The following is a 72,089-nucleotide window of genomic DNA, read 5'->3' as shown; positions in this document are numbered from 1 at the left end:
TGTCTGATCAATGGGGATTTAAGTTACCAGTGACAACTGCATAGCAGATGTCAAGAGACGTAGACCCCTCTCGCCGCAGATTTTGTGACTCTTTCTACCCAGTAGAACGCCTCTGAGAAGGGATTCGTACATGAACCGTGAACCATTTGAGCACACGCGTTTTTGTTTGGAGTTTTATTCAAGTTTTAACCCTCCTGTTACCTTTACATTTACTAACATATTTTACCCTCGGGGTCAATTTGACCCCAGCAATTAAAACCTCCAGAAAATTATTAGAATTAATATTGTTTCCCAAGTTTAAGTGTGAGGTACTTTATGTTTGTTTGTTGACTACCTAAATAGCCCTTTAAATATATAAAAAAGTTGATATTTCTTATATGTTTGACACAGTGAAAAACAGCCTGGGGTCAAATTGACCCGAAAGGTAACAGGAGGGTTAAGAAACGTTTGCTCCCACAACTAAAGTCTGGCACCCCCCCCCCCCCCCCCCAACCCAACCCTCTCCCACCTGCACTCACCTCTATTCCGGCATGTGGGGCTCTTGCCCCCATGGATGTTGGCAGATTAGTGTACAGTACGTATGTCTGTGTGTGTGTGTGTGTGTGTTTACTGCAAGTGTGTGTAAGGTAAGCTCTGTGTTTATAGGAGTAGATGTGTGTGTGTGTGGGGTGTTGTGTGTGTGTGTGTGTTGGGGGGGAGGGGGTTCTTCAGAAGACGCGGGTAGAGCAAATTAAAACTCACCGCAGGAAATGAGCGCCCTTGGCACTCCTCTTCCCAAGCAGCTGCACACACCCCAACCATCATCTGCCATTTTGACACATCCACGGGGCGTAGCAGGCAGCGACAAGGGGGGAGCGAGGGGTGCCAACGCGACACCCACGGCTGCGAGCATCGTCGGGCCGCAGCCTCCAGCCAAACAGGTGTGTGACATCATGCCGCTGGTTCCTCTTCAGGGGCCCGGGGAGCAGGCTGGGGGACCCGAGCAGAGAGGGGGGTGGAGGAGGAAACAAAGGGAGGTAAGGTTTCTACCTGACAAGCTCATTGATAACGTTTGGGACACGAGCCCTGAAGTCGATGGCAAATTGCCTCTAATGTCTCTCGGAGATCACGGGCCAAAGTCAGGTGCTGGGCGCTAAATGGGCTCATTAGTTATGATTTTTTTTTTCGTTCCTTTTTTGGACTTTGCAAGGAGTTTTACACACACACACACACACACACACACACACACACACACGCCATGTCAGAGATAGTTAAAGCCAGAGGGCTTTTGCAAACTTGGGACGTCATCATAACTCAAGACAGGGTTGTAGTTGAGCCCAAGTGTTGAGACCTTTTTCCTCTCCGCTCCTGTAGCACATACACAACAGGACTTCTTTGGTTTGGAGTTTGACTATTCCCCCGACGGAGACACGCTGAGTTACCTTGGGGAATACACAAGTCAAATGGAAATGATCTGAAAATCAGTCCCACGCAGACAATAAACCGTGTACATATTTCTCTTTCATCAAATCTGCAACCAGCAACACAACTTAAGAGAGAAGACAACAAATGAAATCAGCACGTACGTATTTAGAATGCTCGGCACGTCTCCCACATACACCCCTCTTCTAACTTCAGTTGAATCCCCCAGTGACAGATCCTGTAACAGAGGAGAGGGAGGCTGTGGGTAGCCTGGGGGGTTCCTGAAGGCACCCGCCTGGGACCTGCTTCATAATCAGTGGACAGAGAGGATAGCGGTGGTGCGGCTTCCAGAGCCACTCTCTCCCCCTGGCTGTCCGAACTCTGGTTAGCACCCCCAGGGCTACCTGTTAAGGTGTTCCCCCTGGTCCAGTCTCTCTTCCTGGGCAAGAAAACTCACATGCAGTCTGCCGTCTCCAGACTGCAGTGAACAAGATCTGGGTCCTGATTGGATGAATGGGTCGAAATGTATGTTTGCATTTTTTTTTGTTGCATATACACTAACGTTCAAAAGTTTGGGGTCATCCAGACAATTTTGTGTCTTCCATGAAAACTCACTTTTATTTATCAAATGAATTGAAAATTGAATAGAAAATATAGTCAAGACATTGACGAGGTTAGAAATAATGATTAATATTTGAAGTATTAATTTTGTTCTTCAAACTTCAAGCTCAAAGGAAGGCCAGTTGTATAGCTCATATCACCAGCATAACTGTTTTCAGCTGTGCTAACATAATTGCACAAGGGTTTTCTAATCAGATATTAGTCTTCTAAGGCGATTAGCAAACACAATGTACCATTAGAACACTGGAGTGATAGTTGATGGAAATGGGCCTCTATACACCTATGGAGATATTTCATTAGAAACCAGACGTTTCCACCTAGAATAGTCATTTACCACATTAACAATGTATAGTGTGTATTTTTGATTAATGTTATCTTTATTGAAAAAACAGTGCTTTTCTTTGAAAAATAAAGACATTTCTAAGTGACCCCAAACTTTTGAACGGCAGTGTATATCGAGATTTGTCCACACATTGATGCTGATGTCCACATGTTTAAGCATGTGGCGCATTATGCATGTGTGAGCAGAAGTACATTCGTTAATGCGTGCACGTGTTTGTATGCTTGTACAAATGCTGTACAGGATTCATTGTGTTCACCAAGAGGAGGTAACATTATTGTTAGTTGTCAAGGAGACATTGCAAAGGGAGCTGGAATTACTCACCCACATGGACATAGCTGTATGCCAAGTAACAGCCTGGACAATATGAGTCTCTCTGCAGACCTCTTTGGCCCTTATCAACAATAATTCTTGTTAATAATGTGCAATGTCTCTAATTAGTCTGTAGTGAAATTAACTGCTGTTGCCTTATAAGAAATGAGCTTCTTGATAATAAAATATTTGCAAAGACAGCAGCTCAGGGATAACGGACACGCATTTGAAATATGGCTACTGATGTGTGTTGTTGGGTTTTCCAGCTTTTTAGAAAAATACATTATGACATGCTGTCTCGCTCCGTTTTATCTGAGTTTTTATTGTAGTTACTGTAGATGTATGTAACATCGGCTGCGTTTCTGTTTCCATAGTCAGGAAGAATATTCCCTTGACTGTGCCTCGGGGTATATCTCCTCCTTTCCGCTGTTCTACAGCAGACCTCAACATCACCACTGCTGTTGTGGATGCTGAAAACACTGTAGTGGTAAGCAACCAAGGAGGCAGGTCTGGGGCTACAGCCGAGGACTTTCTAATTCAGGCCTTGGACAAGGGATCTGGGAGACATAGTACATTTTAACAAACACACTGGCCATTTCCAAATCTGCCGTGTGCGCTCAGCCATCCATGGTTCTCCAAGATATCTGGAGGAGAGGGAGGGTGGGTGGGCTTTGGGGAGGTGGGGTGTACAAGGCGGAGAGAGCCAGGACTGTGCCGTCTCTCCAGTTTGGTTTGGTCCGAGCGTGGAGCCAGCTGGCCTCATTAGGACTTGATGGGAGGCGGGCTGGCATGAGACGTGCACATGCATGCACACATCAACAAATGTAGTGTGAAGCGTGGCCTGATGCCCGTGAAAGACCCACCCGAAAGTTTTTTTTTTTCCTTCTTCTTTTTCTTTCTTGAGTGCACTGTGGCTTATGGGCAGAGGGAGTGTATGATGTGGGGGGGGGGAACACGATCATTAGTTTATGTCTCTCTTTAAGGCGCTGTCTTTACCTGGCTCACCTGAGCTACTTCAGTGCGCTCGAGCGCGCGTGTGAGGGAAGAGCGAACCATGAACAGGGGCAATGAGGGGTTGGGGTTGGATGGCATGGAGTGGGTATAAAGGGACGAGAGAATATGATTCATGGTAGGGCGGGTCCATCACGAGAGACGGCCGCTGACCTACAGTCTGAGGGCCATTGGACCGGAACCAAGGCCTTGTTCCGACAGAGCGAGTGTAGCGTGAGCTGTGACGGATGGCGCCGGTCTGTTTGCGAGCCCCTGAGCAGGTGTGTGTCTCGCTCACATCTGCAGGCGAGCACAGTGAACCGAGACCAAATGGCAGACGCACGGGGCCCATCGGGTACCTGTGCACTGAGACACACTAATGATTATGGATGCAGGCCTATTAACGGTCACATCTGTAAGGGAGAACAACAACCAGCGCACTGGGAGTGAGTCAGCAGTTTTCACTCCCCTCTGGAACATCGACATGCTGGTGTCAATGTTGGGGATAAAAACTCAAGTCAAACCGCTGTCTTTCCCTCGGTTCGCGTCCGGCCACGGAGCTCGGCGCTCCGTTGGAAATGACGAGGCGCTCCGGCCTCCTCGAGGGAAGACTTGAGGAAGTTTTCTTGTTGAACTTGAGAACCGACACACACTTTCAGGATTTTCCCGCACAGAACCTGAAGGACGTTCTGAGGAGAATTAATTTTTTTGAAAACTGCTGAACGCTAAATTATCTAATGAATTCATCAACGTAAAAAACAGCGTTAAATATTCATTCTAAGAGTATATGTAATGAATTAAATATTACTCATTGGCTTATTATTTAAAAATGCATAATATGATTTGCATAGTTTTTTCCTGATAGGAAATAATAATGGGTAGTTGTCTTGTTGCGTCTTTCATGACGGATGAAGCGTGCGTCTTTTTGTTCCCTCATCATCCCGCTCTCCTACTTGCTTCTCATTAAAGTTTGAACAGAGGCTGTTTTAATTGTCAATCCTTTGACAGGTTGATAAAAGCAACTTGACAATTAAGTTCATTGGCTATGCTATGCATATTAATGAGGTCTTATTTGGGTTTCTATTGTTATTGGAAGAAGCACTCATGGTGTAGCAAAATGTCATCCATTAACTTCCCTCTTCTCAGAACTTAATGTAATTAAGCTTGCTATTGTATGACTACGAGAGGAGACTCGAGAGAGGGGAACTTTTAGTGTTCATTTTATAAATGAATAATGCCGTTCCTGTGACACTGCAACAACGCCATTTCTCCAAAATCAGCCATTCACAACTTTATAATCTGTAACAAGTGCTGCCTTCTCTTGTTTGGTTAGCAGACAAAGGAAGCTTGCTTTCATGTAATTGTGTGTCTAGATAGATAGATAGATATATACTTTATTAATCCCCAAGGGGAAATTTGTCATCACAGTAGCAGCACCAATAAACTAAACACACAAGAATAAAAAATAAAATATAAAAAAACAGGGATGAAAGATATAGGAGTATACAAAGTCAAATATAAAATAAAATATATATGTATATATATATATATAACATATATGCATACACAATACTAATGACAAATTAAATTATATATACAAATATTAAATATAGACAGTGTGCAAAATGCAAAGTGTGTTTATGTGTGTAGTGTAAATGAAATGTGTGTGTATGTGTGTCGTGTAAATAAATGAAATGTGTGAAGTGCAGATCAACATAGTGTGGATATGAAGTTATTATTGTAGTTATTGCACTATGGTCTACACTATAACTGGATCCTGTACACTTCACTTGTTTTTATGTTGAACTTCTGTTTTAATGGTGTTTTTATCTTTCATACTTTTATCCTGTATCCTGTTTGATTTTATTGTAAGGTGACCTTGGGTGACTTGAAAGGCGCCTCCAAATAGAATGTATTATTATTATGGTCTACACATGTGCATGTACGTGTGTGTGTGTGTGTGTGCGTTTGTGTGTTTGTGTGCATCTGTATGTGAGTTTGTTTATGTATGTGAGAAGCGGGGATGAAGCGAGACAGGGAGTGCGCGTCAGAGGGGGAAAATGAAGCAGGACATAAAAGGTGCAGAGAGGCTCGGCATCGGGAGGGAGGGGAAAGGAAAAAAACGAAGGAGTGGTGGGGTCGGAGGTGGGGTGGGAGTGTTCTCGCAGATTACCCAGTGCACCTTGCTCAACTCTGCAGGCCCACACACTCACATCAAAGTGGTACCCCCTATCTGCCCGAGGCTTAGTCGGCCCCTGTCCACCCCCCGTGTCACTCCATACATCCTCCCGTTCATGTTGAATAATTGACAGTTCTGTTTTACATGCTCGGCATTTGCCAGGACATGGAAGTGCGACTCCAAACGGGGCACGACTCTGAGAGGCGCTGTGCGTTGGGTGGACTTCATGACGGTGCGTTGCTAAATGCTCCGTGAGCCGAACACCATCCAACGTAATCCACGGAGGGACTGTGTGTTCAAACAGAGAGGTGGTTACGGTAATAAAGATGCCCTTTTTTCTGCTGCGGTTTTATCGAAGCTTAATTGTCCACATAGCTTAAAGAGTTTCCCTTCCCGCATGTGAGTTGACAGCAGGTTTCATTTCCGAGCCAGGTTTATGAAGGGAGCAACAACTCCCTGCATTACAATGAGTCTGTTTCCGTTGCTTCTTTGAAGACACTCTGTGCTGTCTGGTGGGCACTTAGATTCCGAATCTGCTGAACTTTGTTGGACGTCACTCAAGACCGACAGAATGGCCGCGGCGTGGCGAAGGACAATGACTGCCATGGGTGTGTGAAAGGGGCTGGAGTGTTTGTGCCAGGACGATCTCTGAAGTCAAATAAGCCATTATCAGTCTGTCAAGCCAGGTCTCATTTGAGGTCTCTTAATAACAGTTCGGCAGTTTGGTGAAGTCTCCATCAACGCCTCGGCAATCGCTTTTTACAACTACTGTCGAGACATTAGAGAAAGAACTAAAGTGATAAAGTCAGTTTGCAACAGGGTGCTGAGTTCCTCTCGTTATTACACCCTCTGGTATATGTACGCGCCGCATTAAAACAAGTATCGAAATATGTCTGTCGTGTCTTTGCTTCACATGGGTCTGCACGGCCACTGTTGTGTGGCGGAGTACGGTCCTTAAAGCGAGGGAAGAGAAGGCCGTGCTGTTCATTTGATAGTTTACCTTGACCTCTGAAGTGTGTCGCTCGCACCCTGAGGGCTTGGGCTGGCAAAACCTTTCTCAGTCTCTCCTGGGAATGATAATCTCAACGTGGGCGTTTGCTATGGACACCAGACACAACACCATTAGCTACAGCTCCGCTGCTGCTCATTAGGACCCCCCGATCGATACGGGCGGCCACAGAAATCGCCAGTGCAGCGAAACCTGCCGTCACTCTTCAGAGTTATTATCGCAAACAGCGCCGGCCGAGAGTTAGGGCGGTATCGCACTTTTGCTGTTTCTGTCAGGAACAGAGGGTTGCAATAACTGAATGACTGACTTCTCAGGATGTTCTATTGTGTCGCTTGTTCTGAAAACTTTGTGCTGTGTGGAGTCGTTTCCTCGCAATGAAATTAGAAGCAGTTAGGAAGCATTACTGTGTGCGCTGCTCTGTTCTCTGGGGTTTGGTATTATGACATGGTCGCAGCAGAAAAACACTGACACAGAGGAAGTTCACTCATTACTGCGGAGATATTTGAGTGCTGATGTCTCCCTTATTGAGTGTCAAAAACAAATGAGTCGGTTAAACTAAAGCACAGCGACATCATTTGCTGAGTTTGCAAAGGAACCCTGGACACGAGATAAAATGTGTAGAAAATGAAGAAGTCTATGGTGATTAAAATGGGAGCAGCTAAATGCAGAATGACCACACTGTTTTTTAAAAGGCTTCAGCGCACCGTGGGACGAGATAATTTCATTATTCACCAATTCTTTCCCTCCAAAACATGAGGTGTGTGTGGAATACATAAGTCACAGGAAATTGTAGATGAAAAGACCAACAAAAAAAAGGATAGTCCATTGGTTTGTGGCAGAGGAGAGAATAATATTGAGGCAAAATTGTGAAAATAAGAAAAAAGGGGAGATGTATTGATTTTCGGTGGAGCCAGGGAAAGAAAAGAGAGGGAATAAAGAAGTGCTCTTTGGCCGATGTGTCCAAATGATGTCTCAGGGGAGGTTCTTAATGGTAGGGGGAGGGGTAAAGGGGGGTTAAGGGGGTGAGGTGGGGGTGAGGTGGGGGTGACGGGGGCAGGTGCCTACCCTGACTAAGGCATGGAACTGCCCTTAGGCTAGGGCTAATGGTATTGGCTGAGCTTACTTTAAGCAGCTCTTTCCTAATGGCCAACTATGAGTGTGCCACAGGATAGACAGGTATTGATTGGTTCAAATGCTCTTGAGTTGACAAGAACTGAAAGTCCCTCAAGCATATACAATCTTGCAGCAAATTATGTCACACGGAAAGGTGATTAAAAACAGAAGCTCGGGGCAGGCACACTCATTAAAAGTGTATCTGATATTTCTCTTGTTGTCCTTGTATCGCGTGCTCTTCTTTGTGTTTATTCCATTTTCTGCCAAAGCCTTTGTCTCTCTGGTGTGTTTTTTCTTCTTCTTCTTCAGTTTCCCTGATTGAGAAATGTCTGTTTGTACATCGAGAAATTCAAACCGCAGTTGCCATAATAGAGATCCAGCGTATTGACTGTTGGACCTCCATTGCATCAGTCAGAGCAGCGCATACGCCGTATTGATGCACTTCATTAGCGGAGGAGAATTGACATTTAAATAGAGTTAAATGGTGTGACGTTAAAAAAAAAATAATGAATACAGGTTTGATGGTTATATTCACCTTAAAAAAAGGTGCAGCACACGGCGATAGTATACAGAGAACAATGCCATATATTTGCTTTGTTGTCGTGCCCCCCTTTCTCATACACACATACAAAAAATGCTGTGTACAAGATTTTCTCTTATTCACATGGGGCGCTTTCTAGACTGCTTGAGGCATCTGCTTTGATTGCATAATTCCCAAGAGACGAACAATACAAAACAAAAATACTGACTGAATTCAGACTTATAATATACCGAACAAATAACATACCAGCTCCACTCTTCAAAACCATAGTTCTCTAAAGAAAAGGAATTGGAGAGTAAATTCAAAGTTGAAAGCTTTGCTCTTTCGCAGCGAACGCAATGGATGAGGGAGGAAGATGAAACACACTTTTTTTCCTGACCGAAAATGTGCAGCATTACCAAAACAAATAGGCAATAGCGTACACATTTACGTACACTTTAACTTAAGTGGAACATATCAGAGATACTATAAACCATTTTTAAAGCCGTAAAAAAAAAAGGCTGTAGATATTTGGGGAATGACGGGTGAGGAAACATTTTATTATGCAGGGGTAATACAACAGGTCCCCCAACGTCATCTTGCTGCTTTGCCAAGCGTAGCGTGACGCTTTCAGGCAAAGTTAACAGTGTTGAACAAATGAAAATTAAATGAAATGACGGGTCCTTTTTCCTCAGGAAGGGAAGAAAAGCAACACACAAAAAAGAGAGAGAAAGATTTTCTGCATCCAAATGATACGGCTGCACTCAAAGCTCACAGTTTTCTTCTCTTTCGATTAAATGCTCTTTCTCTGGCTGTTTGTGCTTTACAGTGGAGTGTGCTACATCGCTACTTTCTTCTCTACAGGGGCCCCTGGGCTCCCCAAGCAATAGGAGTAAATTAGAGTGCACCTGTTCCAGCTCCAAGATAAGCCATCTCCAGAGGATTTCCTCTGAGTAAAATGAAGTGAGTGAAGAATAAACAGAATATCACAGCATTACTCCGCCAAGGTGAAGTTGCTGCTGCTCTGGGGACACGGTTCGTTTTGCACAACACCCAGCAAAATATCCTCTATAAACCTCTGGATGTAAGACTGTAGGAATGGTCTCTGCTCGCAGCGGAGAGAATACGAGCTGCATGTCGGTGCTCCATTCGAGGCAGTGGGTCTTCTTACAGCGACTCGCAACCTCGACTTGAAATGCTCTTTTTTGTGGTCTTTTTTTTTTTTTTGCGGTCTGTTTCCAGCATGTATTCAACTGATCTGCGATAGTCAAACATCAAACCACATACTTCCCCTTTTTTTCTCCTTTCCTGTACCACTGCCAAATATTTATGAAAGTATCTAATTAAGTCAAGAAAATTGTCAGTACATCTCTCCCCTCTTCCCATCAGCATAGCCACATGAGTAACTCCTTGTGTATTTTCTTCGCGGAAATAAAAGAAGTAATCCCAGTGTGAAGCCCGAAGACCACTGACCGTAGGTGTCTCGAATGCAAAATTCACTCAGTTGGTTTACACATAAAAGGCACGGATAATTAGAGGAAAAATGTAATTCATCATACGTTTGATAATCAGCCTGATTTGGTCTCCTATCTGCACCAGAGCATTCAAATAACCCCCCTACTATTAGCACCCCACTCTCCCTCACACCAGTAGTCTGTTTTACCCTCTCTTTGTTCCCCTACAACAGATTATCATTATTGTCGCTAATTGCATGGTTCGCCTTGAAGTTGTGATGGAGACTCGTGATCTGCGGTTGAAACGTGGACAGGGATCCGGTCTTCTCCACAGCTTGCTTTACACTACTAATTGCCGTTACCACAGGATAAGGCATGCTCCTCGCTGTGGCCAGCCGGACGAGGCTGGAACAGGCGCGGGGCGCGTCGGGTGGGGGGGATACTATCACACAAGGGTGGTAAGACGTGGGAGGGAGAGCCGAGGGTGGCGTAACTGAAGTGGGATGGGTAGACCAGATTGGGGAGGGAGAGGATGGCGGTTGGGGGTAAGCGGGGGGGATGGAACCAGCGTTAGATGTAGGTCAGCGGGAGTGGAGTACCCTAAAGATTACAGTTGGTTAGTGCGACCCCTCTCTGACAGGATCTGAGCCCTTACTCCCAGCAGAGGTGGACCGTGGCATCTGGGAAACCCAGCGATTAGTGAGGCTAATAAAGCCCGAGCAGAAAGTTTTGAACCTGCGTTAGTTCCGGAGACATCGTCCTGCCACGGGTCCGAAGGCCGGATTTGAGTTAACATCGTCCCGGACGACAGCAGAGGGTCTTTAAATGATTGTTAATAAGACGGCAGAGCCGCGATGTGGTGCAAAGACATCGATAGGCGCCAATTTCCATTTTTACAATCTCTCGAAAAAATAATTGCGTTTTTATGAGCATATCTTTTTTATTATCTTTGTTTATTAAAGAAGTGTAATGTGAGCGATGAGTTCATCTAACTCTGGAAATCTAAGATTTGCGCGCGCTCTGATAGTTTCCTAATTCAGATGGGAACGTTAGTTTTACGCCACAGTATCAACTTCCAACTTCAAAATGAGTCACAGCTCCCCGATGGGGTTTTAGAAAAGGAAATGGAATCACAGACATAACTAGTGACAAAGCCTCCATCACCTCATAGAAGATCTCACTCCATATGTGAGAACTTTGGGTCTACCCTAGAAAAATAATAAATATCCTCCATGGCGCTCGTTCAAAAGTTGGTTTCAAGACCAAACAAAGGAAATGGTGTCATTAATATAAATATATATATATATATATTATGAACTAGGGCCTCTCTGAACAGTTTCCTACAAATGCATGGCTAAGGAGTTGATCTCTTTCCTAACAAAGGATCTCTAAAATATAAAGTGAAAAGCTACCCAAGATGAAGCTGGTAAGGAAACAAGCGAGGAAGAGCCTATTTCCACAACACAAACTGATTTCCTGGCCTTTAGCAGTCTCTTACTGGGATACTTTGAGACATATCCATCAAAACACAGCTGTATTCATTCATATTTCATACCTCCTCCTTCTCCCGGTGCTTTAACACTGTTCTTTGATCAAAGGAGAGAAGTCGGATCACAACAGGAAGGTTCCCTGTCAGCCAAGAAGGAGAAGGAAGGCCAATCCGCTACTGTACGGCATGTGCTACCAGTTTGCTGCACTTCAACTTCAGTCACAAAATAAAAAATGAATCACTCGCTTCACGCAAAACTAAGAACACGAGAGAAACGCCGGACTTTTCCTGACGATGAAATGCTCTCGTATGAATTTTCACATGTTATAATGAGCTTGGTTTCAGGCCGTTCACAGCTCCGCTGCAAAATAGTACTTTTTGTTGGTTATAAACACAAACTCCATCAGTCAGCGTGCGCGGGAAAATTAACAATTTTCTTGCAAAGCCGGAGATGATCGATTGAAGTCTTTGTTCGATTTAGAGGAATAACAGTTTCTGAAAACTTAAGTGATGGAATTGCTGAGCGACCCCAGCCAGCAGCAGATTTCAAAACAAGCAGCTCAAGAGTGCCACCACGTGGAGACGCGTGGATGTGACACATCGGTGGGGAGAGCACGCGCTTTATACCTCGGGAAGAGCGGCCGCAGCTTCATTTCTTCCGTGACCGATTCCTCCTATTTTTTCCACCCATTTTTTTTTTTTCAATTAAATTTCACGTCCGCTGCTTTACATTAGGCCCTCTGCGTGTCCCTCTTTACCTCACCTCCACCCTATCAATTCCAAGACACTGCACTTCCAACGAGCTTTTTCAGTGAGGCTGTGGGAGAAAAAAAGTGTTTGAAGACCTCCCTGACATTTAGACTCTCTCTGAAGATGACTTTGCCTTCTACTATCGCCTGCGGGAACATAGTAAGACCCACACTAAACTCCAATTGATATGCAGGGACAGATTACTCCAGGGGAAATTATCATTCTGTTCATAATAAGAGCCACAACAAGCACCTGGAAAATGACTTTATTACACACACTCTGCTTCAATAAAAGTTTCCTGTGACCCGTCGAAAAAACACACGCGGTGAACGAAGCATAATCGTGATGAAATGAAAACTATATTATGCATATGATAGAATGCTTATTTGATGGTGGGGCTTGTGCAAGGATGCACATCTGCTCGGGTGCGCTTGATTGGCAGGTGTGTTAATGCAGTGTAGCCTTGGACCGAGGTGCTCTGAGACCTCTTTTTCCTGAAGCCATTATCCAAATATGTTCTGTTTTTCAAACAAATGAATGGCACAAAAATCAAAGTATCAAAAATGTATTGCCCTCCATAATGGAATTCCCTCTGAGCAAGGACATGTAACAATGGGCCATTCTCAGCTTCCTGTGCTTTCCCTCTCTATATGCCAATGGACGTGACCTCCACAGCTTTAACAATGGGGCATCCAGCAGCATAAGCACTTGGCTTCGCGCCACACTCACTACGTGCAGTAAGATTGCTTTCATCTTTGTTGTTATATTTAAGGATGACATCCTAGCCTATCGGCCTCTACCATTGTCTTCGCCGTGATTGTTTTTCTGCCGTTGTTTAGCCCCAGTTGTGGCTCTTTGATGAAAAGGTCGCCACTCAATTGGAAAACAGTCATTAAAATGCGGTGGGTACTATTCACCAGTGTTCATGGGGGAACCAGCACAACTGAGCTGGTTAATCAAAAGTTAATTATATAATTTTCATGCAGATGAGGGAAACATTCAAATGAATCCCACCTCTACAATCATTACAAAAAAGAAATAAAGAAATAATTCGAAAATGCTATAAAATGTTCAGGGACCAGGAGGCTGTAAACAATATGAAGTTTAATTTGAGGTAAACAAAGTGAATATCCACCAGGGGGTCCGGGAAGGAGAAAGTGAGGTTAAATCAAATTTGGAAACAGAGATACCAGCAGGTTTTGTTGTCCTGATGTACGTGCAATTAGGCAGGTCCTTGATGAGGACACTGGGACGGAGAAAGTTGCCTTTCACAGCAAATGCTTTGGAATTATTTAAAGGGAATTTATGTTTTTGTTATGCTTTATCTTTAAACATGAATTATTCTCACACTAGTATATCAAATTGAATTAAAACCATATTTTAGGAAATGTTGTAAAAGCATAATTATCCTTTATTGGGATGCTGCAAAACTATTGAATACTGCATAAAGAATAGGCTACTTATCAATTCAAACAAGTCTCATCGTGACTCTCAGAAGAAAATGCACAGGACAACATTTTATTCTGTAACTTTGTCGAAGAAGATAAAATAGAATGTAACGCTTAAAAAAAAAAAGGAAAAGAATCTTAGTCTTTCCTCATCAAAGGAAATGATTGTGCGATGCAAATTGCAGCCATGAATATTAAACCAACGATGTGGAGTATCACAAATGAACGAGCATTGTTCTGGAAGTGCAATGGAATGTGGTTTAATTTCTTTTTAATTCTATGTGCTTTTATAGTGTTCACCTTTTCCCAGTTGTGCCAGCGGGTTTGGGTTCATTGGCGTGCATTACAACCACGCTCTAACAATGCAGGGCCTCCACGGTGTCAGCACAGTTCATGAATCCTCGCCCCTTATGCACCAGGCGATTAGTATGGTGCTCCGTCTGTGGGGCTTTGCCAGAAAATTAGTTCTCTTTAAAACATATGCCCCCTGCTGATTCTTTTCCTTTCCTGATATGAAATTCCAATTTTTATAATGAACACCAATTTCCTGTTCGGCGAGGAAAGGGGGAGGGGGGGGAGAAGAAAAGTTTCACACTCTCTCTCTCTCTGTTTTGGATGGCTGCAGTTATCCTAAATTTGCAGAAAGCTGTTGACATCACAAGCAGAACATATTTAGTTTCTTTCAGTTTGGGTGTGTGTGTGTGTGTGTGTGTGTGTGTGTGTGGGGGGGGGGGGTGGGAGAGGGGTGCTAATCGACATTGAGGTACGAACACAAAAATCAGCTGGCGTAATTTTTCCACATTGCATATGCACACGACTGGTGTGGCAGAAAATAGAATTAACAAAACTGTAACAAATTCAATTAAGTCATTGATTTCTAATAAATTGGCCTAATCACCAGCTGTTGTCATGCTAAGATTGTTGTGTCACAAGTTTGTCATGCTTGTCGGTCGTGGCTGCTTTACAAAGGCATTTGTATCCATTTAACGGCTTTTAAAACTGCATTTAAAATTTAATTATCATCCTAATGACCACATCTACAAAGTGAGATTACAATCTGATAATCTGACACATTTGATCATTTGATCAGATTTCAAAAACTTTATTACAGTTTCAAATGGAATCAAATGTTACAGACATACATGTACAGGAATTAATCTATGCAATAAATGTGATGATTTGTTGAAGCCAGTATCCTGATGCAGGCGATGCAGCACAGGTGTTGATGGAGATGCAAATACAGTCCTTTTTTTCTCCTTTTTGTTTCCTCTCCTTCAATTTTTTGGGAACTTTCTCTTTCGCTCAAAATGACTGTAATCATCATTAATCTGAAGAGATGGAAATTAAATCCCAGTGAACAGTTTGCTCTGCTGCTTGAATATTTTATATAACAAATGTATCAATCTTCATTCATATACACAGCACCAAACCAAACCATTTTGAGCAAATTAGCGTTATGTGCCAACATTCAAAAAGATTAAATTAAGCATTCACACATTCACTCATGCAAAAAGGAAAAAAAACAAAAAACAGCCATTGAGCACTTTGTATACTGTCGCTCTGGAACACAATGGCACACAGTGGTGCAGCGTACATTAATATTGTACAATTGAAGTAGACATTGGCGATAAATTATGTATAATAAGCACTTACTGCATTGTATGGTCTAAGTCTCTCTTGGGTCTGGGCACTCGCCTCTTCGGGAAGAGACACCACTCCTCCTGTACCCATCATCTAAGGACAATAAAATAGAGGTTTTAGTCGATGCAACCAAGGTTTATATAAAATCTAAACCCGAAAGCACATCGTTGAAACACTGTAAAAATTAAAAAAAACAAGTATTTGTTTTTTAGATGTTGCTTTATATTTTATAAAGACACCACCTATCCTGAAACGTTGGACTCCACATATAAATACAACTAAAAATCACTCACCCTGATGGTTGCCTCCAGCTCTCCCACACTTCTCTTTCCACCTGGTAGCCACCCATAGGACCAGTGTTGGGACAGGGTGACCTGGACCACCAACGCCAACAACAACACCTGCACCATCGCTCTGCTGCTCGCTTCCATTAGAGCTGGAGAGGAAGCCACATTTGTAATAAAAACAATGATGTCACAGCCTTTTTCTCTCACAGCTCCACGGCCAGGGGTTATAAAGCATCGCGAACAGCATATTAGACGGTAGTTAATAAAGAGCAATTCTGACTTAATGAACATTGAACAAACTTCATTGAGTACTGACTCACCTCTGTATTTGCCTTGTTTGCATGTGGTGCATTAGCCAGAGGGGGATTTTTATAGGTGTTAGAAGACTGCTGTCAGGATTATAATCCCCTCTCTGCAGGTGTGACACATTTACTGACTAATGGAACACAAAATACGACTAATGGAGCTGGCTAAGTGCTCAGATATGCTGGCATCACCGTGAGTGTTCAAACGGCATGCAATATATATCATCATATATATATCAACGTTATTGTGTTTGCATCGAACGCATCCGTGTGGGGGGCAGAAAAAAAGACACCATGAAGTTGAAACCTTCTCTCCATCTATAATTTATTTGATTCAGCTTTTAGCAAACACGTTGTCGTTCAAATCCTTACAGATTCAAAAGGCAGAAACATCATTGAAACAAGATGTTTGTGCATTTATGTGACATGAGCTGGAAGGCCTCACTCGCATTGCCCTCATTCATTCTTCTTTCAGCACGGCAATACATGAAACTCAAATCGACAGTGCAGATAACATCGGAGATAATTGCTGACAATTACAAGAATTATGTACAGTAAATCAACAAAATAGATCAGTGTCTATTATGAACCCATTTTACAATGTAATGGCAGTACAAACACAGTAGAATGTTTTTTTCCCCAACCTTAAGACTTCCAAGCTTACTGTTACAAAGAAGTGAGCAGAAGCCTTGCAAAAATAGAAGCTTTTTATTTTGCAAAATTGGGGTATCCTTGTTTAAATATGAATATCAAAATGTCAAAATGCCTGTGCATGCTAATTTCATATTTTGGCTGAGCACCGATTCTTGATATCATTCCCAGACAAGGTTCAACTGCATCTCTTACGTCTTTAATTAAAACACACATCTCTGCAGGGTTTTTCATCACAACTAATATGAATTTATACAAGGAAATATATAGTTTAAGAAGATCAATGAAATGATGACACCGCCATTCAAAAAACAATGCACTTTTAGAAATTATTATATTAAATTAAACACACAAATCTGGCTTCTGAGTTAAAATGATGTCACTTGGTGACAAGTTTTTCATGATTAGAATTGTCTTTCTAATCAATATGGCACTGCGTTATGCAAACACACAAGTGTAAAATCTGCTAGCTAATGTGAATAAAAATGGATGGAGGTGATGCTTGGCTGTAAAACACTGAAAAGAATGAAACGTTCAGATAGAGCAATAGATTATTTTCTGCCTTATCCAATGTGGGCTAATTGCATTTTGCAGCGTCAGGCGCCAAATCCACTCAGTAATATTGCCACGGGCAACACAAGAAAGTTGATGAAGTTGAATACAATTGCAACAGGCAGCAGCTGTTAAGTAATTCACAGACAGAAGGGAGGAAACGTGCAGCATCTAACAGAATGAAATGTATCTGGAGTTTTGTGTTTTTGTTTGAGCTCCAAGTAGATCATAAATACTATTCACACATGTCAGACAGGACATCGTTTCAGCAAAAGCAGAAATTATTTTAGCCTATTTATCAAACACACGATTTATTCTCGTATCGCAATTTTTTTTCCATAGGGCAGCATAAAACGTACAACTAATGTAAACCACAGCATTGTGGTCGGTAAGAAAATAAAGCGGAAATAAAAAAGAATGCATTTACTACGACATGTTAGTAAAGATTTCTGGTCGTGAGCAAATACATCATATATATTTCTCGACACATTATTTCTATGTGAATAATTCCTTTATTGAACCTCATAATGAAGCAACATATGCATGTTGCGCAAACATATATTAAAGAACCCGACCCACCCGTAAATAAACCACTATAACTTCTCCATCTGAGACAGACTCTCCTGGAGCACAGCTGTTTTCAATTATATTACAGTATGTTACAATTATTATTTTTTTTTTACATCTGTAATCAAGTGCAAAATGTAAAAAGAGCTTGCTTTAGAAAACAACATTCGGAGAGAGAGAAAAAAAAAAGAATACATTAGACAGAAGTATCCAGAACAGTATCCGACGGGTGTTATTTAAAATTGGCGTAGTCGGAGAAAATGTCCACAAAATCCTGAACCACTCGGTAGCAGAAGTCGTATTGCTCCTGGAAGGAAAAGCAGAGTGGGAAAGTGTTACTGTGCGGAAAGGATTCCCAACACAAATATCACTTATGAATTATGAATTATAACGTTATCCCGTTGTCCACCTACCACGGTCTGAACCATGTGTGGTCGCTGCATGCGTAAACTCTTGACCGTCTGAAAAACGTCCAGGAGGCCTTCGGCTTTCACCCTCTCCAGAATGTTGCTGAGGGCAATGAAGGTGCCGGTCCGACCCGCACCGGCACTGAAACATGAAGGACGACACCACATAATGGGAAATTGGGAAATGGTAGTAGGACAAGGACATTTCAAATTCAAACCGCTTCTCGGTTTCTTAACAACAATGCTGCGATGAAACTCTTGTAATTCTTTGCAGCACACTTTTTTTTTCCCCTCCTTCTTCTTCTCTCCAGTTGAATGGAAAAGTTTGCGAGAGAAAAGGTGACCTTTGTGTAATAGTCCTAATAATTATCCTCACTTAAAGAGAGGCTAATCCAAATGCTAACACTAATCAGTTTGGAAGCTCAGTGTTTGACTGAGTCAATGTTTACAGTGACGGTGGGATGGAGAAAGGAAGACGGGGGTGTGTGTGTGTGTGTGTGTGTGTGGGGGGCGAGAGTGATGTGCGATTCGGAAGAGGAGTGTAGAGAGACGTTGGGGATTGCAAGCGGGTTAGCCCCGTTTCCCTGGGGCAGGGGAAAAGCTTTAAAAAGCCCTTCTTCGACAAGTGGTGATGAAGGAATAGAAGAGAGTGATGACACCATTTCCTGTCGTTAGCTCATCTTATCAGATTAATCATAGTGGGAGTCAGAGGAGATTTCACTTTGCGAGGTTTTAATTGACTGTGAATCAGTGGATTGGATCAATCCCACAGGGGCACACTGCTTTAGAATCACTTCACCTGAAGCTAGGTTCTGATCAAAGCGTTCACAGCTAAATCTTCATAAAGGGATCACATAAGTGGTTTAGGCATAGAACACCAGGTCTACCGAGGCAACATGGAGAATTGACTGTAACAAACTTGGAGGAAAGCAAGAAAAAAAAAAGTATCTGTAAAAAACGCCATTTCTTCCCAATATCACGACAAGAGATTCAGGTGATAAACGGCCAGCGGAAATGAAGAGGGTCGAATTAACAATATGCCTGGACTGACACATTTATTCCGTTATTTACCGGATATAATTGTCATCCGAGGATGGCGCATTACGCTGCAGAATTGTCAGACTGAAGTTCCTCACCTGCAGTGAACAATTATGGGACGGTTTCCAGACTGCTGCTGCTGCCTCTGCACAGCGGCAATGATGTCAATCATCCCTCTTCCCTCGGCTGGTATTCCGATCTCAGGCCATCCGTGGAAGTGGAAGTGTCGGACATGTTGTGATTGCTTTTCCTGGTGAGATGGAGAGCGTACTCCGTTATTTTTAAAACGGCTACAAAATGCTCCGTTTAAGGACATTTCGTGAACTTTTAAACCGGCGGCACAAACACAAACACGGAGGGAAATGTGTCAATTAAAAATGTATTTTTTACCGCTTTTGAATGGGATAATAAAACATTACGCACTGGTCTGTAGGTGAGCACCATGTCTTTGAGAGTGAAGGTTTCACACCGCGTATCTCCAGTCAGCTCCACAGTATAATCTCCAAATGTTACACTGCCCTCTGATGGCCAATACTGGAAACACTTTTCCTGGTTGGATAGGTCAGATGGAAATACAATTAGACTTCAATTTGACTGATTTATGTGTGATTCTCATTTTTATATTTTCAAAGTGTACCACAAAAACAATATAAAATGATTAAATACATACGCAGACTGTCAGGAAATAAGAAGTAAGTAAAATATGAGTAATGATGTAATAATAACAGACTAAAAAAAGATGGTTTAAATGTGCAACTCAAGCGCCACACTGTACCTGCTCCCTCTCTTTGAGTTCGGTGAGCGTAACGATTGAATGACACCTCCACTCCCACACCATCCTCCAGAAGTCCTCCACTGTGTGAGACAGTGGGCCCTGGGTTGCGATAAAATAGTCCTTCTGCCTGTAGCCCTGCAGGGCAGATCATCCGGTAAACAACACATGCGAGCGCGGCAAACATAATATTTTGCATGGTTTGTAAAGGAAACAATGAGCTTTATATACATTTCTATGTGGAATCTATGGAGGAGGTCGAGAGGGAACGCTTACATCAATAAAGGAGGCGTTGATGTAGTCGGTGAACTCCTGTCCTCTTCTCACTGAGAGTATTACTCGGTTGAAATCATCTGCAAAAGAAAACAGGCAAATGAAACTTTCCACAAGTGATTCCTAATAAAATAAAAGTTTGAAGGGGCTGATGGAAATTTAAAAAACAGTGAAGTAAAACTTTAGCTGTGTTAATAAGGAAAGAATACACCATAACCTATATCAGTTTTCACTATAAAAAGTTGAAGCCAGGCTTTCCATTTCCTCTCTTCTCCCTACTTTGAGCCCTATTTGAATGCCATTGATCACACAGACATGGTCTGATTAGCCATATATCTGTGTACGGCCTGTATAAAATCACCAGCATTGGGATACTTTGATGTTTCTTGGATGTGATGGATTATGAAAGTGTTCGGAGTATCAGAGAAGTCCTTACACGGAATGATCTGAAGCACACGGTTCTTCTTCATGTTGGCGGGAAGGTTCCCAGTTCTCATGTTCTCCTTCATTATGCGGACGTTGGTCAGCTTCTGAGGGGAGAAAACACTCTCGGATTGACACGATCCAAAAGAGCAGCACAATGCTAGTAGACGTGGTGAGACAGACACGACGATTAACAATTTTTTAAAAAGACACAGAGGTTGGAAAAAAAACATTTTGCATTTGTGAAAAAAGAAAAGAAAGAAACACAACAATAAGAGAAGATGAAGCAGAATAACAAGAAGAATATAATGGTAATAATAATTACATTTCGTGGGTAGAGAACTGTGAGTAGCATAAAGGAGAACGTTTCATCATGCCATGGTACATCCTACGTGGCAGATGGTGACGTCTTATGATGTGTCGGTTGATTCAAAGCCTTGTGTTTGTGTGTTACTACTGCCAAGATTGACACCCTGGGCAGGTTTTTATTTTTCATTTTTATGAAAATATACTTATGCAGGGATCAGGGTGATGGGGGACGATTAATTACTGTCTGAAATGTTCACGCGTGAGCCACTGTCTTCCTACCCTGAACTCCTCTTCCAGGCCCAGCCTGTCGTGGGGAGCTCTGGTGTTGTGAAGCCTCTGCAGATGGCCCTCCAGGGAGCACACATCCAGCTCTGTGTCTCCATACAGATAGTACTCCAACAGAGCCTGGTAGATGAAGGAGTACTGCATCTGAGGAGGAAGCCGAGGAGATGAGCAGGTAGAAGTCGTAGCTTTAGATTGCCGGACTATTTCCTTCTATTTTTTTCGTCTATACGTCACAGACGTGGTTGTTTTCCCGCGTCCTCGCTCGTTTCGGCGAGTTGAGCAGTCAGTCCAAGGTACCGCGGGTCGATGAGGGTCAACACTTACATCTGTCTGGATGAGCTGACAGCGCTGTTCCCGTATTCTGCTCACAGAGCCGAAGACATCCACCCTCTGTTCCACGTGCATCATGTCGATCATGCCGTCAATGACAATGAACGTCCCGGTCCTGCCCACCCCGGCACTGTGGAGACGCGGAGCAGAAGAAGGCACGAGGCCTTCGCCGTCACAAAGTGTGGCGGCGAAATGTGTCGGACAGCACGCTGTATCCACATCGCACAAACTGTAACACCCTGTTCTGTTTCTCCTGTGTTCCATGTCTCCTATGTCTCCTCTGTGTCTCCTCTGTGTTAATTGTTTAATTCCCTGCACCTGCCCTCAGCCACTCTTGTCTCGTTAGTGTCTGATGTCGTACACCTGTGTTTCCCCCCTATATATTGTGTCAGTCTTTCCCTTGTCTCCTGTTGGATTGTCGTCTATAGTTCCGTGTCCTTTTCCGGTCGTCCGGTCCGTGTTCCTGGTTCTGCCTGCCTGCCCCGAACCTGGATTCTCTTCCTGCCCCTTTTGGACCTTGTTTTTTTGTAAACTGTTTTGCCTCATTTAAGAGTGTTTTTTCTTTTCTTTTTCATATTGCATCCAGCCTGTCTCTCTGCGCCTGAGCCTCACCCCGTCACTAGAACCTGACACAAACAGAACCACAGTAATAAAAGAACACACAATACAGAATAATTCACATGGTATATTCATTATAAAAATAAACTATGTTTCATCCTTGTTCGTGCAGGCTTTGCTTTTCTTCTTAACAAAGACGTCAATTGTGGACCGCCTCCAGCATGTGTAAAAGTGCTACACCTCTGAAGGCCAAACACACTCCTAATAGATTTACAAGGGTCATTCCAGCAGACGGCACCACTGGGAGCGGAGCTGGGATTCCACAGCGGGGTGTGGGAGCCTTCTCAATGGGCCCCATTCAAGAACAGTCCCTGAGCACCTGTTGCAGCCGTTGCTACAATCGGCCGCTGATGTCTTTGTTGAGGCTTCCCACCGATTGGCTCGGCAAACAATACGTATTGATGAAAGTTAATTTCTAACCGGATGAAACTTTATGAAATAATCAAATATTTTAACTATTTAACATGATGATTTCATAAATAAGTTAACCTTCAACCTCTTATTCTCCAAATAAATTAAAAATAATTGTTCTGACAAAGAACTGGTGCTTTTTCACAAACTATATTTTAGTAATGCTCATAGATTTATTGCAACTTATTTCTTAACCCTCCTATTACCTTTGTGGTCAATTTGACCCCATTCGATGTTTAACGTCTCTAAAAAAATTATTCACATTATTTTTTTTGCATTGTATTTCAGGACTTTTCCTAATTTATTGGGGACAACTGGGAAAACATCAGATTCACATGATATGTTTGCAATGTCCTGTACACAACTTGTACCCATCGGTGTTCTTTGGGGTCAATTTGACCCCCAGGCTGTTTTTCACTGTGTAAAACATATAAGAAATATCAATTTTTCTATTTATTTTAAGGGCTATTTAGGTAGTCAGCAAACACACATAAAGTACCTGTCACTTTAATTTTCTGTAGGTTTTAATTGCTGGGGTCAAATTGACCCCAAGGCTGAAAGATGTTAGTAAATTTGAAGGTAACAGGAGGGTTAATAATGACTTTAAACCAACTCTTATGCTATGATAGCTCATCTTCCAGCTGGCTACACATTTTACCTGCAGTGCACAACAATGGGTCCCGCATAGGATGGATTGACAGCCTTGACCTTCTTGAGGAATTTCAGCATGCCGATGGGTGAGAACGGCACCCCGAAATCTGGCCAGCTAGTGAAGTGGAGCTGGGTGACCAGCCGCGGAGCTCGGGGACCATCGCTGCCCTGCTGTGAAGTTCAAACCCGTTAATGAAGAATGTCCAAACAGATCCGCCTACACACGACTTTCACCGAGAGGAAAAGAATCCTCAAATTAACGAAAACGTCTGAAAAACGTATACAATAACTTGTCATTTTGCTGCTTGTGACGGCATATTAAACATGTGTACTGGTTTGCCTGTGCCTGGCTCTCGTAGCGCACGAACGCTCTCTCAAGAGATCGTTATTCTCTTGAAAACGTGGTTGTTCCGCGTTCAGAGAGCTGAATGTGAAAGCGCTCGGTCTGTTCGGCTTGTGCCGCAGCGCCGCAGCACCGTTTCCACAGAGTCGGAGAGGATCTCGGCACTCCTCCGGCTTCAAATGGAGAAAAAAAAAAGGGAACAAAGTGAATTTTGCAATCTGAAGGCTTCTCGAGATGGCGCCCTACTCGGCAGTCGAAAAAAAACACAGGATGAGAAGTTACAGATGCTGTGTGAAGCCCTCAAGATGAGACATTCGTACAGTGTTTTCTCTTTTGTTAAATACACCTACATATTGATAGTTTATTGCATACATCCTTTAATATTCCTTAATGAGTTTCCAAACTGGTTTTCATTTGCGTATTTTATTTTGCATCCTATTATAGCTTTCTCAAATTTCTCCAAGGGGAGCATTACTTTTTTTTACACCATCTCAATAATGCTTTGTTTCATGTTTAATTTTTAATGAGAATCTAGCTATTACGATTATAGTTTCTTTGAGCAATTAACAAGTATATTAGGGACAATATTGAAAAAGCACACTATTATTTTCAGAGCGTGTCTCGATAAAAGCATTATTTATTGAGACCTTAGCTAGTTTTGGGGATAAATGTTTCCTACTTCCTGCTGTACTGTATAATTACATTTCTGCTGATGTGCTGTGAGGTAAGTCGGTTGTGTGTTTGATAATAAAGTGATTCAATGCTGATAAAAAGCTATAAAAATGCATCGCTTATTAAAATAATTAACATTCTGATATGTCGACCCACGTGCTTTACTTACATATTGAACAACGAATTTTCTGATAGTGTAGTCCACCAGGACAGTGAAGTCCTCCATCGCCACCCTGACATTCCCGTACATCCAGCAGCCTTTTTCTGGCCAATACTGGTAACATTTGTCCTTGTAAGGGAATAAAAACATTACAAGGGTCACACTTTGAACTAGAATACGTCTATATGTACATGTTTCACGTTTAACCCTCCTGTTACATTTACATTTACTAACATATTTTACCCTCGGGGTCAATCTGACCCCAGCAATTAAAACCTCCAGAAAAGTCTTAGAATTAATATTGTTTCCCAAGTTTAAGTGTGAGGTACTTTATGTTTGTTTGTTGACTACCTAAATAGCCCTTTAAATATATAAAAAAGTTGATATTTCTTATATGTTTGACAGTGAAAAACAGCCTGGGGTCAAATTGACCCCAAAGAACACCGACGTTAAACATTGAATGGGGTCAAATTGACCCGAAAGGTAACAGGAGGGTTAATTAAAGAACACATGTTGGTATAATTCTTTAAAACTTAGAAATCAAATGGTTGTAAATCACCATCTATTGTGTACATCGTGTGTGCAACGTTGAGGAATGTGTACTTGACGTGTGCGTTTCACAATCCAATCCAAAGGCAATCCCAGAGACTTTGTGCGAACTCTGTCAGTCAATACGATCTTCACGGTGACGTTTCGACTCATTAACTACATTCTCAGACTAATTATCATGAAGCCTCTTAGGATCTTATCAACAATTATTCCGCCATTGATCCCCAATGCCTCTATTCTGCCCTATCAAACCTGCCGTTGAGCTCTCAATTGATCATCCCTTTTGAGGCGGAATTTGATGCGATGCTAAGTAATCTGCTGGGTGACACTGTGTATAGATTATCAGATTGGGGAAGGGTCAAACAAATTCTGCCCATGACTTTGGGTCATGAGAATACAAAAGGGCTTTGCAAACGGTGCACTGGAGCCATATAGATTGCAGAGGTTTATTCTATAACACCCAGCCCTACTTTGTAACATTAGTGCAGAGGGAGAACACTCGGAGACAGACCTCTTTCCTTTCTTTCAGATTTGTCAGCATCACTATCGTTGCTGTTTTCTCTTCCCAAATCATCCGCCAGAAGTCGGCCAGTGTTTCGTGCTTTGGGCCTGAAAGCAAAGCAAAGAAAATAGTATTAAAAAAAAACTCGTGGAAAAAATGGCTTTCATACTTAACTGAGCTAAAAGGCACATTTACCTTGAGCTGCAATGAATTTGTTCTTCTCTTTAAAACCCTGTCGGGAAAAAACAGGATTAATAATAATGTGTTAAGAAACCGATCATCTGCAATAAAACCGCACTTGCGACCGAGACTCACATCAATGTAAGATGCATTTATGTAGTCTGAACACATGTTTCCATCAAGATGACTCAACAACACTCTTGAATGATCATCTGTGGAAGAGAGAAGGACAACAAAAGAAGGTTAAATTAAGTCGGTTTTCATTTTTCACCTTTCCTTACGGTTTCGAGATCAATAATACAGCAAGTCTAAAGGTTAGATTAATATTGTCCGCTGCAGAATATAGATCCTCACTCACATGGTAAAATGTTTGGGTATCTGTTTTTCTCTCTGTTGTGCTCTCTGCTCGCCTCCTCAAAGGACCCGTGGTGGTAGTAACACGGCAGCGACTATAAAGAAAGAACCCCCCCCCAATCCTCATGAGATACAAATAAAACCACGGGTACACAGCCTTCTAACATAACATTTTATTACTATTTTCTGTATTTGTTCTACGCTTGCAGGACAAAGGTCTCAGTCAGACTGTCGGGAAAAGTCCACACAAACTCGTGCTTACGTTGAACTCCTCTCTGAAGAGCTTGCCATCGTCGGCGGAGCGTATCCGGTACTCCTCCTCCAGCGAGTCCAGGGGGATGGGGAAGTACCTCTTGGATGGTGAGGGGGATCTGGGAAGGAGGACCACTGTCTGCTCTCCTGTGTTTTAAGGAATATATGGCGGTCAGACAGCTAATGTTTCCCAACAGAGAACATTACGAGCTCTCATAGCACCTGCGAAAACAAGCCCGATGGCCATTAAGATTTCCTACTTTTGTGGGTACATGACAGAAATGATTTCTTGAGTCATAAACATGCTGCTGCACAAAGCTGTCTTAACTCAGAATGTGGCCTTTCCGTTAATTTATTTATTTTCTACTCGAAGTGAAAGATTATACGGCTCCCTACGTGCTCGGAAAAAACGAGGGGCCTTCAAAACCTTTCCAGCTACTTCGGACTTCAGATCGTGAAACGTTCCAACTCTATAAAGAATGTAAACCTACACTTACACTAAAAAGAAATAAAAAGTTAAAGGCTGTATTATATTTTCATGCACTTGCGGTTATATCGAGTACATCACAACAGCACCTTGTTCCTCCAAGAAGCCATTTGGAAGCTTTTTATCCACCGAGGTAACGAGAGCTTTCCTGTGGTTTTTGAACCTGTGAGAAGCAGAGAAAGCAAAACCATCAGAGAACATGAAGGGCAGATGTCTGTACCGAAGAGACTGAAAAAGGCCAACTAACATGTCGAGAACAGAGCTTGTAAGCACATAACCTGAGTAAACAACAAATACCAAAACCAATATCAACCATCTGAGGGAGGCAAAGCTGTTTCTCCTCATGTTGTCATCAGGAGTAAAAAAATTAAAAAAAAGAGGTCTGAGCTGGCTGGTCAGGGGATGAGTGTGTGTGTGACCTGACCTGTACCAGCTGGTTTGTTGTCTTACTTGAGGTGCAGCTCTTTACCCATAAGCCACTGCTCACCGCCTGTTTCCAAACCACCCCCACCCGATGCCCTGACCCGACACACTCACTCTCATGCTCACACACACTGAAAGGGAGAGACTCACAAGTCAATGTGTGTGTGTGTGTGTTTGTGTGTGTTTGTGTAGCTTTGTTCACCTCAGACAGTAGATTGTCAGCAAGACAATGATGATGAGAAGCAGGGATATGACCAGTGTTGAGGGCAGCACATGATCTCCCTGATGGGTGGGGTTTCCTGAAGAGAACACAGTGATCATTACTGAATTACTCTCACAGTCGAGTCGGACAAATGGATATTATTAAGTGTCGTTTGATGTTGTGGGAAATACACTTTTTTTTCTCTTGACGTCATTTAAAATGAAGCATGTTCATTTATGAGCTTTGATGTGAGACGTTTCCAGCCAACAGCTGCTCGCTGCCGTCAACAATTTTTTTATCTAACTTTTAGCATGAAAACAAATACCGGTATGCATATTTTTAATTTTTTCAATTATTCCTTTCAAGCAAGATTTTGTCATATTTTTGTAATGCTTACCAATGTAGCCACAACTGTCGGAATAATATATGTCTAAAATGTGCAAACGTAAGCCACCGTGTATATATATATATATCATTCTGAATTATAAAGTAATTTCAACAATTACCTGCAGTTTGGTTCTCATGAGATGAATTATTCACAGCGATAGAGATCCCAATCAGAAACAACACCATTGTCACTGTGGATAAAAATAACAAAACACAATAGTTACTTAACCCTCCTATTACCTTTGGGGTCAATTTGACCCCATTCAATGTTTGACATCTCTAAAAAAATGATTGACATAATTTTTTTTGCTTCATATTTCATGACTTTTCCTAATTTATTGTGGAAAACTGGGAAAACATCAAATTCACATGATGATATGTTTTCAATGTCCTGTACACAACTTGTATGCATCGGTGTTCTTTGGGGTCAATTTGACCCCAGGCTGTTTTTCACTGTGTAAAACACATACAAAATATCAACATTTTTATTTATTTAAAGGTCTATTTAGGTAGTCAACAAACAAACATAAAGTACCTGACACTTAAACTTGGGAAACAATATTAATTCTAATCATTTTCTGGAGGTTTAAATTGCTGGGTAAAAAGGGTAAAAAATGTGAGTAAATTTGAAGGTAACAGGAGGGTTAAAACCTGATTTTTAAAACATTCTTTAATCAAACCCTGTATTTCTTCACAAAGTCCACTAGAAGGCGCCTCATCAATAGGAAATGCATCTGCAGCCCGGTGGAGCGCGCTCCGCTTTGATGAGGCCGGCGACTGATGCCTGTCTCTCTGCTGAGCAGTTAAAGTCCTTGTGGGAAATCTGCTCGCAGTCTTGTCCTGCCAGGCCGACTTGAAAGAGCAGCGGCATATCAAATAACCTAATATTCAGTCATCAAACCAGAGAGGAGGCTTTAACCCTCAGGTGACAGTAACCGAATCCCCCGTGGACTCGGTGGATTTGACACTGGAGTTGAGCTCAACGTGGTATTTGTCAGAAGCCATCTCATTTCGCTGCGTTGTCTTTCATGTGCAGCGCTGCGAGCGTCCCGCACGGTGACAATATGACACGCACGCCGCTCCTCAAAGTCCTCGCTGCTTTTAAATACAGTGGACATACTGTGGTTTTTATTTCCTCCCCAGAGTAATATTGATATTGATAAACAGGCTTAAACAGAGCGTAAAGATTAGCATATGTATAACTGGTTATATAGTGTTGTTCCCTTTCCCTCCCTCTCTGCGGTGATCTCTCATTTTATTCACAGCCACTTTCTCCCCTTTCAGTTTGATTTTATCGCCGCGAGCTATTAGTGATTTATTTTGGCTCCGTCTTTCCAAAAGGAAAAGGATATGTCAAGTTACTCCCAAACGACGGCAGAATTAAAACGACTGACACATTATCCGCGTGTCTTATTATCTTTAAAATGTAGCTGCCAATTTCTCCAAACTCGCATGCGTTCCCCACGCCCTCCAGATGAGCGGGTAAGAAATCACAGAATAAATTGGGCAAATGGTGCAAATCTGCCTAAATGGCTTTGATGGAATAAATGAGCGGCGCAAGAAGTGAGTGTCCTAATTTATACTCTGTTCCAAGTCCCCTCCTCGTTATGGAGGCCACGAGACTGGATGGAATAATTCATTGTGTCAATTTAGTTCATCCAGAAATGGGTCATCTAGGGGCCTAATTTGTGATGTTTGAGAGATTTTCTTGCACATAACCCTAGGGGGCTTCATATAAGTATATCTCACAAAGCTTTTGGCGAAAACTGAGCCACGTAATGCTTTAACAATGTGCTCCAAACTAAATTCATGTTGAAACTTATAAAGTATTATTGGGCGACAAATTAGGGGCTCTGTGTTTTCCACATTATCCAGTCTATCTCTACAGTAATAGACGGTATGCTGACGGGCGTTCACACACGCGTTTGCACAACACTTAATCACGGCAGCACCAGCTGGACAAAACTCCTTTTATTTAATGTATTCAATATGCACGTGTCTATTTTTACACTAATGATCATTGGGACAAACAAATCAGATTCCCTTTGCACCCATGTAATAAAACTGTGCGCAACACAAACACAAACACACACACACTTGTGTTACTTCACATGTATGCATGCGTGCACATACGTCCCACAGCCAAAGGCTATGTGTTGCATATGTGCCGCACTCCGTTGGAGGATCCAATTCTCTCCCCGGTGTTAACAAGACGACAGTGTCGGCACCTGTTCCCCACTCTACCCCACTGGGCAAGTCACACTCACTCAAACACTCACTCACACACACAGAAACACACAGACACACAGACACTCAGCGCCATCCTCCAGCTCGACGCTGCTAGGCATGCTGTGCGTGTGGGTCACTGCTCAGGTCGCCGCATAGCCGTCGTCTCCTGGCAGCGACAGTACATACGGCATTCGGCCAGGATGCGAATGAACAGAAGGCAACTATGAATACATACCAAATGCACTGTCACTTTAAATTAAAAATACAGTCATAAAAGATATCTCAGATATAGACTGAATATGTTCCTGGATGAACTAAAAATGTGATAGCTACATCTTCTGACCAGCAGAGGGAACGGACGACACAATTTGAAAGCAGAGCATGGGAATGCACCATTATTGTAACACCCTGTTCTGTGTCTCCTGTCCGTGTCTCCTCTGTGTCTTCTCTGTCTTAATTGTTTAATTCCCTGCACCTGCCCTCAGCCACTCTTGTCTCGTTAGTGTCTGATGTGTACACCTGTGTTTCCCCCCCTATATATTGTGTCAGTCTTTCCCTTGTCTGCTGTCGGATTGTCGTCTCTAGTTCCGTGTCTTTTTCCCGTCGTCCTGTCTGTCGTATCTGATCCTGCCTGCTTCGACCCTGCCTGCCTGCCTGCCCCTTTTGGACCTTGTTTTTTTGTAAACTGTTTTACCTCATTAAAGAGTGCTTTTTTGTTATTTATATTGCGTCCAGCCTGTCTCTCTGCGCCTGAGCCTCACCCCGTCACAAAGACCTGACCATTATTGTGACCAGTGTGGTTATTAGTTGATTTAATGAACAAATGTTTCACTTTATATAAAAGCTTTGGCCAAATGAGTGGAATTTTCCACTTCTTCTTTTTTTAATGGTAACAAGATACTGTGTGTTCTTTTTTTTCCAGTTCTTGAGAAGGTCTTCAGTGTCAAGTTATTCATCATAAACAATATTCAGCTATTCAGGTACACCTTGCATTGTTAATGAAGTAGATGAGGAGCCAGCAGTTGATTGACAGGACCTACACTATTGCATCTTATTAAAATGCAAAGTCTGCATAATATATCCTAATGAAACATGTCATGACTCATGACACCGTTTTCAGTTATTCCATTTAAATAACACTATTTATATATCTTAATTAGCATATGACATCATCTGACCTTGAAAGGATTTGCTGGGGAGACCCAATTTAAACAAGGAAAAAAAGAATGCCTTTGTATAAGTGGCCTTGCCATCCCCACCAGCTATTGCATCATTCTAGATCTCTGCGTTCCTGTCTTTTTAATGAAATACTAACAACAAGGTGATAAGTTCAACCCCCTGCACCTGCTTGACACCGGGAATCAAATTATACTGCATCAGTTGGGTTGGGAGTGCAGAAGCAAATCATTTCATCCATGCATGAGTCATGACGCAATGCTAACCCCCAGAATGCATCACATGCCGGTGGAACCATGAGGGTAATGTTGATATTTTGAGCATTGGTATGCATCGTTCAACTTCGATCCGCTTTGTTTGAACAGAGACGAGCTGAAGATCGGCACACTGCTGTGTGCATTCAATGAGATGGCTGTAAAGAAACTTTACATCTGTCAAATTCCAGGACTCACAGCACCCTAAAATGAATCCGTTCTGCTTCACTTCAACATCTCCCTCACCTGAGCTCTCGCATGAAGACGAGAATCAGAGAAGAATACTTCAGAGACGGAAAACTCTAACTCCAGAAATGTTTTTTTTCTCCTTTTGCCAGACCTGCAGCCAGTTCACGGGAAGGTGATGGAGTATCCATTTCCAATGAGAAGCATAAATATATAACGGACACAGGTGAGACTTTCTTTCCTGTGGCGTTTTTAAAAAGACTGCACTTACAGATTTAACCTAAAAAAATGTGACCAGAACATCCGTAAGCAATAACTCCCAAACAAGTCTATTATGATCAAACTATATAATTAGTTGTGTTTTGTTCAGCATTTTAAATACGGTATTAAAACATAATCACATGACTCCATGCTGACCTCCTGGCCTCATATAAATAATGGAATATATGCACACTTCACTGAGTACAATATATGTCTTGTTTCCTGCAAGCTTCTCATTTCTAAAATGCATAGCTCCCATAAAAAGTGAAATATCTTCATAATGGTAGCTTTAAATTAATATCTTATGAGATTATGTGAGATCTACTGGTAGTTGCAGTAGCTTCAAGGTGGTTTGTGTCATATTCCATCTCTGTTGATCGGCGAAACATTTATAAGAGCGCATACTGATTTCTGTACAATGAATTGCAGCCATGTATTTGTGGACGTTCTATTTCAACTCCCCAGCCAGGAATCTCAATGAGTAGCTGGCTCAGCAAACCTACTTTACATCATATTCCAAAAACATATATGGATGAAACATGGAAAAGGCAATGGTTCCACATTTACCAAGGCGCTGTAATGAGATGCCAATTGGAACCAGGTGGCAATTATGATGGTCACTTATTTTTTATAAGATAGTGCTAAAAATCTACAAAATCTAAGAACATTTTTTTCTCTACAAAGTGGAAACACTGCCAATCATACATGTTTCACATTAGTACTTGGCCCTGGTAAAAAGGGTCAAGCACAAAAATCAGTCTTTTGCTTTTGTAGGCTACTAGATTTACGCAAGTGCTCTGTTCATGAAAGATGGAAATAAACCCTAAATCCCTATTGGATGGAACATTCACAGTCTATCCATTATCTGTTGTTGTTTTTTATTGTACAGCTGTGAGTTCATGCAGCCTTTATTTAACACCACATCTAGCCCTTAGCAAAGACGACAGATTAGTCATCTTATCATTTATAATGACATGATATTGTGAATGTAGGTAAAATCATATGCTGTGCACTTCCATGAGTGCAACAAAACGTCAACCGCTGCGCTGAGGCCAAGTTCAGGCACACATTATTTAAGCTAAATGCTAAATCAACATGCATGGTGAACATTTTGGTGTCCAGAAGATACCGTTTAAACATTTAAAGATGAATATCAGTTAGATGGAAGGTAGTCTGGGTTATAATAAAAAGGTAACGCATGTTCTTTTTACAGGTGTATCTCCAACAGAAACTAAATCTATTAAATAATATCTCAGATTCTTCACAAATCAATACAGCCTCAAGAGGACAGATCCACATGTTGCGCTTGGCACACAATGGACGGCATGTCTTGTACACACACAAAAAGATTAAAGATCTTTTTTTTGGTTTCTAGGGAGAGGAAGAACAAAGGCAGAGGAAATAAAAAATAAAGGTATACCAGAAGCAGCCATTGTCAAGTGCCAAGGAAAAGGATGGGACGAGAGCATAAACACATGTCAGTCTTCTGTCATTTGCAGCAGACAGGAGACACAAGATGAGAGAGGAGATGAGACAAGAAGAGAGGGGAGAGGAGTTGGAGCTGGAGAAGATAAAAGGTCTAGATTCTGGATTCAGAGATAACAGCCATATTGGTAGATATCCTTAGCACACAAAGGTGTGAAAAGTAAGAAGCTCTACAGTTGCTGCTCTATCTTTAAATGCACTTTGCTATATATTTTATACATGAGGTACGCTTTGCAACATGGCTGCCTTTAAAAATATACACTACCGTTCAAAAGTTTGGGATCACCCAGACAATTTCGTGTCTTCCATGAAAAATCACACTTTTATTTATCAAATGAATATAAAATATAGTCAAGACATTGACAAGGTTAGAAATAATGATTAATATTTGAAATATTAATTTTGTTCTACAAACTTCAAGCTCAAAGGAAGGCCAGTTGTATAGCTTATATCACCAGCATAACTGTTTTCAGCTGTGCTAACATAATTGCACAGGTTTTCTAATCAGACATTAGTCTTCTAAGGCGATTAGCAAACACAATGTACCATTAGAACACTGGAGTGATAGTTGATGGAAATGGGCCTCTATATACCTATGGAGATATTTCATGAGAAACCAGACACTTCCACCTAGAATAGTCATTTACCACATTAACAATGTATAGAGGGTATTTCTGATTAATTTAATGTTATCTTTTTTGAAAAAACAGTGCTTTTCTTTGAAAAATAAAGTCATTTCTAAGTGATCCCAAACTTTTGAACGGTAGTGTATGTCACACAAAAACATATCACAACACTCGAAAGAAGACATACACTGAGAATGTATCTTTATCTCATCTTCTCAACCCTGTTTACATCTGCTGCATAGTTAAAGTCAAAGGAATTAATCTAGAAAGGAGACACTGTGATTATTAGATTATTTCCCATTGATGGATTGGATTTCAATTGATTCCGTGAAACAGAATTGACTTGATCTGTGGTCAGATGGATGAATGAAAGACTTACACTTCCAAGCAAAGCCAGCGTGATCAGGTATCAGTTGACCCGTCGGTCCATCCCGGACCATGTGATCCTAGTTCCTTTCTTGGTTGGATTTATTGAGGTTTTCTACCCTCAGTCCTTCTCCTACTCACATCCTCAGATATTTCGACGATAGTGCTGGAGGAAGAGATGACTGAGGTAGGTCGTTTTGAAAGATTTCGATGGGGATCAGGGCCCAGAGGAACATGGGAACCTGGGAAATTAAGCAAAAGACAATATAATAAGTAAGAGTTAAAAGTTTAACCCAACTCAAACACTATTATTGTTAAGCCATAAAAAAAAGGCTGATTTTCTTTGACTCGCTATTTGGCGCTGACTCAAAGAAAAAAAACCTTGTAATGTATGAATAGACAACATGAGAGAAATGGGATGAGTGGGAGTTTGCATCTGTCAGAGAATGACTGCACTGCATTTAATCGACTGAGTGTGGACATGCAATCATGTACTGTACATGCTGAACGTATGTGTACCGTTTACTGAGCATCCTCTGTTGCGACTTGCAGAACCCACTGTTGCGAAGCAAAAACATTAACAAGCTCTGGAACCAACCATGCAAGACTAATTGTACCCAAATTAGTCTTCCCAGACAGTGTGTGTGGTGCACATGAGGAGCTTGCACACATGCACCACTCGCTTCTAACCATTTAATTGTAACAACCAGCTTATAACTTAATAACAGTGACAGAAGAATGGTGTTCAAAAACATTGTCTAATTAAAAAGGTACCACTCTACACGTTTCTGGATCTGTCCGTGAATAGGACCGTACAAGGAAACCAATGCATGAAATCTGTTGCAATTAATTCTTCATTATTTACACAAAGACTTGACTGGTGTTATTCTATCGCCTCGCTTGGATCCGAGACAGAAGGCAGGCCGTTGCCCTTCACTCCTATTCTCCCAGAGTGCCACTGCACACAGGTGTGACTCACAAAGCCATATTGTTAACACTTGGCCGCTGTGACCCAGCCGAGTAGAGGAGAAGAGATGAATGAGTCACGAGACCCAGCTGGGCAAGCTTGTCGGAGCCAGGATGAGGAAAATGAATGAACAAGGTATGGAAAACACCTAGTTTCCCCGTACTGTGGGAGCTGTGCTCCACTTTTCCAAATGTTGCAACGTCTTGGGCATGTGACCAAAAACATGTTTGCCAGCCCATTAAAAGAACCAACGTTGACCTAATGACTGTAAACCTGTTAAAAAAGGTCTATAAATCAGGCTTTAAAATGTGCATTTGCTCTTGCGAAACACAGGATTCAGTTTCTCTCAATTGTTAGAAACAAAGCCAGGGTTCACTGTAATGAGCTCATGAATTTACCCACCCATCACACTTCCTTCAGCTAGCGAGTATACTTATTTTGGCTTGGTTAATGGACCTTTAATAATGATGATTTACTGTCGGTATCACTTTAAAAGGTTACATTCTAAGCTTTCATAAAAGTGTAGTTGGTCTGATACTTAAGGCAGTTGACCTTTTCCAAAAGTCTCCTATTTTTCTCTGAATTATGCTATCTTCGCAAAGTGAAAAGTGCAAACATTACAGGCACGAAAATTTCCCATTATAAATAAAACTGAGTATTCAAGATATTGATCCATTCCATCTAATTGTGTGTCATGAAGGGTGGAGCAGGTGGATTTAAACGCAGGAGACAGTCGGCAACAGGAACCTACATGTTCAATGCAGATAAGAAGAACTGAACAGCTAGTAAGAAAATCAATGAACCACCTAAAAACCTGAACTGAAAGCGAGCACATACACACTAATCTGACAATAGAATGAAGTGCAGGTGCAGCAATGGGCGGAGAAGCCCAGATGGGAAATGGTGCTGATTGGCCCTTTGCACAGCCGCCATTAGACATGGCGTTGCAGAGTAAACACAGGTGTAATTAATAACATTAATTATGGCCTGTTCCATTGTGTTGTGAATGTTGGCTCAATGGAATAGCTGTGACACACCATTAAAAAGGGGGCAATCACTATTTGATCAATCACACCTGTGTTTACTTTGCTACGCCTGTGAAAAGGACCAATAGGGGAGAAGGGAAACGAGCTGATTGGCTGGGGAGACATAACGAGGCTGATTCAGAGCAGGTGTCTAGGTGGGCAAAAGAAGGGAACGCTGAACATAAAACCTGAAACACAGAACACAGCGTTCAGTTCAAACCTGTAGTCATTCTGCGGTAATAAGCAAAACTAATTTTGCATAATGTTTTAGCCAGTCTGTTTACTTGCCTGTGATATACATCACATCATAAATATATGACACATTAGACTTAGAAAATGCAAAGTTCCTAATTAATGCAGCAGTTATCTTGATTTGCAGTCCTGAGTGAGAGTGAGGTCCAAAACCATGACGTAACTCAAGAGCGTCTTTAAAACATTTGTGTTTATCCTCGCCAAAGTTAACGATCATGTCTTTCAAACTGCAGTGACGTCAATGTACTCATATTCCCGGAATTGCCAAAGCTCCTCCTCTACCACAGAAGACGTTGCACCGGTGTTTTCCCAGGCAGTGTAACAATTGATTAGCTTGAAGTGTTCCTTCAAGGTAACGTGTTTTAAATATGGCAACACATAGCTCAAATTTCTCTGATTCAAACAGCAGTAATGAGTGCTTTTATTCTGCATGTAGAACTTGTGATGCTGTTCTCTGGATGTGAGCACTTTTCAGCTCCCAGGTTGAGCTCCATGCTAGTTGTAGCAAAACTGGCTCGTTTTTAAATGGTGAAGAAAAGTTTAGTTCCAAAGCGACAATCTTTATGAAAAATAGATAATGTGCTACACTACATTCGGGTGGCTTTCATGAAAGCATCCTCATCTTTTCACAGAGTATTTGTTTTCCTTTCAGCCCTCCACATTCAGTCCATGGAAGAAGGAGACATGCTCACGGCATAGGATTACTGCAGGCACAAGCGCTTGCTTTAGTCGGCCCATCGACGAAGAGTGGAAACATGCAGGCCATTAACGTTTTATGAGAGTGCAGTCATCACCCAGCACTCTGTGGTTTCGATCATTAATTCATACCAAAACAGACACTAAGTACTGTAGCTCAGCGCGACTGTGAGGTAAAGTTGTATCTTTTGATTACATAATAAAGAATGAAATATGTAATGCTTTTTTTCCCTATTTTAACTGTCATTTGCATTTCAATTTGAAATGCATGCACAGATCTGATGGTGCTCTTCACACGCCCCACTTATTCAATGAATATTGAAGGCATCTACCCAGCGCACGTGGTTTCCTGAGATGATAAATCCAGAGTTTCATATGGAAGGTGCTAAACGACTAGGCCGCAGATAGAAATAACCTTCATTCAAGATGCTTAACGTTGAGAGCAGGCTGAGGCTGTGTTTTGTCACTCAAGTAGGACATATTGAGGTCATAGTTGTGCACAAGTTCAGATGGAGTTGAATATTTTTATATTTGTAATTTGTATTAAATCTGCGAGGTTGACGGCTGAAAACTTGCCTGGACAACAATGCAAAATACTGCTTTTTAGAGCATGAGATAAAGATATACCACGCTGAAAAAATGTGTCTTTTGCTAAATGAAATACATTAAAAAAACTCTTAGCGCTTAACATTTGACACTTAGAGACGTAATATAACTTCTCACAAGAGTCCTGCATCTTACATGACTAGTCTACTGAGCATGTCAGATCCTGAGCCTCAGACACCCACACTTAGAAATAAGTGTTTTTTTGCCAGGGGAAATAGCGGAGGAATATTATCTTCATGCCTTCATATCGGAGGATGAGTAGAGTAATCTGCAACTTCAAGTTTGAGGACTTTGCAAATGACACTTTTGGGGCACAGTGTAGGTCAACTAGGGACAAGAGCTAATAACCATCGCAGTTACAGCTTCGCCACTCGTTCTATGGCAGCTCAACCAATGATAACAAGTCTGTGCCTGTCACTAGAGTCCAGTATAAGTGGAATGAAACTAAACTGTGGAACAAGCAAACAGTGCTACAGCAGTCCAATCATGACTGCTATGCATTTAAATATATGAAGTAAACACATTGTTAGGTGTTATACTTTAAACTATGTTGGGGCTTCAGTCAAATTTGAATTATCTGACTCAAATAGATGCTGTGCATTAATGCAACATGATAAACAAGACTTAAGTCAGAGGATACTGTAAATGCAAGCAAGAAACCTTTTGTTCAACGAGGTTGTGATAATGCAGTGGACATTTATATCTAATAAAATGTGTGTTTGGGTTTACCTGAAGATTGTAACGGAGCACAGTTGCATAAAGAAGGAACACGGTCAGTTCCTCTCTCCTCTTACTCTCTTGTTTCGGTGACAATCAGAATATATGGTGACAGACAAAGAAGGTAACAGTGACGAGTCAGACAGTTCATATCAGGAGACTATGAAGGATTATTACCCGGGCACCTAATGGAGAACGTATTAGCCCAAATTAACCTCGGATTAGCCCACATGACTGAATGTCCCAGCCACAATAAAGAAGGGTAACGTTGAAACATGAATCAGCCTGGATTAAAAGTTTCCCACACACTACAAATCCTCTCTGGCTTATAGGTCTCTGCATGAAGAATAAACTGTCCACAACATCTTCATTTGCATGAGTGCACTTAAACATGACGCTAAATATGTTAAATAGCAAACTCTATGGTAAAGTGTGCCGTCACTGATACACTGATATTACCGGTTATCTTCTCGCCTCCATACCCTCAACACCCCACCGCTGCTCTTTCTCCTATCTCCTTTCAGTCCAGGTGTGCAACACTCATCTCTCACCTGATGACACCATTGAAGCACTGAATTAGCTTTGATGGCTGTCATGTGATAAAGCATCAATGGCAACCTCTGAATTATTTCCCGAGCAGATGTTCGTCATTTTATTAAAGATATCATGTTGACTCAAAAATGACGTGTGTCTTTCCACATGGGCTGTTGTCGTGTCACTGTCCTGCATACGTCTATCAAACGTGTGCCACTCACAGCTATGCTCAACCACTTTAAAACATATCAGTCATCCTCACCCGAGGATATTGAAAAGTCATCATCGAGAAATGAATCTTTAATTAGCGTGCGTCTAACTATAGCTCATGTATTCCCCAGGTGAAAAAGATGTAGGCGATGTAGCCCAACATTCAGACCGCAGATGAGCGATCTGAAGTCATTCTAAAATTAATTTCCTCCTTAATCAGGTCATTTATTCAGGGGTTGAACTGAATTTGGAGTTATTATGAATTGTGAATATTTACAATTCATGTGTGGATACATGGCACTTTCACCGTTTTCCCATACTGAAACAATGATGGCATATCATACTATGTGTACTTGTGTGATATAGATTCATGGGTCAGTCATTGTCATTAGTACCACAATAAAAAAATGGTGCAAATATGGGAGACTGAGAGGATGTGTGGAATGTGAATTTCATTTTGAAGCTAAACATAGACCTTAGTAGGTCTTTGCTTCGAAATCAAAGGTCTTTGGTTGAAGACAGCTGTGCCTAGTAGTAGTAGTAGTAGTAGTAGTAGTAGTAGTAGTAGGGTAGTAGTAATAGTAGGAGTAGTAGTAGGAGGGTAGTAGTAGTAGTAGTAGTATTAGGAAGAGGGTAGTAGTAGTGTAGTAGTAGTAGTAGTAGTAGTAGTAGCAGCAGTAGTAGTAGTAGTAGTAGTAGTAGTAGTAGTAGTAGTAGTAGCAGTAGTAGTAGTAGCAGTAGTAGTAGTAGTAGTAGCAGTAGCAGTAGTAGTAGTAGTAGTAGTAGTAGTAGTAGTAGCAGTAGTAGTAGTAGCAGTAGTAGTAGTAGTAGCAGCAGTAGTAGTAGTAGTAGTAGTAGTAGCAGTAGTAGTAGCAGTAGTACGTTATATTAGAAAACAGCTAGTATTGTGTAAGCTATAGCATCCAGGATGCTTGTTGAGTCTGCACTGTACAGGCCTGTCTATCGGCTGCGTGTGTACTCGCACACCTTTCCTGTCTAGACCAGTGAGGATGCTGCAGACCCAATGCGACACTTCCCCATCAAAATGTGATCGACATTTCTCAAATGAAATCAACAATGTATCAGATGTCTCTACCTTGAAGGGAGCGCACACAAAGATAAACAAGTATTGGAAGAAGAGACGATAATCCCGCGATGGAGCATCTTGGGGGTCGCAGGTGTGTGGATTTGCCCCACTAACCCATATTTACTGTCGGTCCATGTTGTCTGTGTTCAGGAATGGAAGCGGAGACAGAATAGAAACCCCCGGTGTCTGTAGCCAGCTGCATGCCGCTTCCTGTCTCCAAGGAGCTGTGATGGCTGAAGCATGTTATGCTTTCTGCGGAATGCAGTGTGGTGTTATTGCGATCGGGAGATGCACGGAGGCTAATGCACCCGGTAGGCGGAGTAGGCCTGCCGGTAAGGTCTTATTATTGGTTTTATTTATTTGTTTGGAACGACAGAAAACAGTCGATGTTTCCGCATAATTGCGTAATGTGGTTTTCAGCTGTTGCCCCCCTCCTCCTCCTCCTCCCGCGCCCCCTCTTACCGTGGTACTCTGCGATGACCTCGCCTCACACCGCGCGCAGCGGCGGATGATGTCGGCTCTTCCTACGCGGACGCGACGCCTGTCTCTTGTGTTACGTCCTTTGGAGAATAACACACACACGCGCACACCAACACACACCACAAAAGAAAAAAACTGAAGTTGTCGAACCGTCTGACCGGAGACGAATAACGCGCCTATGTTTCCCTGATGATCATGTTTCCAGCAGTTATCTCCGAGGATGCGATTCCCCCCTCGCCTGAGCCGCCCGCCCGCCTGCCTGCCTGAGCCGAGCCGTGTTATGGCAGCCGGAGTGGAGACTGGAGACCCTCCCCCGGGGGGCGCAGCGCAGTGTATCAGGTGGACACTCAGCATCCCTCACATTCCTGCATCACTGGAAGATAAAGGGCAGGCCTGTGCATAAAATGCTCGGGTTTGTTCATGTTTTATTCCCTCCTTTTATGATAGCTGCTTTAAGCCTGACATTTAACCACGTGACATTTGTTCAATACCTTGAAGCTGTAGCGTGCCTGTGGTGTTCTTCTTGGGGTTTACATTACAGATTCACATTGACCTTATCCCACTTTAGTTTGTAGTTTTGTTGTTGTTGAGGGAGATGGGGGAGGGGGTCATGTCATATGCCCCCATCTCCCCATCCCCCAAACGTGCATGTCCTGTGGCATTTATTTGGTTTTATTTGTGACGAACAGACTTTAGTTTTAGTGTTTTTGTATTCGCCTACTAGCCCGACTCGGCTTGGAGATCCAGAGCACATGTGAACCATTTCATTTGAACTCGATGAGTTAAAAAGATACGATGTGTTCATCACAAAATCACACAACCGACCTTTGCAGTAAAATAAAAACAACTGGCTTAGTGTTTTACTACATTTAGATCCCATATATGGTTATAGAGCCATCTGCCGACAGTGATGGACCCCCACGATGCATTTAAGTGCTGACTCAAAGTTGTAAATAAGATGAGCAAAAAGACAAATTCAGTTATCATCTTATTGAAATTAAATGTTAAACTGCAAAATGTAATAATAAGCCTCATGTGTTCATCTGGTGTTGTTGGGGAGTAACATTTCTTATACGTGCCTTGTTAAATATATCAAATAGCTGTACTTATCCTTCAAGACGTGCGCACAGCATGAGCTAGTTCCACGTGTGGCTCATGAGTCAGGCACATGAGCTCTGAAGGAAAACTTGAGGGCAGTTTTGTGAAAGGGAAGCTTGTGCAAAGGCTCCTCTGATGTGCAGCCACACAGACAGATGTCATGGCTGAGGGGCTGTTGATTATCACTAATACATATTCCTGCATTTTAAGTCTGTATCAGTTTTGATCAAACATGTTGAAATGCCAACGTGTAAATATTACAACACTCGAGTTCTGATAAAGAAGAAAACCCTCAAAAGATAGAGAGTGGTATTCCTTCAGCAGGTTGTCCTTTCTCAACCGTCTTTCTCCACTCACTGAATCATAACTCTTTAAATTGTGCGAGCCATGAGGAATGAGCAGTTTGGTCATTTTATTGCTAATTATATTGATTATAAAAATTCTAAATTAAGACTCAGACTCAACACAAATAAACTGCAATTACTCAACTACAGTATGCCATTACTTTATCACAGACGTATTTGCTGTAACTAACTTACTTGCAAAGTATGTCGTGATGTACATAACACGGTGAGGAATTGCATAATAACAGTATGACATCTGTAATAACTCTTATCCATACCAACACATAAACAATGTGCTCGGACTTTATTGCATTTATTGTAAACTTTTCAACAACTCTTCAAAGTGAACTAAGGACGCATGTAACAAAATAGACTTTATATGTGTCAGTTATACAGCGTTTTTACGAAAAAACATCAATGGTATATAATGAATGAATATGAGTCCACTTGGCAGCATATATATATTTATATATATATATATATATATATATATATGCACTGGAGCTGAAAACACATCCATGTATAGTGAATCCATAACATGCAGCATTGGTCAAATTCGGCCTCATTGAAAGATGCAAACCTGGAGCGTGACTTCTCTTCTAAAGCCTACGATGTTTGTCCCAGCATCTTTTAGCCATTCACTGCAATGCAAAGTTGAGAATTAAAAGATGGACATGCATTTAGAGTCGTTTGTTTGGGTCTGTTATGTATGAACAGTTTGTTTTGGTTTTATTCACTTTTCATGTATTACATGTAGCACATGCAGCACACACCATAGTTCACCTGGGGGCAGTGTTGCTCTATAAATATGCATAAACAGCCAATGTACTGCTTTGTGAATTCATATAGTTGTGTGTGTGTGTGTGTGTGTGTGTGTGTGTGTGTGTGTGTGTGTGTGTGTGTGTGTGTGTGTGTGTGTGTGTGTGTGTGTGTGTGTGTGTAACTAAATCGCTTACTTAATTTACAATCATCATATCATTTAATTATTTTTACTTTTCTCTCCAAACTGAAGTCATAAAAAGATCCAACCGTCATGCTCGGCTCTAATTAACCGAAAAGCTTTGTGAGTGAGTCATGTGGATCGCTCGCCCAGCTGAAGTTAATTGCCTGAGAAGAAACACTTATGCCTGCTGAAAGGAGGGAGACAAAAAAAGAAGAGATCTCCAAAATGCATCATCTTCATGGAGCATCTTTGTAGAGATTATGATTGTCTGATCTTTAAAATCATCAGCGCTTTGTGCAACGTCAAAACATCAATTCCAATTGACAAAAAAAAGCATCGGTGTATCAATACCGAGATCAATACTATACTTCGCTTTGGTCCTCAGGCACTCCATTATATTGTTTCTTACTGGTTTCTCATTGGAAACAGCACTGATGCTTTCAGAGAAGGTCATTTCATGAATGGACAATGAAGTATTGGTTATGGGTGCATTTACTTCTTCAAGGCCCTGGAGACATGCATGTCAATTTGACCTCCTGAAAAGAAGAAAAAAAATCTATCCTAATTGTATGACATCCGAGAGAGGGAATCAGAGCTGGTTTTAGCATTTCATAACACAGTGTACTGCGTAAGTTCTTCATATTTAGATCAAAACAGTGATTGATGGCACTGATTTGATGTATTATTGCTTAGCACAGAGCAGACGTGTCCTCACTGCGACCAATGACAAACCCACACCTCACATCTTAAGCTGTGCCCTTGTACACTTGAAGCATCCACAGCGTGGCCCGAGCAGGTTGTGAAATAGGTGGTTCACTAGTGACCGCTGGCCGTGAGATAAATGTTTCTTCCTGTCCTGCCTGGTTGGCTCTAATGCCGGACCGAGGGAAAAGATGCTGCCGTGAGCTTTATGACAACAGTTCGTATCCCCCGTTAACCTTCACAGAGGGGATTTCAGGTGGAGTAAAGCACCGGTGTCAATAAGCAGGTGTGCCACCGAGCTCAAAGGAGACGACGGGCAAGCATGAGTCCTGCGTCCTTCATTTCTCCTCTTTCTTTTGGGGTCATCTCTTTGCTGCGCTCTGACACAGCAACCACTGATAAGAAAATGATTAAGTCTCACAGACACAATCCAATTCACGTTCCCGGTTGCTCTGCAGACTACCGGGGGGAGAAAAAAAGCTGTGTCAGGAGCCTTTTTTTTTCTCATCAGGAACTTCTATTCGCTTTTCTGATTACTCTTCATATAAGCCATATTGGTGTAAGGCCGCCTGACCTACATCCTGAAATCCATTTCCTGGACAATGTGTTTCTGAATGTTCCAGATGTGATCAAAGGATCAAAGATGTCAATGAGATAAATCGGGCTGAGCTCACCGCGGTGTCTGAGATGCATCGGCGGGCGTCGACGTACAGCGAGACACCGACTCTGTGGAAACAGATGCGAAAAAGCAGATTTAGTCCACAGGGATCAGCGATCAGCCGTGAAATTCCACCCACGATGCATCTGGGCACCCATGAAAATGGAAATGGCAGCGGCTGATCTGTCGATGGGGACCAATCTGCCTTCTCATCAGGGCTCTTCATTAAAGTGGAGCACTGTCTATTAGAGCCTGTAATCCTCCTCACCCAGTGCCGCCCACGACCTTGGAGTGTAACACACACACACACACACACACCGTTTTGACAGCTCCTGAGTTCTCACAGAGGTGCATTGTTTGACATTTATGGCTGAATAAAACTCTTCTGAAACACAATTTAAAGATGTCTCTTCACACTCCAATTGCTTTAAAAGTCACATTACAGCTAAACACAACCAGTAAATTAACTCATCCTCAAGCGCAGTGTGACTTATTTCCACTGCCTACTACAGGAGTGTGATCCTTCCTTTCTCGCCATAGCGGCTGCTTAATTGAGCTGGATGCACGTCAATGATTTCACTTAGAGGGGATCATCAAGATTCAGACAAGCACCTGGTCTTTTATGCGTCTGTCGAAGCCTGGCAGGAAAAACGATTACCGGCCCCATTTGTTCTCTATAGACAGTTGTGACCTTTCCAATTGGCACATGCTCTTACGAATATGACGGCTTTTCTTTCCCAAAACCAGGAGTGATCTTGCATTTATTATGCACATGAATTGCATATTTGCTTGTCGGGACCGTACAATCAGCGCGGCGCTGCTTTTAGACACCGCAAGTGTCTGTTATCACGGGAAAATGTTGAGTGAAGCCATTGTTCTCATCTTTCGGCTCCACTCTCACAAAAAGGGCTCCATCTAGCAAACGATTTGCCTTTGCATCTGCTGCTAATGTCCAGTGTGGTGAATGAATGACAATACGTGTCGCGCCGTATTAACGTGAGGATGTGGGTTCAGTTTGACACGGCTGGACGTAGCAGAACGAATAAACCGGAGCAAAAAACTGCAAATTAAACAGCAGGAATGTTATGGATGACCATAGAAGCTGTTATTGGGCAATATGCAGTGTCAACAACAAGATAGAAAAAGACAAAAGTATTCTTCCAGAGGTCTCTGAGCAATTTGAAACCCCATGATAACTATTGGCCTGTTAGATCTGGTTGCTGGACCGTTAACACGCGCTGTAAGAAACACGAGGCAAAATACACACATGGGAAATACAGAGCAGAATGCGGAAGCTTTTACAAATAACATTCCCTGTCTCCCTTCCCACAATGTGGTTATAGATTGTATCATAAAATGAATTTCTGCAGCGTGGTTGGGGTTAGGAGCACAGTGAGTTATTGCCAAAATCATCCTTTACTTGAATGAATTACTTCTTTGGTAGAACTGCAGGACGGGCAAAAGAAAGAGTTACGATGTTTGATTTGGAACTTATTTGATGATCTTGTACTTGAGGTTTATCTATTACGGAAATTACAATGTGACCCGTTGTAATCTATCCATTGCATGTTGATTCAGAATCCCTATGACACTTTACCTGAGTGGCACCTGAATGCATCGCGTGGGCCTTTTCAGGACTGAAAGGACCAGGCATTCAGTGGGGAACTGCAAATGAAGCTGTGAAAAGAAAAACTACCAACTGCTCTAATTAATAATGTAGAATTGTGTTGACCTTGGAATGTGTCTTAACATCGTGAAAAAAGATTAATCGTGTTGTGATGTCCACCTCGGAGCACAGCTAGCAACTCGAATTACTAGCATGACACAAAAGGGAAGTATTCTCTCTCTCTCTATCTCTCTCTATCTCTATCTCTTTCTCTCTCTCTATCTCTATCTATCTCTATCTCTCTTTCTCTCTCTATCTCTCTCTCTATCTCTATCTCTTTCTCTATCTATCTCTCTCTCTCTCTTTCTCTATCTCTCTCTATATCTCTATCTCGTTCTCTCTCTCTCTCTATCTCTATCTCTCTCTCTATCTCTATCTCTATCTCTCTCTCTCTCTCTCAGTGTTAACGCCGGTTGTTGTGCAGTGCCCGGTTGATCAACGTCTTCTTGGGAGGCAATCTGATGAGATCGTGCAGGCTGATGCTCAAAAGTCTCATACAGTGCAAATACAGAAAATGTGTTAATGGACACAAACACACACACACACACACACACACACACACACACACACACACACTATACTCTATTGTTACCTCTATCTCTCCCACTTTTGCATCACTGCTTCTGTATCGAGGGTTTGAGCGAAAGGTATTCTTGTCCGTCACTGCTCTCATATCTTCAACAGGATTGGAGCACGGTCCAAACCCGGGCCTAATCCGTGATGACCACGGGCGCGACAGCCATCTGTAAAGCGTCTCCGCTTCTCCCTCCGGGGAGCCGGAGGAGGATCTGCCGTCACTCTAGCTGGGGAGACATCTGTTCCCGTTAAATGACTACGGCCCCGCCATGCAAGTTTATCTCTACTGCATTCTATTTTACCGTCCGAGTCCTGTGCCTGTCGACAAGGGTATAAAACAAGATTAGTTAAATGACTGGGAACAGGGGAAGTGGTAAGAGAGGGGGGGGGGGGGGAGACTGTCCTCGAGTGACGCAAAACAATTATGTAATCGCCTCATCCATCAGCCCAGTTGTCGCCGCACGGCTGAACCCATTACACGAGTAACGCCGTGGCCCGTGAGGAGATGTCCACGCTGACGCCCTCTCCGCTTTGTGTAGACGGTGGTTGTTACAATGTTTACTTTTCAAATGCTGCTCAAAACTTTTGGGATTTTTTTGCTTTCAAACTTGAATCTATTTGATTACCACCTAGAAAGCAGCTGCTATACAGTATTACAGTAGGATTGTAGAATATTTGCATCATTGACAAGGTAAAACATATCAAATATTTGCTGCTTAACCACAGCCAGCAACATCTGGTATTATCGGATTAAAGATGAAAGAACTGCATTTGTGTCGCTTCCAGTTGTGTACTTTTTCTGTCAAAGGACACATAAATAAACAAAGTGCTGCATCGTTTGGACAGTCTGTTCAGTCGGCGCGGATTAAATATAGCAGAGGGAGGTCTGTGCGTGTTCATGTGTGGTTAACTGCTTTCTGTGACGAACCTTTGTGGCGCATTTCATTATACTTTTGACATTCTCCTCTGACAACTAGAAAAAAGAAAGAAAGAAAATAGTCTTGATTTGAATGCATCTGCTTGAACTGAAGCAGAGCAATATTTTTGGGGATATATGCTTCTTTTTTGTTGTTATGTTAACCCACGTCCCTATTCTTGGAACAAGATACTCTCATTAGGTATTCAACAAATTCAGATGTACGCTAAATGAAAGGCCGCTGTAGGCTCCAAACGGCTGCACAAAACACACACAACAAACATTCTGCTGTTGGAAGAGTTCGCTGTGCTTTTCCCCTCGGGAAAAGCTGCACTGTGTTTTAAGACATCCTTAACGGCGTAAAGTTTAACCGTACGTGTCGAAGCACAAGTCACAGCGTTTAGTTATTTGTGTTTGCCTTGTGAGTTTGTTCTCCCCTCCTAGTAGAATGATTTCCTTTTGTCTCCATTTTATGTTGCAATAAGGACACTAGCTATTCATTTAAACAAAACGTTTTGATGACTCGCGTGCATTTTGGAGGAGTGTAGGTGAGAGATGGTATGGCGAGATGACGGGGTGAGGATTACGGGACAGACATCCGGAGGGAAGAAACAATGACGGCTATTGGCGGAGAGATAACCAACCCTGCTGGGTGTCATGACAAAGTGAGGAGGCAACGGAATTGGCTAAAGATAGAGATACTCAAATGGAGAGACATAAACACAATGAATGCAACCAAGTGACTTTTGCATAGCTTTCTCACACACACTCACACCCACACACACACATCAGAAGACGTATGTCCCTGAGCACACTGCAATTCCGAGCTTTGAATATCTGGAGTAAACTGATATGTCTGGGAAGACATATTTTTGAACATTTTGATAAAAGTGTATGAAAATGATTACGATGGTTTAATGCAATATTTTTGGAATACGTGCTTGATTGCTTTCTGGCGGAGAGTTGGCCGACAGATCGATATCGCTGTAATAGCTGTCTGCTCAATATGAATAGTCAAGAGACTGACGGCAGGGCCAGAACGCGAGCCTGGAACAGTCCAGCAGTTAAACTATCTGCAAATAAACACATTTAGTCTCATTTGTTTAATGTGTGTAAAAGTAAAAATTGCTGTTTTTCACATGCTTATTATGCTGCCTGAATATTTCCTGGGTATTGTAGCCCTGGACGGGCAAACTGTTTGCCCCCTGCTTTTCCACTCTTTACGCCTACACTCAAAGAAATGACTCATTGGATGAACTCAATTAAATTGTTGGCAGGTTTTCCATCCAATAATTATATGCAACTCCAACTCAAATTTTGCACATCAGTGCAATAAAATGTAATTAAGTTAGTCCAACTAATTTGTATCAAATACATCTAAAATAAAATAACGATATTCATTAAATTAAATTAATTTATGTTTGTCCAACTCAAAATATAAACTAACTAACTAACAAAATATGCAAACTCCACACAGAAGGAATGCCGCGACTGGGAATTGAACCCACAGCCCTCTGGCTGTGAGGCAACAGTGCTAGCCACTACACCACCGTACAGCCTTGAAAGTGTCTTCACCTCATGCAAACAACTGATTTTCAGAAGAATGAAACACATTTATTTTGAGTTGATACGCACACCATCTAACCTAAATAAATCTAATAAATGAAAGTATTCATACATTTTGTGTTACACCCATTAAATATAAATATCTATTTTTGTAATTGATTTATTTAAATGTATCAAATAATATTTAAATGTGTCACCTCGAAGAAGGGCTTGAATCGTTTTTGTGAGTGTGACCTAAATAAATCTAATAAATGAAAGTATTCATACATTTTGTGTTACACCCATTCAATATAAATATCTTCGTTTTGTAATTGATTTATTTAAATGTATCAAACAATATTTAAATGTGTCACCTCTAAGAAGGGCTTGAATCGTTTTTTTGAGTGTAGCTAAGAAAACCAGCTGCTTGGGGCCACCTCATATTTAATACATCATATGTATTCAAACTACTGCTTTAATGAGAACATGTCAGGATATTACACCTTCACTGTCCTCACTCTTCTAACACATTCCACTCTCTCTTTTCATTCCAGTCTTTGCCTCATTGCCAAGTTTCTCTTCGTTGATATTCTGTTTGTGTTCATGAACCGCACACAATATTCATTCTTTTATGATCACCCCTGAACAACACCGTAGATGAACTAGCTGTCTCGTACAGCTGATGGAGTTAACTTTTTCACGGTAATTAGTAAAGCGTTTAATTATTCAATGGAGCACAGTGGGCGTCATGAAGCTAATAGCAAAAAGCAGTCGTGGCTATCATCTTTCACCCGCATGGTTTAATTCTTAGCCATGCCTAAGTCTGATTAGGCAGTGCAGCTCATTGCTATGTATTCCATACTAGGACCGGGGGCCGTGAAAAACAACTTTTTAATTGCAAATGTCTGAAGTGTGACCAGTGTCAGAAGTTTGCATTTTACAACAGGTTGGTGATTGCATTGCAGCATGGCTCACCTCACATGACGGAGGGTGAAATGCACGCGCTCTTCAAAAGTATGATAAATGCAGCTTTTTTTAATTCATTAACAAAAACAAAGAAGATTCAGTTAAATTTCGCTTGACTTCTTTCTCGTTTGTCCCTTTTTTTTCTCCTAACAATTACATTTGACGAGTAGCCTACCACGTGGTACAGATATCCTATGCTTGTTTAAATGGGATTAATGTAATAAATCAATCCTAAATATTCATGAAAAAATCATTTATTACCGTCTTTAACATGTAATAAATCACACACCATCTTTCTCCTGACCAGGGCACAATTGTGTGTCATGGTCTGCGGACAGTGGGCTCCAAGCGATTCTCCTAATCCCTCACGATGTAACGAGTGGCCCTTGGTGTTGGACGTAGACGCTCAATCTGCAATTATTCTTTCAACGGGGGAGAAAAAAAAACATGAATATGCAAAGACTAAGACACAAGGGCTCAATCTTTCTCTGTTTAATCGTTCTGATGAAATATTGTTTTGCCATGTGGAAATAAATCAATGTGATGAAAAAACAATAGATAAGGGAATCTCTCTCTCTCTTTCCACACTCTGTCTCTGCTCTTATAAATCTACCGGCCCAGGAATTCCACCGTCATTTTGTTCACACTAAACTTTTACAAGCACGATATCTTGGCTTTTAATGAGACAGATAATATAGTGTCCAGGTTTGCACTGTCTATTTGTGATAAACAACATTGTTTTAAGATGCGGTTCACCTTAAAAAATACTTTTTTGCCGCATCATCGCTGTTCAAAACAATCGCAACCCGCTTTGAAGCAGTCTCATCATTTCCCTTCCTAAAAAGTGAAACTCAAACATATTGGACATCCGGCTTTCTGCTTTCATCAATATTTCTTCGTAAACACAACGCTGTGTATCGCCGTTCCGTAACACCGGCACATTGTAGCGCAAACAGCCACAAAGCCTCCGTGCCCTTGATGCCCCATAGTACAATATGCTACATGTATGTTGAATACATGCATATGTAAGCATACATGACAATATCGCATGAGCACCCGTGCCCTGACCTCACTGTCTTTCTCTCTCTCTAATCACGGGGAACGCCGTTGAGTAACGCCGAGAGAAAGCGTCATAACCTCTGCTGTGGCTAGTCTTAGTAAAAATCCCTTTTTTAAATTTATTTTATTAAAGTTTTCTTTTTATTAACAAAAAAAAATGTTTTCAAAATATTTGTAGTGAAATAGCATTTCCATTTTGTTATGCTGAAAATATTTTATAAAAAGAAAATATACAAATGTATAACCTTGTAGAAATCACCACACAAGGATGATGTTTTTTTTTGTAAACATAAGATGAAAACAAGGAGAAAAAAAACAACAACAACAAAAACAAGACAAAACAAAACAAAAACATGACAAACTTTTCCCCATCCCACCCCTCCCCTTGTATGGCTCTCAGTTTCCTTTCATTTATACATCTACACAGTCTCTACACAGTTTACCTACACCCATCCGTACACATTTATATCTACACAAACCAATACAGCACTCGCAACAAAATAAAACCAAAATAAAATAAAATCCCTTTTAAATGATTCATCACAAACATTTTTCTCAACCAGATGCTGGTTTTTTGCGCAGGGTTTATAAATCTTGAAAATATTTAATAACCCCGGCGCTTAAACTCCATGAAGTAACCATCAGGCAGCGCATGACTCATATCCAGGATGTGTCAGCGAAGCTGTGACAGCAGACGAGAATCCCGCCGCATATGTCAGCATCGCTCGCAGTCTGCCGCTGTGCTCTCTAAAAAATGGTTCGCAGTGTGAGAGCATCCCCGTTGGATCTGCCTCCCACTCAGATTATCTCTGATTTTCTGACAGTCTGGTGGTGGGAAACACGGGGGCGAGGGTCAGAATAACACTGCCCTGGCACTCGAGAGACCCCATAGTTCAGGGCTGGATCTAATTGTGATGGAGAAGTGGAGGAGTTGTTGACATTTACTGATTTATTTACACAGACATCTCTATCATCAGACAGAGACATGGCTCGTCATCTTCCCGGAGAGAAATCCTTGAAACACCCGTTATGAATAAAGGCCTCTTTTAGAACACAACACATGCGCACACGCACCGAGACACGCACAATGACATTTGCCCGCCGCACACACACACATTTTTAAAAACACACTCTCTTTCACTGGAGTAGAGTCCTATTTGTACAGAGCAGAGTTAAGAGGAATTTATTAAGATAACTAGTTTAAGGTTACAGTTAAATTAAAATCTTCCTTGAAGGGATGTCTTCCTCAGTAATGTTTGCCTTTTATTCAGGATGAAGATATTGATCCACGTTTGTATGAGGTTCAGTAACTTCAGGGTCTCTTGGTTTAGTTGTTGTCCTTTTTTGCTTGTTGTTCAGGTCCACTTTAACCTATTTATGTTGTTTACATTGAACCCAATATACACTTTGGATTAGGGGCATTTCATTGTTGCCTAATGTGACAACAGCTGATCAAACGGTTGCATTGTTTCCACTGCAGTGAACCAACACCCTTCATGATGACACAAAATAAACACCAAAATAATTCAAATATAACACAATTGAGCACTTTTGAAAGCAGCATTGCTAAGGTTACAGCGGCTTTATCTTTAACAATGTCATCAAAAGTGAAAAGAAATCTTAGTTTACTGTAGAATAGGTTGCTTTTCTATGTCCTTGTTTACTGAGGTCACCATTTTCAAGCTAAAACACATCACCTGATGGTTCTGTGGTCGCAGCGGATGCGTGAAACAATATATCATATACCATGTTGTTCAAGAATGTAAAAAATCATCAGCAAATGCAAAATACAACACAATCTCTAACAATGATATAAGAGCAATCCTCGAATAACGGTTTTTTTTACGACCTCATGGGAGCTATTGGACCATTTGTCTTGAGGTCGAGATGCTATATAAACACTGTCAAAGTATCACATCTCTAAATCCAGAAAAGCACGCAGCCCGAATGCAGAAGCTGTGCCTTTCAGCAAGCTGCAGTTGGGCCACTTTGTGAAATTGGCCGGGGCCTCAGTGGGTGATTCAGCCAGTGAGGCCCCGCTGGCGGTGCGTATGTGACCTACTTGTTCCTGTAGGTGTAACATTTACTCCGTCTCCCCATCTTCTCCTCATTGTCTTGTTCACCTGACAATTTAAACATGTCTATGTTTAACCCTAATAGCGCGTACTTCCGTGCGATAATTTGCCCGATAATTGTGATTTTCCTCTACTTCGTTGCTGAGTCGCCATTGACGATGATGCGGCACATTTAAAAAGTGGAGAAAGAGATATGCCACGGTGAGAAATTGAATGCTGGTCATGCAAAGAAAAATGTAATTGGATCTGGCAGATGTGTTGCAAAAATGATTAATTCATGAAATTACAGCATATAATGAGGTACAAAGAAACAACCATCTCAGGATGATAATGCATACAAAAGTCTAATTATTATTCCGCCGACGGAACAATCAGGCTGAAACATTCACTGGGTCTTTGTGTTTGTAATCACAAACTATTTGCCATCAGCGAAATTAATATTTTATCTGTGGAGATCTGACTTGGAGTTGCCTATTATATAACACATATTGTAATACAGGTGCAAGCAGCAGAAATGGACATGGTACTTATACCTCGAGCCCCCATGCTCCTAGAGTATTGTTCAGAATTACTTTGTAATTCCTAAATATTCAAATAATAATTGTTTCCAATTGTCTCTTCACTCAAACGCAGATGTCAGGATGGTGTTATGTTAGATAAGATATGTACTGTATATATCCCCAGGGGGACATTTCTTTGAAGCAGCAGTAAACATGTTTATATATATATATATACAATTCAATTAAACAAATTAATAAATGGCAGGGCAGGACATATTACATTTAAGAATTGATATAATAAAGGAAATGAAAATTTACATTACATTACATGTCATTTAGCAGACGCTTTTATCCAAAGCGACTTACAATAAGTGCATTTCAACCTAGAGTACAAAAGTACTCAAAAATGTAAAAATACGAATAAAATACAAATGAAAGTGTATACAGTATACCGTGTTACATTTGAGTTGGTATACTAAATGTGTACTGAATGTGTACACATGCTGCGTTTGCCTTTTAATGAATGTAACGATGAATAAAAATCTCTTCATTATTCTTTAAAAAAAATGCAGTGTGTGCAGTTAGTGATGTTGTTGTGATTTTTACCGGAAGGCTTGACAGGACAGACAAGAACCAACGACAGAAGGCCGGGGATGTGACATGCAACATGGTTCGGGGCTGAAGCATATGGCTTCTGTCGGGCAGATAGAGGGTCTTACAAAATAGAGCTGTCAGAGAGCATTTTACAGAGTGTGACAGCCCGCTCCACCCGGCCCGTTGCCGGGTCCGTGTGGCTGCTTGCCGTGCAAGTATTGGAGGTTGGAGTGGCAGAGGGTCATCATTAAAATCGTCACACCTGGGCTCATCAGCAGCACTAGCGACACATGGCGCCTGAGCACTTTTTTTTTTTTTTTAAACCTTCCTGCTGTTTCTCTCTTCTCACTGAGACACCCATTTGTTTTTTTTTTACATTATGGTTTGTGTTGCTGCAACATTGCACTTCTACACTTTTAAACTCATGCACACTCACCTATAATAATAATAATAATAATAACTTTATTTATAAAGCACCTTTAAAAACAAAGTTTATAGAATAGTAAGAAACAAATATAAAAAATAAAAATACAAAATATTAAAATTTAAATAAAAAATTAAATAAAAAACAGCCAAACTAAATACACTGCAGAATGTTCTGATGGCATTGTTGGTTTACGTTTTTCCTCTTATGTTGTTTTCCAATGAATTAATCATTAGTTAATTGGCTGGGTTGTGTACATCGCTTTTTTCACATATTCATAAGATCAAAATTGTAAGATATGTAAATGTTGTTTCATCTGTGTGTTAATAAACAATGGGCAACATTACAGAACTTACTCCTTGCATAATTCCCCGTCGTACCTTCTGATGGTGCTTCCAAGTATCATAGTTTCACCTTCAATGAAAAATGCCTTTCACTGGTTTGAAAATATCTAAAAGGAGACGTCTTGATTCACCAAGTTATTTTTGGTTATTTTTTTAACTTGAACTCCAAATCGGCACCTTCAAAAAGGCATTCCTGATAACTGGCTGTCTATTCCCGTGAGACGTAACCCGAGCAGATCAAATTAAGAGGCAGTACACTGAAGATGTCTCCAGTGTTGCTCACCCACCATGAGTGGAGCGTCCCCGGGGGACAAAGGGAACAGCAATAAAAGAAGATGAGTGAGGGATTTGGATAAGTCACCCAGGATCACACCATTATATGAGCTATTCCTTTTTAAACCCTCATCAGCATAGCAGGGCTTTCCAGTGCAGCTTTACAGCTCAAGCAACACTACAGTCTCCCAAGAGAAAATGATCTTTTCATACCGCTGCACGACGTAGCTCACACTTTCCCAAATTCCTGATGCAACACCTAACACGAAGGTGACACCTATATAAAAACGTCATTTTCTCTTCACTTACATGTGCAGTGAGCTTTTTTATTTTCACATCATTTGCAGTCATCTCGTCAGAAGGTGACAAAGTTGCTGTGCAGGTGATGGACATGAAAGGACAGAATAGGATGAGGGATAAAAGGTCATGTTTTTTAGATTCACTGAAATCCGCCACACGTCGCCTTCTAGTTCGTCGGTGTAAGCTAAAAGGCTTTTTTTTTCAAAATGTGACGATCAAATTGAAAGTGCCCCCCCCCAACTCACCGTGTACCCCTTTCAGCTACAATATGTGCTTTATTGATCACAAGCCTTTTACTTGGATTGCTGGTGTGGTTAGCTGTCAGTGCTGCAGCCTCACAAACACAGGAGACTTCTGAAGCAGCCTTTAAGACCAGCGCACGCACATTCATCTCGTAGGTTGCCCGAAAATGCAGCATTCACGCAAGAATGTGCCTCGTCTTACTCGTATTCACTTGACCAGTGGAGAGTATACAGGACTGTCTCAGAAAATTAGAATATTGTGATGAAGTTCTTTATTTTCTGTAATGCAATTAAAAAAACAAAAATGTCATGCATTCTGGATTCATTACAAATCAACTGAAATATTGCAAGCCTTTTATTCTTTTAATATTGCTGATTATGGCTTACAGCTTAAGAAAACTCAAATATCCTATCTCTAAATATTAGAATATCATGAAAAAGTATACTAGTAGGGTATTAAACAAATCACTTGAATTGTCTAATTAACTCGAAACACCTGCAAGGGTTTCCTGAGCCTTGACAAACACTCAGCTGTTATAAATCTTTTTTTTAACTTGGTCTGAGGAAATATTAAAATTTTATGAGATAGGATTTTAGAGTTTTCTTAAGCTGTAAGCCATAATCAGCAATATTAAAAGAATAAAAGGCTTGCAATATTTCAGTTGATTTGTAATGAATCCAGAATGCATGACATTTTTGTTTTTTTAATTGCATTACAGAAAATAAAGAACTTTATCACAATATTCTAATTTTCTGAGACAGTCCTGTATGTTCTGTGTCCACATGAAATAGCATGTCTTGGCATTAGTGACTGTTCTTGATAATTATTGTACGTCCCCACTTAAGTCTTGCCATGTAACGGAGGTTAAATTCAGACAGCTTACAACAAAGGCAATTACATATTGATTTGGACTTTAAAAAGAAATGGTTGACTGCAGTAAGCAGAACAAAACCTACAGATAAATGTTGCATGTTTCCTTTAATTACGTCGAAAAATAATTGAATCCGTCTGACCATCAGTGGAGGCATGTCTTCAGTTTTAATTTCCCTGAAATGGCTTTATCCGAGGTAAAAGTGCCTCCCTGCTCTGTGGAATTACACTGAAAGCTCCATCAGACGGCCATCGGAAGTTCTGCTATTATCGACCAATGCATGTTTTGGCAACTGGACCATGACCCATCAAGCAAACTGGATCTGTGCCGTCATGTTTTATTCTATACTTCCAACAAATGACCAATGTCAGTATGCATAAAGTTGAGAGTGACACCTAAAACTGCGTTCTTGCTTGAACACTCAGCCGATCGTAAACCATTCAACCATTTCTGTTGCTGCACATGTCTGGCCTTCCATTCTACCAATGCACGCATTTTACAAAAAATAAAGGGTGGCTACCACTTGATACCAAGGATGTTTCCATATTGTAAGTGCAGTTGAATTATCTGAGCACTGTTGTCGTCTTTTTCTAAAACCTTGTGAATTCTCTTTCGCATTTTCACTTGACATCATGACGACTTCCATTGAGGTCTAGGAATAGTGTTTAGGAAAAGGCATAGGATGGAATTATGAAAAATCATTTCAATATTAGTTCCAATTGGTGCTCCACGGGGCTGCGCGGTGGGCTGCCAGAGGGGGCTGGGTTCGATCCCGGGCGGTCCTTCCGCGTGGAGTTTGCACGTTCTCCCCGCGTGAACCCTGCCTTTGCCCCAATCTCAGATCGGCTCCGGTGCCCCCGAGACTCTAAATAGGATAAGCGATTTGGATAATGGAACGTAATAGTGCTCCACGTTGCATTTTAGAGAACCCTGCCTGATTCATTTGCCTGAATTGTGAGTGTGCAAATTAGACTCAGATTTATTTCTCTCTAGGTCATTTAATCGCTGCACTGTAAATCTATTAGAAGGGGAGATGGGGGGGACATGAAAGGCAATTCAAGCACAGCAGGCTCCGCCACAGACTTCCAGAGCAGGTGCGGAGATACAGTGGAGATGCTTCATGAAGTCTGTGTCAGGTAAACAGACTGCAGCAGAGAGAACCAGTGGCAGAGGAGGGTGTCACTCTGACAGGCAGCACTCAAATGAACAGCAGTGGCTTTGCCGGGATCAAGAAGCACCTGCTGCCTCCTCAAGAGCTTTTCAGCCGAGTGGAAATGCAGCGATAAAGAAAACAAAAAAACACTTTGCTATGCGGTGAACAAGTCAACCAGATAATGGCATGAGATGTTTTTCCAATTCCATCTGTGCTGAGACTGTAATCAAATTATGCATAACATTTTTGCGCTCGAATTCAACTGGCCTTTTTACCCGCACAGTGGGACTCAGCGACACGTGGGGCTCAATTTAGAAAAACCAATCCTGTTCTCTCTTCTCGCAAGCCAGCTGCGGCACACAAGAAAACGTTACATATTTATGTATAGTGCAGTTTTAGTTCTGCAAATGGCAGGTGGTACGGAGACTCACCTGCATCCCATGCATGTGAATTAAACTATGTTATTAGCCTTATAAGAAACCACGTAGCAGAGATATGCCATTACAAAGTCAAGCGAGCTCTCACTTGAACAGAGGCCAGCAGCTGGGTGACCAACATAGGCAATGATGGCTCCTCTTCCCTAATTCAGGGGTTTTCCCACAGCACGTTACATGTTCATGATGCACCCTGTGCACATCTCCTTCATGGGCGAACACCTATCGATTCCTCAGCCTTATTATACCCGCCACCATTTCTTTTCAAACCCACCATTGCCCATGCAGCACAACTACTGCACAATTCAAAAGGGGATTAGAGGATTCATGTGAAATCCCCAAGTGGTGTAAATGCATCAACTCTGCCTCTCTAAGGAGAGAAAGTGGGCCCATATATGTAAGAAGCAATAAAAAATAATTAAAAAATCCCAGATTTCATGGTAATTACATTTTTTATGGCTGTGTAATGAAATGATACTGTACAGTGAACCTGGACAGTGTTTAAACCATTTTTTATCTGCAGGTTTCAGGATATGCAAAAGTTCCCTCTTTAAACATATTTCACGCCCTATTAGCATCTGTTCACAGCTGTTTTCAGTTACTCTGGCTGATCAGACCTCTGGTCAGGTTATTAGTATAGTATTAGAATAGTATTAGTTTCGTATTAGTACGTGAATCCCCATCTACCAGTCGCAATGATCACAATGGAGTTTGCCTCACCCAAGCAGGAGACTCAAGAGGATGTCAATCATTCGGTGTAGTCCCGCCCACATCTTCCTGATCAGAGGTCTAATCAGCCAGTTCATCTGAAACACCTGTGTGGGTGTTCAGAGGCTTTCCAGTACGGTGATGAGGGGCGTTTTGTTTCGTAGCGTTCACCAGTGTACACAGCGGAGGAAGAAGTATTCAGAGACAAATAGACATTGAAAATACTCCACTTTCCATTTTGAACAGTTCTTACTTCAAAGTATGTCAATATTTTTAGCACATGTACGTAGAGGTAGTCGTATGTCACAGCGACGACTTTGTGTTGCTTTGGTTTTCCTTCGTCCTTGTGTCTCCTCTGCTCCTCTTACTGCGCGTGTGTGTGTGTGTGTGTGTCTGTGTTTGTATGTGTGTGTCTGTGCATTTGTGTCTGTGAATGTGAGTGTGTGTCTGTGTGTGTGTGTGTGTGTGTGTGTGTGTGTGTGTGTGTGTGTGTGTGTGTGTGTGTGTGTGTGTGTGTGTGTGTGTGTGTGTGTGTGTGTGTGTGTGTGTGTGTGTGTGTGTGTGTGTGTGTGTGTGTGTGTCCTCTCTTACTCTCCTGGCTCCTTGATTGCCGTTCAGTTTACACACCTGCTTCACCTGCAGTCTGTCCACTTATCCGCGAGGCACTAACGCGACCGCAGTTCCTCGTCCGCTCGTTGTTGTTACAGCCAAAGTGGCAGATCACCTCTCGGGCCTCTTGAAGCGATGGTTCTATAGTCTCTAGTTGTTTTCGATGTAGCTCTGGGGTTTTCTCTAACCCTGTCAGTCAGACCGCCGCCTGCTCCTCGGACACGCTTCCCCAGCCACCGGCTCTCCTCTTCCCCCTCTGCCACCACCAGCTGGAATTTCCCACTGAGCCTTTTTATTATCCGTTCCATTCTCTAAATCGGTGTCCGGCACCGAGGAAGCGTTTTGCTATTATACGCGATGGTTTGTTATTGTCACTGCTGATGCGTGATGTGCATGTTTGTCTTTTTTACATTACATTACATGTCATTTTAGCAGACGCTTTTATCCAAAGCGACTTACAATAAGTGCATTCAACCTAGAGTACAAACTAAGAACAACAAGAATACAGAAAGTAACATTTCCTCAACATAGTCGAACTACAAAAGTACCATAATAAGAGCCATTTAAGTGCCACTGAAGTGCGAATCTGTGTTTTAATCCAGATATAGTCGGAAAAGATGTGTTTTTAGTTCCCGGCGGAAGGCGTAGAGACTTTCTGCTGTTTTACTGCTGTGCATGCATAAGGTCGAGATCAGTTTAAACAGCTTCATAATCTGTTTGGTAGTTTAATCTACAGCAATGCATCTTATTCCAGAAGAGGAGAACACAATATGCATTTTCCAGCTGATCCAAGAGGGTTTTTAAATAGATTATTTAGATTTAAGAAATATAAATGTCATAAAAACACTTCATCTGTTAGTTAACCAATAAAAAAAGTATTTGTTTTCCCTGGTCTGGAACATTTTTGAAAAGTTGTTTGCTGAAATATAACTGAAGCCAACAGACAAATTCTCTCTCTTTTGCAAGAGATAATTAATTCACACTGATTCTATTGAGAATTGTTTTAGAGGCCATATTTATTATTCCAACAAAGCCTATCATTAAATCATGACAATCCTAAAACAGAGTACTCAATGCATTCTCAATATGGCAGTGCATCATCAAAGCTGTTGAGCGCATCACATATAATTTAGTTATATGATAAAAGGACCCACTTTAGATGGACATTTCCATCTTGGCCACTTAACAATCCACAGCTAAACAAGCCAACAACTCAAATTTGAAAGAAACCTCCTGATTCATACCATTGAGAGATGCTACGTAGAGTTTAAATCCAATACGACTTCCTGTTTTGGAAGTATTAAACACACATTTGTATATTTTCAATTCCACATTTATTTGCTGCATAAACAAAGTACCATGCTGAAGTAAAACTAACAGGATATGTTCTGTTTTTATGCTCACCCATTTGAGGTTTTTTGGGGGTTTTATACATTTCCAGTATACATCAAACCATAAGTAGTTTGAGTAAATTGCATCAAAGGACAAGTACACACAGATTGATTGATAGGGTAACATTTTCCACAGTAAGACTACATGAAAAAAAATCATTAGTAGAACAATCTCTCTCTCCACTCTCACTCTCTACAAGTCGTCGGGTGATTGTGCACCAACAGCCCTGGGAACATTGGACACAAAGCATTTGTTAATAATGAAATGAATCGGCGTTTACCTCCATCGACAGTTTCATATCGCTCTTTTTTTTTGGAGCTGATGCACCGTTCAACAAAATGCAAGCTGTAAAGTACTTGAAATTTAAAATGTTTGAAGCTCAAATTTCAGTGACACAAGGTTGAAGTTGGAAACCAAATCTTGTAAGCAGAAATCTACAATAAAATAAATTAAACAACCAGAACACCCTTCTATTTCATTAGAGCTCAGTGAACACAGCCACCAGAAGCGTAAGACAAAATGAGGCTCTGAAATCTATCAGGTAATAGACTCTCATACTCAATGAATGCATGTCAGTGATGATGGCAGACACCATTCTACAATGCCCTTTTTTTTATTGCTTTTGAAATGAAAGTTATGCTCCATTGTTGTAATGGGTTGTATTTCAAAAAAATGTGTACGCCGTTGCCTCTTTAGAATAAATGAAGTATTTTCATCGGGTCCTGTACGCATTTCAATTTTTCCTTGGTGGCTGCTTGTTATTGTGTTCCAAGAGAAAAGTGATTTCAGATCTGTATTCAGACTCAATCGTCCTCATCCCACATGGGTCATCTTGAATCAATGTACTAAATGCACCAACAAGACCCGTCAGAGAGGAAATCGTACTGTATTTTGCTTCAGAGGAATTGTGAGGGGTTATTTTCCATTAGCAAGTCCTGCCCGGTATTTAGAGATTTCAAATGAACATATTTCAACTTTAGCACAACGGACAGGGCTAAAACGTCGAAGTGTCTGCATTACACTCTTATCAAGACAGTCATAAATTCAATTTGATGGTCTTATTCAGAATATGCCGCTTACAAAGCACATTTAGTTAAGCCTTCTAAAATCCTTTTATCCTTACACAATGCCAAACAATATAAAAAGGTCTGAGACTCATGGTATGCTAGATATTGTGGGACACTGTCTGTCATTTGACTAACAATATGACATAAACTTCAGGCTGCAAAACCCTTTGGAATAAAAACAAATAAATGATGACAGCATAATTCTGCAGCATTGTAAAAAATTAAAACAGCACTCCTGACTCCTTCCTTCAAATGACTTTCATATACTACTAATTTGTTTTGCCAATTAGCTTTTGTGTGCAAATGTAATTGTGGTTTCCAGGCAACACCATTGACCAAGTGCTGTGAGTGGCTGAACATAAAACACCATGCATCATGCTTGAGTTGCCATTAGTGGATATTGCATTGCTAGAAGCAGATACATACAGTACATTTGCACCATGGTATATGTGTCAGACAACATCCCAATTATGCTAATAGAAAACATAATCATAACAGCATTAGGGTTCCATTAAAAAGAACATTTGCTCTTGCAAATGTAGAGTTATAGTAGATTTTCACATGTAAATAAGGAAGTGTTATGTTTTTAATTAATACATACAGTAAGATATTATAAATAGGGAATATTATGAAGCATTATTTAGATGAAAGTATTGTTAGTTTATTTTGAAGCATAATAGAAAGACACTGTTTTTATTGTTGTATAACTATGTGATGACAAATGTGATAATTTGTATGATGCATGAGAATGAATGATATTGTGTTGTTTAGAGATGATAGTTAAGAAGGATGCCGGTTGAAACCTGAGAGTGTGGGGGGGGGGGGGGGGGGGAGGGGGAGGGGGCAGCAGCTGAAAAGTTCCCGGCACCCCAGGTCCAACGCTTGGTCCTGATGGTCTTCAGGTCTCCAGAGTGTTTGCACCGGCGGACCAGAGGCAATGGTTTGGGGCGTGGAGGGGGAGGAGGTCTGAAAGGTAGGGAGGTGCCAGGTTGTTTAGAGCTTTGTAGGTGCTGAGTCAAATGTTACAGTCCATCCAGAATGTGACCGGGAGCCAGTGAAGGTTGCGTAGGACCGGGGGTTGACGTGTTCATGGCGGCGGGTGGAGGAGAGCAGTCGAGCGGCAAAGTTCTGAACGTATTGAAGTTTATTGATTTTGGTTGCGAGAGCCGTAGAGGACGCTGTTGCAGTAGTCGAGTCTGGAGGTTATGAGGACATGGACGAGAGTTTCAGTGGCGGCGGGGGACAGGGAGGGCCCCGAGGCGCGCAATGTTCCCGAGGTGAAAGGAGGCAGTGTTGGTGACATGGTTGGCGTGGGGAAGGAAAAAGAGAGTGGGGTCGAGGATGGAACCATCAATGTTGAGAGAGAAGGTGTCATCATTCATACACTGATGGCGGGGGCCACCATGTTATCTGTTTCCATACCATCTAATATTCATACCCTTTCATATCCTGTGGGGAAAAATTAGTGTTAAATGTCCCAAGGACACATCGACGTGGATGAATCGAGAGCCTGGGATCGAACCGCCAATCTCACGATTGAAGGACGACGCTGCTCTACCACTGAGCCACAGTCGCCGCAAGGGATGGTCGTTTGCCTCATGAATAAAATTCATTAAGTCAAGTGATGATGTCAATAATTGTAGGCGTGTCACTAGTGTTAACCTCCTTAGCCCCACCCGATTGTTGAGGTTTCTGCTCGAAATGACATACCCAAACTAAAAAGGGTGTAGCTCTGCAACCACAAAAGCTATTTGAATAATGTTGCTGTTATAATAAAGGCAACACATGTGAGCTTTTGTTCAGGTGTGTAAATATTAGTATATATGTTACTGGTTAAGAGTAAATAAAGATGACACTTCTATGAAAATAGAAGTTTCAGGTTCGATTTGAAAAAAAAGCACTTTCAGGATGAATATCTCCTGGATGGATGCACAGCAAAGGCCTAAAATCACCCAGATAATAACACAACTTGTGAACAGACTCTCTGCAAAGTATGACTCAGAAAACATGAACAATAGTTGGAGAGTTTTTAGTCAAGAGAATTTAGGCGAGGTCTCTAAAATGTGCATTTGGGCACATTGGAGCACCATCTGTGCCATTTGACTTTTCTCATGTACCAAACCATTTCTTTCTTTTCACTTTTACTTTAGGTGTTTTATAAATCCAAATACATTATTCTGTGGCTTTAAAACAGTAAACCAAAGATAAAAAAACGACAAAACAAAGTGGTGCTGTGCGCGTGTGTGCTGCGCGTAAAGCCGTTCTTTGGATCTGTCACAGCGCTGAATATACCTGCAGTTCACAACATCCCTGTAAAATGTTCTCAATTATATAATTGCTTAATCTTATAAAGCAGTACTCGCTTGTATGAAATGGTATAAACTAAAATGTCCGACTGTTTAAACACTTTTCAGGAGAAGCCAATTTCAAAACAGGTGTAATTTAATCTGTTTATCAATTTGCTCTTTTCAGTTTCCACCAATAGCTTTTTTTTTTTAAGAATTCAATTGTCTTCTTATGTATATATTCAGCAATCCTGTGTTTACATCGCTGGAAGGGTTCCTCAAATAAAGGGTAAATGAATTAAATTACTTGTTAAATTACCGCATTTGGGCTGGACTGGCTGAATGTGGTTTAATGCTTACTCAACACACTAAAGATAAAGGGTTATGGTACTCCGCAGAGACTTCCATCACCCTAGTTTTTAATAAGGGCTTACTAGGCGCTGCTGAGATCGGTAGCGCTGTGTATTTCCACTGGGACTCACTCGGCTGCGTATCGACCCCGTACACTGCCTCAGAACACACCTATAACCGAGTCGTGCTTGCTTATTTCCCTCACTTGCCATTAAACTCTCCATGCTCGATTGCATCTTAGTTTACTGGATGTAGAAAATTATTTCCTGAAATTAGAAAATAATCTCTCTATCCAATATCTTTGAAAACATGTTACTACTGACCCATGCATTGTTGTCGTATTTGCCATTATAAACACCCTTGTAGTCAGAGCAGTATTATCCTCATCCTGTGTTCAGGTGTATTTACCAACCAATTCAAACCTGCTTTCAAAAACAAAACAACCCGTGGTGGGAACCAAAGTGTTTAAAAAGAGGCAGTTAAATGTGTTCGGCTTGAACGGTTTTGAAAGTCTATTAAAGATGGATGCCAGCTCTTCCGTTGGGCTTTTTTCCAAACGGTGTTGGACAATATTTGTCCCACAAATAAAGGCCACAGAGAAAGAAAACATGGTGTTTTCTCATTCAGCATCCAAACACTGCAGCTGTGCATGCATTGCGTGCCGCTTGCCCTTTCACGGGGCTCATCATTTCCTTTCAAAGTATCATTTAGAAAACCTGGAGAAGATACACTTGGACGTGACAAATGTAACTCAGTAAATGTATTAGGCCTACTTCCAGAAGCAGACAGAATCCCCAGATCACTAACAACTTAAAGTATATGACATATATTATGACCTATTCCCAATATGTAGAACAGCGTTGAGGTGACCGGTGGAATAATTACAGTCAGCCAAATGACTTGGAATACAGGAGATTATTCTGTGACGTGTAGAATATATACAGCAATGTCAATTGTGTCCTGGCTTTGATCCTGTCAGCAAAACTACCAAAACCACATTGGATCAAGAGCTTGACATGTGATCAACTGCCACATGGCCAATTACCTAAGAGCCACAATAGTGAGACCTAGTTAGTACTGCCTGCTGTGTGTGTGTGTGTGTGTGTGTGTGTGTGTGTGTGTGTGTGTGTGTGTGTGTGTGTGTGTGTGAACCATGGCACCAGCCGCCATGTGGCCCTTCCTCTGCTCTGGCACCTCAGGCCGTGAGGGGAATATGAATGAATCCATAGCCAGTAATACACCTGTTACACAGCAGCTTCCAAAGACGCTGAGCTGTGCAGCAGATAGGCTACACTCTTTTATCCAACAGACTAGTCTGTCTTTAGTCGGTTGACACATTATGCATGGGGATCATCTTGGCCGATCTTGGCTCGATCTTGAATCGACAACCGATTCGTTCGAGGCGGTGATGACCAAAACCAGATATTTAGCCAACTCCAATGTCAGAACAGCAACATGTTCCTGAAATGAACAAATGCAAACCAACCAGACTCACACCTGAGAAAAGAGCGGAAACCTTTTATTGTTTCTAGATGACCGCTTCTCGTGCTCCTAGCCTTTGACTTCACACACTCAAAAAAACGATTCAAGGCCTTCTTAGACGTGACACATTTAAATATTGTTTGATACATTTAAATAAATCAATTACAAAACGAAGATATTTATATTGAATGGGTGTAACACAAAATGTATGAATACTTTCATTTATTAGATTTATTTAGGTTAGATGGTGTGCATATCAACTCAAAATAAATGTGTTTCATTGGGGACTACCCTTTGCGCATGCGCCAGCTGAAAATCAGTTGTTTGCATGAGGTGAAGACACTTTCAGAGCTGTACAGTGGTGTAGTGGCTAGCACTGTTGCATCACAGCCAGAGGTCTGTGGGTTCAATTCCCAGTCGGGGCGTTCCTTCTGTGTCGAGTTTACATATTTTGTTAGTTAGTTTATATTTTGAGTTGGACAAACACAAATTAATTTAATTTAATGAATATCGTTATTTTATTTTAGATGTATTTGATACAAATGAGTTGGACTAACTTAATTACATTTTATTGCTCTGATGTGCTAAATTTGAGTTGGAGTTGCAGATAATTATTGGATGGAAAACCTGCCAACAATTTAATTGAGTTCATCCAATGAGTCATTTCTTTGAGTGCACCCCGAGCTAGAAGTGTGTGACTCTCTGGAGGATCGATAAAAGGTGTGATGATAGCGGCACCTTTTCACGTGTGTGAGGCCCGACCGTAGGTACGTTTTAGTCCAAATGGAAAGTAATGGATTTACAAAAGGAAAGAAGCACATAGGACAATTTATTTACTCAATATTTTAACTTGCTTCTCCGCCATTCATTATAAAGTGATTTTTAGTTTTACTCGGTTTTGAATCAATTCAATCCACAAGGCATGGCATTTGCAAAAAACCATGTACAATCGTGATTTGCTGAAATACAGGGAATAAGAGAGACACAAACAGTGAATATACTACAATGGAATAACATAGATAATGATATAGGTCTAACTGTACATATAACTTCATTTAATTTACCCATAAATGTATTAAAATAAAAGAGGGGATTTTGGTAATAATCAGAAAATGGTACAACTAAATCCTAGTGATTTTTCTTTTGTTGTGGCAGGAAATTACATATTTAGCAGCACATTTTGTCTTTTCACTCCAAAAAGAGGGGTTATTTATATTTCTCTCAGACTTTGGAAATTGGTGTATTTCTGACATTGTATCAGAAGGTGTAATTCTGTCTCTCCAGCTCCCTCATCACAATGAGCACAGCCTGTCCTCTCTGGGCAGCCGTGTCTGTCTTTGTCTGGCCTTCTCTATGCCAGACTTCGGTCAATCGGTCTGTAAATAGTCAATGTCTTTCTCAGGATCTTATCGGTTATTGTGGTTAGGTGGTCTGCCACAGTCTGTGTATGGCCTGTTTGTTTCTAGTATGTGTGTCGTAAATGTTTGTTATCATTCCAACAAGTGATGTATTTTATTCTTATTTGGTTATAATTGGATTATGTCTAATCGTCTGAGTGATAGTGTCACTGCTCTGAGGCTGGCTGGGATTTTAGAAATCATAAGGTGAAAGGTCAGCCGGCCTCAGAACCAGCCGGCTGAGGGGATTTCCTTTTATGGGCAACTATATAACAGACTCTTTTCAATATGATTCCAGGATTTTTTTGACGTTTTTTGAGTATTTAGAAGTAGAGGATATTGGCATAATTCAGCCATGCATGCATAGTTTGGGGGTTCTCTTAAAGTATTTGCATTTTCAGAAATCTGTATGCAACTGGAATTTGTCCCCATTTTACCAAACAATTTTTTAGTTATGGGCCCCATACTTCACTAGCACACAATGACATACTCTCTTAGCATCCCTCTTATCCTTTTAAAAATCTCTCTGTTTACAGAGAGGATGAAGGACATTAATGATGTATTACATTTAACAAGATGATTTCATAATCATATACATTAATTCACGAATTGTGGAATTAGTTCTATTGGCTTTGCTCCAAAAAGTGTGTCCCGGCTTTTTCAAGTAGTATAGAGGAAAAATTTATACTTGTAATAATTATATTAATGGAAACACTTGTTAAACATTTTCTAGGCAAAGTTAAAAGTAAGGGATTTATGAGTTTTCAAAGTATTGAAGGCATTTGTTTTCTTTTGAATAACTAATTAGCTGTTCCCATGAAATAGGGACTCTATCACTCCTTTGGTTTGTAACAGAAGAGGATTAAAAATCATTAAATCAATTGATTTGAATGTTCTAGGAAAGGGTTTTCATATGATAGTTAATCACACACAGGACGTGATGAGTTGTCATATCCTGGAACTCGTAAACGAAATCCCCGGATGTGTAAAGAGCAATTCATTTTTAAATGTCACAGGGAAAGTAAGTTTTTATATTTGTGTATTTTAAATGACTCAAGTGACATCTCTTTCGGTCTCTTCAACATATTTTTAGAAAAGTGCTGCACTTTAAACAAGTAAAATATGATTGTTTAGAGTGAGCTCGGAGGTCTGGTAAACGCACTCCATACCCCCAGTTATTATTTTTAAAACTTGTAGTTTTCCGTTCCACCTGACATTTTACTGAAAACCACAAATGTCAACCACGTGATGGAGGGAAAAAAAAGAAAAGAAGAAAAGAAGCAAGCAGAAGAAGAAAAGAAGAAGATTAATGTTTGTTTGTTTGTTTGTGTATTTTATTCAGTCAATCAAATCAAATACAATACAATATTATCCTATATAATATACAAAAGAGAAAGACTGAAACGGTATAGGTAGAAGCAAAGAAAGCTGATAAATTCCTATCCTAAATTGAAATAAAAATAAATCAGAAAATTAATATAAAATAAAGAAGAAAATAAAACAACAAAAAACAACAATAAACAAAATAAAAATATATATATATTTACAGTATATATACTACCACATACATCTTCCATATTAATACGTTTTTAATTACATTTATAACTCTCAATAATTGTTTTATTAATAATTCCCTTGAAAACCAAAAAGGAGTTCACCAGTCTTACATCCATTTCAACATTATTCCATAATTGGACTCCTACAACAGAAATACATCTTCTTTTAATCCCTTTTTTAGCCTTTTGTACCGTGAACTTACAAACATCTCTCAAATCATATTTACACTCACGTATTGAAAATGAACTTTGTCCACAGTCTGGCAGTGACTTTGCTTTAGCTCTGTACATTGTCTGCATTGTGATGTTGCCATGGATGTAGAAGATAAAGGAAACACAAAAACAAAGTGGACCTGACATCAACAAGTCAAAAGTGAGGTTAGCATGTAGCATCAACTGTGCCAGTAAGAGGAAAGTGAATATATTTTGCAATGCAAGCTCAATACTTTTCTTTTAACAAGTTACCAGCGGTACTGAGATTTGGAAGCAAAGCTGCTATGGGGGGAACAATATTCTGTAGGACATTCCAAAAGACAGATTATCACAAGCGCAGAGTTGTGTAGTGTGAAATTGCCGAGTGGTGTAGTGTGAACGATTCGCAACTGAAAATACCCTCGCCATAAAATCGTACGACGTTCGCCTTCTTCTCTCATCCGGTCTGTGAAAATAAAATGTCTGTAGTTGCTTCAGATGATAAAAGTGCTCGAGTTCCAAGAGATACAGCAGTGAAGTGCAAGAGTAAACACACATTTTCAAACTCAGCCTTTATCCTCATAAGAGGACGCACAGGACTGGTCAGAAAGTAATTCCAAACATCAGATGAACTTTTTGGGAGTGTCAAAATGATCTAAAAGCCACACAGCATTGCAGAACTTCAAATGTGATAGGCTGGAAACCAATCAGAACGTGGGGCACGTCAATGCTAAACGTGTGTGTGTGTGTGTGTGTTCCTTCTGCCACTGCATCACAATACAGGAATGCAGATGTGTCTTTGCTGAATGTTTGTCATGTTCTTGCACGATTAGCGCCTGAAGAAAAAGACGAGCTTGGTGAAAAGAAACAACCGAGAAAGAAATGCACCTGTAAGGGCCAATTTTGAAATGATGACATTCAAATGGCGACAGCCTCCACAGCTTCTGTGTCCCTGCATTTGTAAACACACCTGAATCATTGACAATCACCAAAAGAGTGAAATAAATGCATCACAATGTTCATACGTTCTCGTCCCACTTTATTCCCTCTGCCTTTTTTTCCCTCTCTACAGTAAGGGTGTTCAATTTACTGCCTGTCTGTATTTGACCAAAAAGCCATCCCTTTGCTGCAAAGATAAAGGGACAAATCTGAGCTCTTATATTTATGCCAGCAGAGAGAGAGAGAGAACATATTGATGCTTCTGAAGTGAGATACTTTGCTTTCTGAAGTGTTGTGAGTAAAGTGTCAATCTTTAATGAAACTAAACATACGGCCCTGGCGCAGGAAATGTGTCAGTGTTCTGGAGATGCAACCGCATATTTTCTTGATCCGCACTTCAACCCAAAAAGTTATATTGGTCTGTCATCTTGGGGAGCAAGGAGTGAGGAGGGATGTCTGAGGAGCAAGGAGCGAGGAAACACTGGATATCCGTTGTGGATTGGACGCTGTAGCCGATCGGACGAAAACAGATTAAACTATCACTCCCAAGTTGCAGAATTAATTTGTTTCTTGATTTACCGCCTGATTTAAAATATATGTTGATTATAGGTCAGAATAACAAAAGGATTAAACAACAAATATATTATGTTATTATATTACAATTTTCCCTGAAACATTATTAGCCTATTAAATAATTCCAATATTCACATACAAAAATCATATACTGGGTTGATCAATTATACATTCACAATCAGAATATGAATAAATACAGATGAAATTAATGAATACATAATATAAAGGTATTCTGCCAGTAGACGTGGTACCTCGAAGCAAGATACAACACAGGATTAATACAGAATGCAGGTTTTTATTCACACAGGCTACAGAGAGAAACCACTGCTGCTCTGACAATAATAACCATGTCTTTTATTAGTTTTAATGCAGTGAACGCGTGTGAACTCCAACAAAAGTCTCCGCAGTTGTGAAAGCCGTCTTCAGGCGACGCTTCAGAGGAAATGATGTCTCATTGCTCGAAAAAACACACGTAAATGTTTTCTCTCTCCTCGCATGGTTTCCTGCCCCTCTCCATGGATCCTCGGTGGGAGGGACTAAAGACAAAGTCCCGCCTTCTGTGTCTGTCAGGGTCCGCTTGGATCTGCATGACATTCACTTCTTCATCAGAGGGCGTATGCATCGGCTCTGTGTGGACGTCTGCATTCATCCCTACCGACCGGAGGGGATAATGCTTGCAGAATCAGTAACTTCTTTTAAATCACTTATTAAAACCCATTTTTATAGAACAGCTTTTAAGTGAGCTAGTCTTTTTATGCAGACCTTTGGTTCCCCTAATTTATTTTGTCTGTTTTTAATTTGATTAGATTTTGGGATCAATCGGGTCAAAGGTCAAGGTCATGAAAAGGTCAAAATCTTCTTGAATCGCATGAAATTTGGTGGGATGTTTGGTTATTATCCGGGGACCATTTGATTAGATTTTGGGATCAATCGGGTCAAATGTCATGGTCATGAAAAGGTCAAAATCTTCTTTTTACCATAGCACGGTCAATTTTTATCCAATTGGCATGCAACTAATGCCAAAATGTTCATAATGCAAT

At 41.2% G+C, this 72,089-nt stretch overlaps 2 protein-coding genes across 8 annotated transcripts; both read right to left on the bottom strand.

Moving 5' to 3' along the window:
- Nucleotides 1-14,594: 14,594 nt before the first annotated feature.
- On the bottom strand, nt 14,595-15,912 carry gnrh3 (gonadotropin-releasing hormone 3). The gene is made up of 4 exons (XM_056435659.1): nt 15,875-15,912; nt 15,561-15,703; nt 15,280-15,360; nt 14,595-14,954 (listed from the first exon to the last, which is right to left on the bottom strand). Exons 2-4 carry the CDS (start codon nt 15,696-15,698, stop codon nt 14,901-14,903), a joined length of 273 nt encoding a protein of 90 aa, XP_056291634.1. The 5' UTR covers nt 15,699-15,703; nt 15,875-15,912; the 3' UTR covers nt 14,595-14,900.
- A 251-nt stretch (nt 15,913-16,163) lies between these two features.
- LOC130207088 (receptor-type tyrosine-protein phosphatase epsilon-like) lies at nt 16,164-41,074 on the bottom strand. Of its 7 annotated transcripts, none has more exons than XM_056435519.1 (22): nt 40,797-41,071; nt 40,344-40,586; nt 34,254-34,482; nt 27,777-27,848; nt 27,271-27,367; nt 26,735-26,808; nt 26,169-26,305; nt 25,911-26,001; nt 25,688-25,764; nt 25,568-25,604; nt 25,382-25,479; nt 24,331-24,450; nt 23,154-23,317; nt 21,461-21,596; nt 21,131-21,280; nt 20,556-20,649; nt 20,123-20,199; nt 19,850-19,984; nt 19,498-19,623; nt 19,173-19,324; nt 18,043-18,178; nt 16,164-17,936 (listed from the first exon to the last, which is right to left on the bottom strand). In XM_056435519.1, the coding sequence occupies exons 3-22, from the start codon at nt 34,312-34,314 to the stop codon at nt 17,862-17,864; spliced, it is 2,109 nt and encodes a 702-aa protein (XP_056291494.1). In that variant the 5' UTR covers nt 34,315-34,482; nt 40,344-40,586; nt 40,797-41,071; the 3' UTR covers nt 16,164-17,861. The 7 variants fall into 7 exon arrangements, with proteins under 7 accessions (XP_056291494.1, XP_056291495.1, XP_056291491.1 ...); XM_056435520.1 differs by having other exon boundaries at nt 40,449-40,586; XM_056435516.1 differs by lacking the exon at nt 34,254-34,482 and having other exon boundaries at nt 40,449-40,586.
- Between the last annotated feature and the right edge of the window lie 31,015 nt (nt 41,075-72,089).

Source organism: Pseudoliparis swirei, chromosome 17, assembly GCF_029220125.1.
Source record: "Pseudoliparis swirei isolate HS2019 ecotype Mariana Trench chromosome 17, NWPU_hadal_v1, whole genome shotgun sequence".
Taxonomy (NCBI): domain Eukaryota; kingdom Metazoa; phylum Chordata; class Actinopteri; order Perciformes; family Liparidae; genus Pseudoliparis; species Pseudoliparis swirei.
The sequence above is the reverse complement of the archived record's forward strand: the minus strand, read 5'-3'. Positions and strand labels throughout refer to the sequence as shown.

Excerpts from the sequence above, each read along its gene's own strand:
- gnrh3 (XM_056435659.1), bottom strand. The coding sequence starts at position 15,698 with ATGGAAGCGAGCAGCAGAGCGATGGTGCAGGTGTTGTTGTTGGCGTTG. Across the intron at positions 15,361-15,560 it reads AGCTGGAGGCAACCATCAGG|ATGATGGGTACAGGAGGAGT; the intron begins GTGAGTGATTTT and ends TATTGTCCTTAG. Across the intron at positions 14,955-15,279 it reads GACTTAGACCATACAATGCA|ATTAATGATGATTACAGTCA; the intron begins GTAAGTGCTTAT and ends CCATCTCTTCAG.
- LOC130207088 (XM_056435516.1), bottom strand. The coding sequence starts at position 40,536 with ATGCAGCTGGCTACAGACACCGGGGGTTTCTATTCTGTCTCCGCTTCC. Across the intron at positions 27,849-40,448 it reads TGGACCGACAGTAAATATGG|TGACAATGGTGTTGTTTCTG; the intron begins GTTAGTGGGGCA and ends TTTTATCCACAG. Across the intron at positions 18,179-19,172 it reads CCCATAATTGTTCACTGCAG|TGCCGGTGCGGGTCGGACCG; the intron begins GTGAGGAACTTC and ends TTCATGTTTCAG.